The sequence below is a fragment of the Rutidosis leptorrhynchoides genome, chromosome 8, assembly GCF_046630445.1.
Source record: "Rutidosis leptorrhynchoides isolate AG116_Rl617_1_P2 chromosome 8, CSIRO_AGI_Rlap_v1, whole genome shotgun sequence".
Lineage (NCBI taxonomy): Eukaryota > Viridiplantae > Streptophyta > Magnoliopsida > Asterales > Asteraceae > Rutidosis > Rutidosis leptorrhynchoides.
Window position 1 is genome coordinate 194,615,225 of NC_092340.1, and position 72,089 is coordinate 194,687,313.

At 33.6% G+C, this 72,089-nt stretch overlaps 1 protein-coding gene across 1 annotated transcript; it reads left to right on the plus strand.

The window, feature by feature from the left end:
- Positions 1-15,854: 15,854 nt before the first annotated feature.
- Positions 15,855-16,265, plus strand: LOC139863992 (uncharacterized). The gene has a single exon (XM_071852586.1). The coding sequence runs from the start codon at positions 15,855-15,857 to the stop codon at positions 16,263-16,265; it is 411 nt and encodes a 136-aa protein (XP_071708687.1).
- The last annotated feature ends 55,824 nt before the right edge of the window (positions 16,266-72,089 follow it).

The window sequence follows — 72,089 nt, forward strand, 5'->3', positions numbered from 1 at the left end:
GGACTCGATCCAAGGAAGTGGAAAGTTGAATCAACGAAAACGGAGTTGTAACGAAGAAATTATGACCAAAACAAAATCGGATATCCAAGACTAGTTTAGCCACGAAAATAATTGGAGAAAATTAAATAAATCACATCTTCCTAAAGTAACATGATATTTTATACATATGTACTCATAATTTAATTTTATATGGTTCAGGATCACCCGTAAACAATACGAGAAGATTAATCATAAGATCCCATGATTGTACGCAACACGTCATTTGACAACACCGGTACTTTATGTACGCAACACGTCATTTGACAACACCGGTACCATGGGTCAAGATTAATCTCGACCAATACATATACGATGGGGGTTTTATTTATTTCATTGGGGGTTTATTAAACAACTAAATATGAACCATTAAAATTGAATTACTAACATCGGACTGCTAACTACGGACTAAGGAATTATTAAAAGTATTAAAAGTATTATAAGTATATATATGTGACGATTGTTTAAAAAGAAAAGGTATTGATATATTATATATGGATAGGTTCGTGATATCAATCGGAGACCAAGTCGAAATTACATATCTTCAAGACAAAAGTGAGTATATAGTCCCACTTTTAAACTCTAAATATTTCGGGATGAGAATACATGTATTTTATGTTTTACGCTATGGACACAAGTAACTGAAAAATATATTCTACGTTGAGTTGTACCACTGGAATACTTCCCTGTAGCTTGGTAACTAATATTTACAGCGGTATTGTAAACGCGAATCCTGTTGATAGATCTATCGGGCCTGACAACCCCAACCGGACTGGACGACCAGTATTCAACGGTTGCACAGTACTTCGTTTCGTGACTACACCTTGGTACGGTGTAGTAAGATTTCATAATAAAGGGAATATGCGACGTGATTAAATGTTAAGTATGGTTACCAAGTGCTCAACCACTTAGAATATTTTTATTAAAATGTTTATATATGAAATCTTGTGTTCCATTGTTATAACGCTGCTAGCATCAAACCTATATATCTCACCAACTTTATGTTGACGTTTTAAAGCATGTTATTCTCAGGTATGAATTAAGTCTTCCGCTGTGCATTAGCTCATGTTAAGGATACTACTTGGGACCTTTTAAGCCATGATACAAAGACGTTGCATTCGAGTCATTGGAGTTCAATAGAGAATATAAATAAGTAAATGACAGATTAGGTCATTTGGATATTATGAAATGTTAGACGAAAATGTCAAATATTGATGTAATGATAGTTTGCCTTTTAAGAATAAATGCAACATTTGTAAAATGTATCATATAGAGGTCAAGTACCTCACAATGTTATCATATGTTATTGTATTCGTCCCTATGGATTGGGTCGGGTCGTCTCAGATGTGTATTGAAATATGAAATCTTGTGGTCTATTATTATGATTTGATATATATAGGTTAAACCTATAACTCACCAACATTTTTGTTGACGTTTTAAGCATGTTTATTCTCAGGTGATTATTAAGAGCTTCCGCTATCGCATACTTAAATAAGGACGAGATTTGGAGTCCATGTTTGTATAATATTGTGTAAAACTGCATTCAAGAAACTTATTTTGTTGTAACATATTTGTATTGTAAACCATTATGTAATGGTCGTGTGTAAACAGGATATTTTAGATTATCATTATTTGATAATCTACGTAAAGCTTTTTAAACCTTTATTGATGAAATAAAGGTTATGGTTTGTTTTAAAATGAATGCAGTCTTTGAAAAACGTCTCATATAGAGGTCAAAACCTCGCAACGAAATCAATTAATATGGAACGTTTTTAATCAATAAGAACGGGACATTTCAGTTGGTATCCGAGCGTTGGTCTTAGAAAATCAGAATTTTGCATTAGTGTGTCTTATTGAGTTTGTAGGATGCATTAGTGAGTCTGGACTTCGACCGTGTTTACTTGAAAAATGATTTCTTAACAAATTTTGTTGGAAACTATATATTTTTAACATGTGAATATTATGTGATATATTAATCTCTTAACGCGTTTGATATTATGTGATAGATGTCTACCTCTAGAACAAGTCCCATTGACTCACCTAATAATAATGAAGAGTCAAATGTAAATTGGAATGATTCGTGGACTGATTCACAAGTTCCCGAAGAGGAACCGGAAGAAGAGTCGGAACCGGAAGAAGAATCGGAACCGGAAGAAGAAATAGAACCGGTGGGGGAAATAATAAAACGGTTAAGTAAAAGAGAATCCCCAACCAACCGACCAAGGTTAATTATGGTCAATGGTGTTTCCGCCAAGGAAGCAAAATATTGGGAGGATTACCAATTCTCCGATGAATCGGATTCCGACGAGAATTCCGATGATGTTATAGAAATTACCCCAACTGAATTTAAAAAGGCAAAAGAAAATAATAAGGGAAAGAGCATAAAAATAGAGAAATCTAATTCCAACCCCGATGAACTTTATATGTATCGTCAACCCCCGAAGTCCTTAAGTTGTAACAATGACCCGGGATCCTCTAAACCACCAGGTTTTTCTAAACCAATGTGGATAACGACGGCTCGTATTAGGGGAACATCATATATCCCTAGAAACTTGGTAAAACGAACCAAAACCGAACAAGAAGAAACGAGCGAGTCGGAATAAGATAGTTATATTCGTGTGGTGTAATATATGTTATATAGTGTGCTTATGCTTTATGATATATGTAAAAATTGCTTGTATTAATAAGTATTTTTTTTTATGAATCTAACTCTTGTCTATTTTACAGTATAAAAACAAAAAATGGATAGACAACCCAATATTTTAAGAGACCTACCCGGAGACATGATTGATGAAATCTTGTCTAGAGTCGGTCAGAATTCCTCGGCACAACTATTTAAGGCGAGATCAGTTTGTAAGACATTTGAAGAACGTTCTAAGAATGCCTTGGTTTATAAAAGGCTTTCGTTCGGAAGATGGGGAATATCACATTGGGAAATCCATAAGTTACGATGTGTTTACTTTGACGCATATATTGCGGGGAACCCAAATGCTATTTTACGCAACGGGTTAAGAAATTATTTTGACTCAGTATATCCGAATATAGGACTTCGTGATTTAGAAAAAGCGGCTAACATGCAACATAAAGAAGCATGTTATGCTTACGGGTTAGTAATGTTCGCTTCTCACCAAAGTGAGAACAAGAACATCGGGCTACAACTATTAAACAAAACGTTCCCACAAGTGACGGAGTCGGTAATTGGGGTAAGAAATTAGGTTTTTAGGTTATTACGAGACTGTTGGTCATTACGTAACCCTCGTCCCTTTGATGACGTTACAACACGCTGTCTTATCAACGGCCATAACGGTTATGTTCCACAAGACCAAGGATGGGAAGTAGTCCTAGTAAAACCAGAATGCATGACTTGTTTCTGGACGTATGAATTACGTGTCTTTATTGCCTTTGCTGAACGACTTGTGTACTAGCTAGAATTATCTTCACAACTATCTTGTATCAAAGTTATTGTGTGCTATATTTCATGCTTTATGTAAAATAAGCAGTATTGTAAGTTTGTAAAATATTGTATAAAAGTTTGAACGCGAAATATTATTACAATCAGTTTTTCATATAGAATTGTAGTAGTTGAATTGTATATTAGCTACTAAGTATGAACTTAACGGGTAGGTACTACCCGAATTTAAACTTATAAAACGCTAATATGAAGAAAAAGCTTTTATAAATGAGTTCATATTATGCTACGAAATACTATTAACTACTCTTAATATTCTGTTTGATTAACTTGTTCCATTTGACTATTTTGAAGGAAATGGCACCGACTACTCGACACACCGTGAATATGAATGAAGAGGAATTCCGTACTTTTCTAGCTTCAAACATAGCCGCAGTACAGGCTACGCTACATACCAACAATAACCTTGGATCTGGCAGTACAGGAAATCGTGTAGGATGCACCTACAAAGAATTCACTGCCTGCAAACCTTTGGAATTTGATGGAACCGAAGGACCGATCGGATTGAAACGGTGGACCGAGAAGGTCGAATCGGTGTTTGCCATAAGTAAGTGTACTGAAGAGGACAAAGTGAAGTACGCTACGCATACCTTCACAGGTTCTGCGTTAACATGGTGGAATACCTATCTAGAGCAAGTGGGACAAGATGATGCGTACGCACTACCGTGGTCAGCATTCAAGCACTTGATGAACGAGAAGTACCGTCCCAGAACCGAGGTCAATAAGCTCAAGACAGAACTTAGAGGGTTACGAACCCAAGGATTTGATATTACCACGTACGAAAGACGATTCACAGAATTGTGCCTATTGTGTCCGGGAGCATTCGAAGATGAGGAAGAGAAGATCGACGCGTTTGTGAAAGGATTACCGGAAAGAATCCAAGAAGATATAAGTTCACACGAGCCCGCCTCCATACAACAGGCATGTAGAATGGCTCACAAACTAGTGAACCAGATTGAAGAAAGAATTAAAGAACATACTGCTGAAGAGGCCAATGTGAAGCAAGTCAAAAGAAAGTGGGAGGAAAATGGTGATAAGAATCACCAATACAACAACAACAGCAATTACAACAATAATCCCAACAATTATCCCAACAATCGCAACATCAATCGCAACTACAACAAACGGCCCAACAACAACAACAACAACAACAGCAGCAACAGCAACTACAACAATCATCCCAATAACAATAATAACCGCAACAACAACAACAATCAGAAGCAGCTATGCCAAAGGTGTGAAAAGTATCACTCGGGGTTCTGCACCAAATTTTGCAACAAGTGTAAAAGAAATGGTCATAGCGCGGCGAAGTGTGAGGTCTACGGACCAGGGGTTAATAGAACAAAAGGAACAAATGATGTCGGAAAGAGTAATGGCGGAGCAAGTAGTGTCGGAGCAAGTTATGCCAATGTAGTTTGTTATAAATGTGGAAAACCGGGCCACATTATTAGAAATTGCCCGAATCAGGAGAACACGAATGGACAAGGCCGCGTAAGAGTTTTCAATATTAATGCGGCAGAGGCACAAGAAGACCCGGAGCTTGTTACGGGTACGTTTCTTATTGACAATAAATCTGCTTACGTTTTATTTGATTCGGGTGCGGATAGAAGCTATATGAGTAGAGATTTTTGTGCTAAATTAAGTTGTCCATTGACGCCTTTGGATAGTAAATTTTTACTCGAATTAGCAAATGGTAAATTAATTTAAGCAGATAATATATGTCGGAATCGAGAAATTAAACTGGTTAGCGAAACATTTAAGATTGACTTGATACCAGTAGAGTTAGGGAGTTTTGATGTGATAATCGGTATGGACTGGTTGAAAGAAGTGAAAGCAGAGATCATTTGTTACAAAAATGCAATTCGCATTATACGAGAAAAAGGAAAACCCTTAATGGTGTACGGAGAAAAGGGCAACACGAAGCTACATCTTATTAGTAATTTGAAGGCACAAAAACTAATAAGAAAAGGTTGCTATGTTGTTCTAGCACACGTCGAGAAAGTACAAACTGAAGAAAAGAGCATCAATGATGTTCCCATTGCAAAAGAATTTCCCGATGTATTTCCGAAGGAATTACCGGGATTACCCCCACATCGATCCGTTGAATTTCAAATAGATCTTGTACCAGGAGCTGAACCAATAGCTCGTGCTCCTTACAAACTCGCACTCAGCGAGATGAAAGAACTGCAAAGCCAATTACAAGAACTTTTAGAGCGTGGTTTCATTCGACCAAGCACATCACCGTGAGGAGCTCCTGTTTTGTTTGTCAAGAAGAAAGATGGTACATTCAGGTTGTGTATCGACTACCGAGAGTTGAACAAACTTACCATCAAGAACCGTTACCCACTACCGAGAATCGACGACTTATTTGATCAACTACAAGGCTCGTCTGTTTATTCAAAGATTGACTTATGTTCCGGGTATCATCAAAAGCGGGTGAAAGAAGATGATATTCCAAAGACTGCTTTCAGAACACGTTACGGTCATTACGAGTTTATGGTCATGCCGTTTGGTTTAACTAATGCACCAGCTGTGTTCATGGACCTTATAAACCGAGTGTGTGGACCATACCTTGACAAGTTTGTCATTGTTTTCATTGATGACATACTTATTTACTCAAAGAATGACCAAGAACACGGTGAACATTTGAGAAAGGTGTTAGAAGTATTGAGGAAGGAAGAATTGTACGCTAAGTTTTCAAAGTGTGCATTTTGGTTGGAAGAAGTTCAATTCCTCGGTCACATAGTGAACAAAGAAGGTATTAAGGTGGATCCGGCAAAGATAGAAACTGTTGAAAAGTGGGAAACCCCGAAAACTCCGAAACACATACGCCAGTTTTTAGGACTAGCTGGTTACTACAGAAGGTTCATCCAAGACTTTTCCAGAATAGCAAAACCCTTGACTGCATTAACGCATAAAGGGAAGAAATTTGAATGGAATGATGAACAAGAGAAAGCGTTTCAGTTATTGAAGAAAAAGCTAACTACGGCACCTATATTGTCATTGCCTGAAGGGAATGATGATTTTGTGATTTATTGTGACGCATCAAAGCAAGGTCTCGGTTGTGTATTAATGCAACGAACGAAGGTGATTGCTTATGCGTCTAGACAATTGAAGATTCACGAACAAAATTATACGACGCATGATTTGGAATTAGGCGCGGTTGTTTTTGCATTAAAGACTTGGAGGCACTACTTATATGGGGTCAAAAGTATTATATATACCGACCACAAAAGTCTTCAACACATATTTAATCAGAAACAACTGAATATGAGGCAGCGTAGGTGGATTGAATTATTGAATGATTACGACTTTGAGATTCGTTACCACCCGGGGAAGGCAAATGTGGTAGCCGATGCCTTGAGCAGGAAGGACAGAGAACCCATTCGAGTAAAATCTATGAATATAATGATTCATAATAACCTTACTACTCAAATAAAGGAGGCGCAACAAGGAGTTTTAAAAGAGGGAAATTTAAAGGATGAAATACCCAAAGGATCGGAGAAGCATCTTAATATTCGGGAAGACGGAACCCGGTATAGGGCTGAAAGGATTTCTGTACCAAAATTTGGAGATATGAGAGAAATGGTACTTAGAGAAGCTCATAAAACCAGATACTCAATACATCCTGGAACGGGGAAGATGTACAAGGATCTCAAGAAACATTTTTGGTGGCCGGGTATGAAAGTCGATGTTGCTAAATACGTGGGAGAATGTTTGACGTGTTCTAAAGTCAAAGCTGAGCATCAGAAACCATCAGGTCTACTTCAACAACCCAAAATCCCGGAATGGAAATGGGAAAACATTACCATGGATTTCATCACTAAATTGTCAAGGACTGCAAGTGGTTTTGATACTATTTGGGTAATAGTTGATCGTCTCACCAAATCAGCACACTTCCTGCCAATAAGAGAAGATGACAAGATGGAGAAGTTAGCACGACTGTATTTGAAGGAAGTTGTCTCCAGACATGGAATACCAATCTCTATTATCTCTGATAGGGATGGCAGATTTATTTCAAGATTCTAGCAGACATTACAGTAAGCATTAGGAACTCGTCTAGACATGAGTACTACCTATCATCCACAAACTGATGGGCAGAGCGAAAGGACGATACAAACTCTTGAAGACATGCTACGAGCATGTGTTATTGATTTCGGAAACAGTTGGGATCGACATCGACCGTTAGCAGAATTTTCCTACAACAACAGCTACCATTCAAGCATTGAGATGGCGCCGTTTGAAGCACTTTATGGTAGAAAGTGCAGGTCTCCAATTTGTTGGAGTGAAGTGGGGGATAGACAGATTACGGGTCCGGAGATTATACAAGAAACTACCGAGAAGATCATCCAAATTCAACAACGGTTGAAAACCGCCCAAAGTCGACAAAAGAGCTACGCTGACATTAAAAGAAAAGATATAGAATTTGAAATTGGAGAGATGGTCATGCTTAAAGTTGCACCTTGGAAAGGCGTTGTTTGATTTGGTAAACGCGGGAAATTAAATCCAAGGTATATTGGACCATTCAAGATTATTGATCGTGTCGGACCAGTAGCTTACCGACTTGAGTTACCTCAACAACTCGCGGCTGTACATAACACTTTCCACGTCTCGAATTTGAAGAAATGTTTTGCTAAAGAAGATCTCACTATTCCGTTAGATGAAATCCAAATCAACGAAAAACTTCAATTCATCGAAGAACCCGTCGAAATAATGGATCGTGAGGTTAAAAGACTTAAGTAAAACAAGATACCAATTGTTAAGGTTCGATGGAATGCTCGTAGAGGACCCGAGTTCACCTGGGAGTGTGAAGATCAGATGAAGAAGAAATACCCGCATCTATTTCCAGAAGATTCGTCAACACCTTCAACAGCTTAAAATTTCGGGACGAAATTTATTTAACGGGTAGGTACTGTAGTGACCCGAACTTTTCCATGTTTATATATATTAATTGAGATTGATATTTACATGATTAAATGTTTCCAACATGTTAAGCAATCAAACTTGTTAAGACTTGATTAATTGAAATATGTTTCATATAGACAATTGACCACCCAAGTTGACCGGTGATTCACGAACGTTAAAACTTGTAAAAACTATATGATGACATATATATGGATATATATATAGTTAACATGATAATATGATAAGTAAACATATCATTAAGTATATTAACAATGAACTACATATGTAAAAACAAGACTACTAACTTAATGATTTTTAAACGAGACATATATGTAACGATTATCGTTGTAAAGACATTTAATGTATATATATCATATTAAGAGATATTCATACATGATAATATCATGATAATATAATAATTTAAAATCTCATTTGATATTATAAACATTGGGTTAACAACATTTAACAAGATCGTTAACCTAAAGGTTTCAAAACAACACTTACATGTAACGACTAACGATGATTTAACGACTCAGTTAAAATGTATATACATGTAGTGTTTTAATATGTATTTATACACTTTTGAAAGACTTCAATACACTTATCAAAATACTTCTACTTAACAAAAATGCTTACAATTACATCCTCGTTCAGTTTCATCAACAATTCTACTCGTATGCACCCGTATTCGTACTCGTACAATACACAGCTTTTAGATGTATGTACTATTGGTATATACACTCCAATGATCAGCTCTTAGCAGCCCATGTGAGTCACCTAACACATGTGGGAACCATCATTTGGCAAATAGCATGAAATATCTCATAAAATTACAAAAATATGAGTAATCATTCATGACTTATTTACATGAAAACAAAATTACATATCCTTTATATCTAATCCATACACCAACGACCAAAAACACCTACAAACACTTTCATTCTTCAATTTTCTTCATCTAATTAATCTCTCTCATGTTCTATCTTCAAGTTCTAAGTGTTCTTCATATATTCTACAAGTTCTAGTTACATAAAATCAAGAATACTTTCAAGTTTGCTAGCTCACTTCCAATCTTGTAAGGTGATCATCCAACCTCAAGAAATCTTTGTTTCTTACAGTAGGTTATCATTATAATACAAGGTAATAATCATATTCAAACTTTGGTTCAATTTCTATAACTATAACAATCTTATTTCAAGTGATGATCTTACTTGAACTTGTTTTCGTGTCATGATTCTGCTTCAAGAACTTCGAGCCATCCAAGGATCCATTGAAGCTAGATCCACTTTTCTCTTTTCCAGTAGGTTTATCCAAGGAACTTAAGGTAGTAATGATGTTCATAACATCATTCGATTCATACATATAAAGCTATCTTATTCGAAGGTTTAAACTTGTAATCACTAGAACATAGTTTAGTTAATTCTAAACTTGTTCGCAAATAAAAGTTAATCCTTCTAACTTGACTTTTAAAATCAACTAAACACATGTTCTATATCTATATGATATGCTAACTTAATGATTTAAAACCTGGAAACACGAAAAACACCGTAAAACCGGATTTACGCCGTCGTAGTAACACCGCGGGCTGTTTTGGGTTAGTTAATTAAAAACTATGATAAACTTTGATTTAAAAGTTGTTATTCTGAGAAAATGATTCTTATTATGAACATGAAACTATATCCAAAAATTATGGTTAAACTCAAAGTGGAAGTATGTTTTCTAAAATGGTCATCTAGACGTCGTTCTTTCGACTGAAATGACTACCTTTACAAAAACGACTTGTAACTTATTTTTACGACTATAAACCTATACTTTTTCTGTTTAGATTCATAAAATAGAGTTCAATATGAAACCATAGCAATTTGATTCACTCAAAACGGATTTAAAATGAAGAAGTTATGGGTAAAACAAGATTGGATAATTTTTCTCATTTTAGCTACGTGAAAATTGGTAACAAATCTATTCCAACCATAACTTAAACAACTTGTATTGTATATTATGTAATCTTGAGATACCATAGACACGTATACAATGTTTCGACCTATCATGTCGACACATCTATGTATATTTCGGAACAACCATAGACACTCTATATGTGAATGTTGGAGTTAGCTATACAGGGTTAAGGTTGATTCCAAAATATGTATAGTTTGAGTTGTGATCAATACTGAGATACGTATACACTGGGTCGTGGATTGATTCAAGATAATATTTATTGATTTATTTCTGTATATCTAACTGTGGACAACTAGTTGTAGGTTACTAACGAGGACAGCTGACTTAATAAACTTAAAACATCAAAATATATTAAAAGAGTTGTAAATATATTTTGAACATACTTTGATATATATGTATATATTGTTATAGGTTCGTGAATCAACCAGTGGCCAAGTCTTACTTCCCGACGAAGTAAAAATCTGTGAAAGTGAGTTATAGTCCCACTTTTAAAATCTAATATTTTTGGGATGAGAATACATGCAGGTTTTATAAATGATTTACAAAATAGACACAAGTACGTGAAACTACATTCTATGGTTGAATTATCGAAATCGAATATGCCCCTTTTTATTAAGTCTGGTAATCTAAGAATTAGGGAACAGACACCCTAATTGACGCGAATCCTAAAGATAGATCTATCGGGCCCAACAAGCCCCATCCAAAGTACCGGATGCTTTAGTACTTTGAAATTTATATCATATCCGAAGGGTGTCCCGGAATGATGGGGATATTCTTATATATGCATCTTGTTAATGTCGGTTACCAGGTGTTCACCATATGAATGATTTTTATCTCTATGTATGGGATGTGTATTGAAATATGAAATCTTGTGGTCTATTATTATGATTTGATATATATAGGTTAAACCTATAACTAACCAACATTTTTGTTGACGTTTTAAGCATGTTTATTCTCAGGTGATTATTAAGAGCTTCCGCTGTTGCATACTTAAATAAGGACGAGATTTGGAGTCCATGTTTGTATAATATTGTGTAAAACTGCATTCAAGAAACTTATTTTGTTGTAACATATTTGTATTGTAAACCATTATGTAATGGTCGTGTGTAAACAGGATATTTTAGATTATCATTATTTGATAATCTACGTAAAGCTTTTTAAACCTTTATTGATGAAATAAAGGTTATGGTTTGTTTTAAAATGAATGCAGTCTTTGAAAAACGTCTCATATAGAGGTCAAAACCTCGCAACGAAATCAATTAATATGGAACGTTTTTAATCAATAAGAACGGGACATTTCATGATGGTTGTCTTACAAAAATAAAATCATGTAGCAACACAGAAGGTGGCGATGGTTGATCATAAAAATATAAGGAAGGAGAAAAGTGGTGAATGAAGCGTGTGATATCTATAGCTATATGTATGTAGTAGATATATATATATATATATATATATATATATATATATATATATATATATATATATATATATATATATATATATATATATATATATATATATTTATATTTATATGTATATATCAAATCCCTTTCCGTTGGTGGAATGAAGTGAAGAAAGAGTAACATCAAATAGTAATTCTAATAATAATTAAATTTCATCTTTATCGACATATTGGAATTTTATATATATATTATAGTGATTCTTACAAACAAAACGGTACACATATTCAAATTAAGCACAATTGTAAATAGTATTCTCAATAGTTAAGCAGCCTGAAATCTAAATTCTTATGCCGACAGTTTTATCGTGAAGATTATATCGTACTCCGTTGTTAATCAGTGGCGGATAACAGTATTCAGAAAAATTCCAAATTTTTACATTAAATATCTTTAATTATTTTGGTCTTTATGGTATAGAATTTGATCATTAACTATTAAATAAAAATTACATTAATTATTCACTCCCAACCCCAAGTAAAATATAAAAAGTTTTAAAATTTTATAAATAGCTCCTAAATACATTTTTACTAAGCCTATAATTTATAAAACCCATTTTTGTATCACCGTTTATTTTAAAATCACATGAGTTTCTTTTTAACTCATTTACTATCTATCGAATGAAAATTGAGCGTTACCATCGTTTATTAAATAACTTCGAAATCACAAAATATATATTCTATATACTTTATATATATATATATATATATATATATATATATTCTAAAAATAATAATTGTTATATATTATTATTATTATTCAACATTAATTATAACAATTACAATATATAATATTTCATTTTATAATACACATATATATTTATATATATTTAATTATATGCATATCTATATATTATATATTAAATTAATAATATTAAATATACAGATATTATTTAATATATTTATTTCCAACAACTAAATCATATATTATTTCAAATAATATTTCAAATAAAATTATATATATCTATTTACAAATTAGTTGTTCGTGAATCGTCGGGAATGGTCGAAGGTCAATTGAATTTATGAAATAGTTTAAAATTTTTTAGACTCAACATTACAGATTTTGCTTATCGTGTTGAAACCACATATAGATTAAGTTTAAATTTAGTCAAAAATTTCTGGGTCGTCACAACTGTTGGGTGAAGGATAGGAGTCGAAGTCCAAGATCTAGTTACTCATTGTGTAGGCGTAGTCTGAATCATCTCATCAGGTACATATCGTGTCCTCTTCTTCGTTTGCTCGGGAGATGATTCAGTTGCTGATGAATCAGTGTCACTCCCCTCAGGTGTAGTTGATATGGTAGATGCATTCCGAGTTGGACTAGGCTCACTGATCCTCACGGTTTGAGTAGGTTGGATAACCCTAGGGCGTTTTAGGTTTACCCTAATTGAGGTGGTAGCTGGCCCGGGTTGGACTATAGGTTCATCTACAATCTCTGGGGCTGGAACCATAGCGGGTTCAACTTGAAGGTATTTCGTATGCCCGAGAGACATATTGAATTAATGTGGCTAATGTGTTTTGATCCAAGTTGGGTCATACCCAATAACAAGCTTACCGACACCTTATTCGTATTTGATCTTAGCGATTGGATCGTTGATTAAATTACGCGACACTTGGATTTTGAGAAAAATGGTTTTCTAAAATAATATCACTTGATGTGTATATAAATTATGGAATAATTTATAGAATATGGATTTAATTATTTATAGGTTAAATAATTAATTTAGTTATGTTACATTTTATAAAATTGGTTTTATAAATAATGTATACATAAAAAATAATATGCAAGTTTATAAAATGTATTTTATAAAAACTAGTTTTATAAAATCTAGTTTTATAAAACTATTTTTTAAAAGAAATGGAAGTGGCATTGGAGTCCATGTAAGCATGCCATTTGACTAGCCATTTGTATGGTTACTTCCATTTTCAACGAGCATATTAACCAAGACTTATTGGAGACCATAGACACATGCAAACATATCAAGTAAAGTGCAAAAAAAATTCTGCTCCTCCTTGTTTTGCTGCTGGCCGAAATATTTGGTCACAAAAGGAGGGTGTTCTAGTTATTTTGCAAGTATATTCAAGTATCTAAAATCCTAACTAAACAAAGGTGGTGTTGGTGCACAAAAGGCTTGTGGGTGTTACTCTCTTGAGGCTTCAAGTTAGAAGTTATTATTCCATCATCTTCATCATCTTCTTGCTCATCCAAAACAGCCCTCAATTAACTTGAGGAGGTATATACTTTCTTCCTTTCTTGTTAAATGTAAGCATATGTTCAAGACTTGATATTAACATGGGATTAAACAAAATGGCTAGACATATACATATAACTCTCATAAAATTGGTTTTGTGATTATGTAAACTTTATGAACATGTTGTTATGAAACTTGTTAAATCCCATCAATGGTATCTAGAGCCGAAGTCTATGGAATATGCTTCTTAAATGGTTATTAAACCCACTATATTTGCAATCTATGAACATGCATGAAAGTAGAATGCAAAAATCAAAGGGTTTGGGTGGGTTTGTTGAGTAGGCCGATTTCTAGGAGGGTCCCGAAAGGGTTTGGGACTTTCCATTTGGTTCATATTTGTTGATATATTGATGTTCACAATTATAGCCATGACCTTGTGTTTGAATGGATGTTTGTTTGGTTGATTTGTTGATCATTCAATATGGTTGTATTATTTATTCAATTGTTTTGTAATATTATTTATTTGGTTATGTAATTTATTTTATATTTGGCATGTAAAATAGATTAGGTTATATTTTCATTTTCTAGAGAAAAATGTATTAGGATATATTTTGTAAAGAGATGAAGATGCACAGGATGGAGACAAGGAAGATGCAAGATTTAGTGGGAGATGTAAAATCTCCTACTTTGTGTTATGACCCATTAACCGGTGGCATTTTGTTTACGGCTAAACAAAATGCCTACCAAAAGGCTTGATTGTGAACATATTGTTTTGCATGCATGGTTGTTTTGTATGATTGTGGATTGTGCATTTTATTACTACAAGTTAATCACACAAGTTAACAACAAGCAAAACGACATTTAAATGGTTAAATTGAAATGACAAAAGGACGTTAATAAATGGTTATTAAGAACAAGAAAAGGATTACACATATAAAATGGTTTATATCAAAGTAATGAAATTGGCTTTATTACATGACATGAAAAATGGATTTTCACATGAACCACACACTAAATGCATGTTAGTGTATGGTATAAAAGTTTTCTTGAACTAGAATAAAGAAACCTTAAAATCCCTTTAACACACTAGGTTAACAAGTTTAACGCCATCCATTTATGTAAACACTTAAACATGTTAGGGAACTAATAATGGGATAAAGGTCACCTAACCGTTATAAGCAAACTAATATGATTAAGGTGAATTTGACATGCTCATAGGATAAAGGTCACCTAACCACTTGTATGTTAAATTTACACGTTTACACAAGTTGGATGACTTAATTTAGGAATCATGAACGTAGGATCACCGAAGCATGAGGAATAAATAGGCGTTGATGGGATAAATATGCCATACAAAAGGATTGTATGATCCCATACTCTAGAAGTTGCAAATGGATTGCAATTGTCAATTTAAGACTACCTAGCTATATCAAATAACGGGATAAAGGTCACCTAACCGAAATTTGATTTACCGTTGGATTCAAGAATTTAATATATCAATTGGATTTAAAAAGGGTATTGATTGTTAAATTAAAATTAATACTTAAACAAACTTTGTTAAATTTTGTAGATGGCCGCCAATAACAACAACATTCCAAACGCACCAATCAACTTTAATAACCTATCATTGAGGTCCTTACTCGAAAAGGAAAAAACTCAACCATACGAATTTCATAGATTGGTGTCGCAATCTAAGAATTGTCCTCAAGCTTGAAGATAGAGCGTATGTGTTGGAAGACCCATTCCTGATCAACCCGAGGAGGATAATGTCGAGGGTATGGCATATTGGGAGAAATATTGCGCCGATTTGGTGCAAGTTTCTTGCCTTATGTTTGGGACCATGATCTCCGAACTCCAAAAGGACTTTGAGTATCATGGAGCGTACGAGATGATCACTCAGTTGAAGGAGATGTTCCTTCAAAAAGTTCGTATTGAGTGCTTCGAAACGGTTCGAGCACTTCATGCTTGTCGAATGGATGACTCCCAATTCGTCTCATCCTATGTTCTTAAGATGAAAAGCCTAATTGATCGATTACACCATCTAAACTGTAACGTGTCTAATGAATTAGCCACGGACCTCATCCTCAAATCTTTGTCAATAAGGTTTGACACATTCATTTTGAATTACAACATGAATGGTTGGGATAAGAGCATTGATGAATTGCATGCCATACTTAGGACGGCTAAATTTAAGCATGGGAAAATGGGCTTCACCCGTGCTTATGATCAAAGAAGGTGGGTCCAAGAATGATTCCACTTCTAAGCTAAAAGGGGCTAAGAAGAAAGGTCCCGCCTACCATGGCAAGGGTAAGGGAAAGGGGAAGATAGTTACCCCAACCAACAAAAATAAAAAGCAAAAGGTTGCCGGACAAGCAAACCCCAAGGAAGATCCGTGCTTTGGTTGCGGTGAAATGAGTCACTGGAAATGCAACTGCCCGATCTACCTAAAGGAGTTGAAAGAAAAGAGGGATGCAGGGCAAACCTCAGGTAATGTATATATGGTATACGTTGAGCTTAGTATTACTTCTTCTAATACATGGGTATTAGATACAAGATGTGGAACTCATATTTGCAATTCTTTGCAGGGGTTCAAAAGAAGTAAACAAGATGCAGGAACATCGAGTCTCTTCATGGGAAATGGTGTAAAGGTGCACGTAGAAGCTCAAGGAGACTTTATTTTGAAGCTACAAACTGGTTTGGAGCTTAATTTGAAAAATGTTTTGTATGCACCTGATTTGACTCGAAACATTATTTCTGTATCTCGTTTAAGACAATTTGGTTTTAATCTTAATTTTATTAATGATGATATCCATGTTTCTTTAGATAATGTGTTCTATTTTAAGGCTTCACCTTTGAATGGCATTTATGAATTGGTTGATGATGACTCATCACACAATAGCTCAATATTTCATGCAAACACCAAGAAACTCAAAAGAGATTTGAGTGATTCGTACTTATGGCATTGTCACCTTAGTCACATAAACAAAAATCGAATACATACACTTTAAAAGAATGGTCTTTTGAAATCAAATGAGCTAGAGACGTTTGATGTATGTGAATCTTGTTTACAAGGCAAAATGACTAAAGCACCTTTCAAAGGGACCTATGAAAGGGCTAAAGACTTATTGGGATTAATACATTCGGATGTATGTGGATCCTTTAAGCCCATGACTAGGAATGGTGAAAAATACTTTATTACTTTCATTGATGACTTCAGTCATTTCGGATATGTCTACTTGTTGAGACACAAGGATGAAACTTTTGAAGCATTCAAAGAATATCAAAATGAAGTACAAAATCAACTTAACAAGATAATCAAGGTACTTCGTACCGATAGGGTAGGTGAATACCTAAGCGATGCCTTCCAGGATCATCTTAAAAGTTGTGGGATTATCTCGCAACTTACTCCACCCGGGACACCCAGCTTAATGGAGTATCCGAAAGGAGGAACCGAACCCTAATGGATGTGGTTTGATCTATGATGACTAGAAGCTCGTTACCTCTATCATTTTGGGGTTATTGTCTTGCTCCGCGGCTCGTATTCTAAATATGGCTCTAACCAAGAAAGTGGAACGAATACCTCATGAGATATGGTTTGGAAAACCTCCATCTCTATCATACTTAAAGGTATGGGGATGTGAAGCTTATCCTAAGCGCTTCGTTGCTAATAAGCTAAATGCTCGATCCACGAAGTGTATTTTCATAGGATATCCCAAGGATGATATGGGATATTATTTCTATGATCCATCCGAGCAAAATGTATTTATTGATCGGAAGGCGGAATTCCTTGAAACTAAGTTCCTAATGGAAGGTAATAGTGAAAGGAAGATAGATCTTGAAGAGGTTCAAGATCAAGTAGATGATACACAATTGGTTGACACTAGCACTCAACATGAAAATGTTGAGAATGATCAAATGAATCATCAAAGTATACAAAACGTTCGTAGATATGGTAGGATTAGTAATTCTCCTGAGAGATATGGGTATCTCATGGATGATTGCTATGTGGTTGATTTGGATGAACCAACCAACTATCAAGATGCTTTATCAAGGATTGATAAAGATAAATGGCAGAAATCCATGAACGCTGAGACGCAATCCATGTATGACAACCATGTTTGGGAACTGGTTGTACAACCTACTGGCTCCAGGTTAATTGATTGTAAATGGCTTTTCAAAAGGAAAACTGACATACATGGAAACTTGGATACATATAAAGCTAGACTTGTAGCAAAAGGTTTCACTCAAACTCAATGGGTTGACTATGATGAAACTTTTTCACCCGTAACAATGCTAAAGTCTATAAGGATAGTATTTGCCATTGCTGCTCATTATGATTATGAGATATGGCAAATGGATGTCAAGACCGCTTTTCTAAATGGACATCTTGAGGAAGATGTCTATATGGTTCAGCCTGAAGGTTTTTTTGATCCGAAATATCCTAACAAAGTATGCAAGTTAAAGAAGTCAATCTACAGATTGAAACAGGCGTCTAGAATATGGAATCATTGTTTTGATGAGGAGGCCAAGAAATTTGGCTTCATTAAAAATGGTGATCAAGCTTGTGTATACAAGAAAACTAGTGGGAGTACTATCATGTTCCTTGTACTATATGTGGATGATATATTATTATTTGGAAATGATATTCCCACGATACAAGTTGTTAAAACTTGGCTAAGTAGATGCTTCTCCATTAAGGATCTTGGAGAAGCATAATATGTTTTGGGGATTGGGATCTACAGGGATATATCCAATAAATTGATAGGTTTGAATCAAAGTGCATACATTGAAAAGGTCTTGAAAAGGTTCAAGATGGAGAACTCTAAGAAAGGTTTGGTACCTATTCAAAGAGGGACGTTTCTCAGTTCATCTCAGTGCCCTACAACGAAAGATGAACAAGAGAGAATGAAGAAAATCCCGTACGCATCTGCTATTGGGTCAATCATGTATGAAATGATACGCACTAGACCGGATGTGTCATGCGCTCTTAGCTTGACAAGTAGATACCATAATAACCCAGGAAATAGTCATTGGATTGCGGTTAAAAGTATATTGAAATACCTTAGGAGGACTAAGGATATGTTTCTTATATACGGGTCTGGTGAGGAAGAACTCGCAGTAAAAGGTTATGTGGACGCGAGTTTCCAAATTGATCGAGATGATTCTCGATCACAATCCGGTTACGTCTTCATGTTAAATGGAGGTGCGGTCTCTTGGAAGAGTTCAAAACAAGATGTTGTTGCATTATCCACTACAGAGTCAGAGTACATTGCCGCCTCTTTGGCAGCTCAGGAAGCTGTATGGATGAAGAAATTCATCGATGACTTAGGAGTAGTCCCTTCCATTCAGGACCCTCTTGAGATCTTTTGTGACAATGAGGGTGTGATTGCTCAAATCAAGGAACCTCGTGCTCACCAAAAGACCCGTCACATTGAGCGGAGATTCAACTACATAAGGGATGAAGTTGAAAAAGGAAAGATATGTATTCGCAAAGTTCACATAGATCTTAATATAGTGGATCCACTCACGAAGCTCTTACATGGAGCAACACATGAGGGGCATGTTTGTGTATTAGGGCTTCGATATTCTAGTGATTGGTCATGATCTGTTTTAATTATTGTAACAGAACGAAGTTGTTCAAACTCATTAATATAATTATGGTGTTAATTTATTAATTTTGAGTCAAGTTCCTATTTTTCATATTTTATCCATGAATAAGCTATTATTCTAAATTCCGTAGTTGATCACATTTGTGGGAATAAGTGTGAGGTTTAGACTATTATGAACTTGGATTGGTATACATTCACAGGCTGAATGTGGGGAAAGGTTGCAACCAAAGTTCATAGATATTTGTGGGATACAAATATTGGAAGACCCGCTCTCAAGGTTTACTGAATGGAGCCTTTGTGGTTGATCACATATAATCTTGAGTAAAGGCGAACATCATTGTATCCTCTGACTTGAGATACATATTGGGTTCGGATATTCACTAAGTATTGTTCTTTGATTCTTTCCTTCGCTATTCTGAAATATGGTAGTTCATACGGAAGAGGTCAGGTATGATACAAAGTATATATCTGGGACGTATGTAGTTAAGATGAAATTTGTCCCTCTTATTCGTTGAGAGTCAGATGTCTAAGGCCTGATAAAGTTAAATCTAGAAAAGAGTGATCACTCTGTATCTCTTGGATTTAACATGACATCTAGGACGAAAGGATATAATGAAAGATTAATCTAGTCATATTCGAGATGGGAACTCGAAAGGGATGATGTTATTGAATGGCACAAAATCATAACATATTAGGGGTGATGGACGGTCGTTAGGTGGTATCCATCACTTGCATTAATTTCTTATGTTTCTCGTGCAAGTGGGAGATTGAAGGTATTTTGCATGCCCGAGAGACATATTGAATTAATGTGGCTAATGTGTTTTGATCCAAGTCGGGTCATACCCAATAACAAGCTTACCGACACCTTATTCGTATTTGATCTTAGGGATTGGATTGTTGATTAAATTACGCGACACTTGGATTTTGAGAAAAATGGTTTTCTAAAATAATATCACTTGATGTGTATATAAATTATTGAATATTGAATAATTTATATAATATGGATTTAATTATTTATAGGTTAAATAATTAATTTAGTTATGTTACATTTTATAAAATTGGTTTTATAAATAATGTATACATAACAAATAATATGCAAGTTTATAAAATGTATTTTATAAAAACTAGTTTTATAAAACTATTTTATAAAAGAAATGGAAGTGGCATTGGAGTCCATGTAAGCATGCCATTTGACTAGCCATTTGTATGGTTACTTCCATTTTCAAGGAGCATATTAACCAAGACTTGTTGGAGACCATAGACACATGCAAACATATCAAGTAAAGTGCAAAAAAAAATTCTGCTCCTCCTTGTTTTGCTGCTGGCCGAAATATTTTGTCACAAAAGGAGGGTGTTCTAGTTATTTTGCAAGTATATTCAAGTGTCTAAAATCCTAACTAAACAAAGGTGGTGTTAATGCACAAAAGGCTTGTGGGTATTACTCTCTTGAGGCTTCAAGTTAGAAGTTATTATTCCATCATCTTCATCATCTTCTTGCTCATCTAAAACAGCCCTCAATTAACTTGAGGAGGTATATACTTTCTTCCTTTCTTGTTAAATGTAAGCATATGTTCAAGATTTGATATTAACATGGGATTAAACAAAATGGCTAAACATATAAACATGATTTTAATATTATGCTTCCGCTTACTATAACTCTCATAAAATTGGTTTTGTGATTATGTAAATTTTATGAACATGTTGTTATGAAACTTGTTAAATCCCATCACAACTAGTTCTTATTGTGCTGGGTTCGGAAGAGGTATCCCTACTGCCTCAAGATATGTATGCATTCTAGCATCTAAGGGATTAGCTAACCTCACCAACTAATCTGGTATTAGTGCCGTGAATTCATTGTCAGATAGCACCAGAGTGTTCATCTTTACCTTCGCAAATCTCACTATCTGCATACCCTGAGTATCTGGAACAGGAATATTGGCATTTCTGCAAGTGGTTATTGAATCATGAATAAAGATACAGAAAAACCTTTCACAAGGAATGTATGAATTCCTTGTTTTATCCACTTGTGCCTGAACCAGGTCCCATAGAATTTCAGCATAATCTGGATTCTCTACTCTGGTAAATGAGTAGAACAGCCTCAGCATCAGGATAGTTAAGCTGTCAGATTCACTGCGTGTCATCAGAAGACACCTATTTATGATCGAGAAGATCACATACCACCTGAAGTGTAAATACTTCTTTTGAAACTTAGCAGGTGTAATAGAAGTATCCCCACTATATCCCAGCTGGAAGATTGAGTTCATCATTTGCTGAGTAAGAAGGGAATGCTGGAGCATTGTTCATAAGAGGAAGCTGAAATATCCTTCGGAAGTCTGCCTTGGTGATTCTCCTTAAACCATTTACCCCTCTTAATTCAAACTCAAATCTAGCAGGTTCTCCTTGTGGATTTGCAGCAGTAGGTTGTGTAGCCTCAACAAACTTGATTGTTCTGTTCAGAAGTCTCAAATCTGCCTTAGGTACACTGACAGTGTTGCTCAAAGCACCCTATAATTAATGCCTCTCCAGAATAGGAAGCCAGTAATTGTTGGGTATGTTGGTCTCAGTGTTAATAAAGTAATTGTTCGCCATTTGGCTGTTTAATAAGAATAGAAGACCACAATATGTTATCATAAAGCACGAATCTCTATTCCTCTTTTCTTTGAATTCCTTTATATTTTTCATTTTATAATTTTTATGGATTTTATAAGTTATAAAAATAATTTATTCCAAATATTTACAAGTATATGACAATCATGAAGTTCAAACTAAGCATTATAAGTTTCAAACATTTCAAACATCAACATGATTAATCAAATGAAATAACCAAGAATCCAAAAACACTTAGTCATTTTTCAAAAAATTATGCGCAAATTCAGTAACCATGAAATTTCTCATATTTGGTTATCAAATGTACTTTTCTTTACACACAGATGAACTAGATCAAGCATGAAAGATTTTCAAATTCAAAACATGAAGTTTTTAATTTACCAAAAATCAGACTCAGTATCAAGACCTAATATCAGATTCGGTAACTTAAAATTTCACATATTATATCCTTAACATGCATTTCTAGTCATATAACTCTCATGTTCTTAACCAGAATCAAATTTAGGTAAAAAATAATCAGATAAACAAGTTATCATGTTGAACAGACTCGGTAACTGTAGCATAAACACATTTGGTATTTACTGAATCCATTAAACACGAATTAATCATGCAATCTGAGTCATTTCTATGATATATCAACATATCAAACATCGAATAGACTTTATCTCACAACAATCAACCAAAGAATCTGATTTAATCTAGGAATTAAAGTTTCAAACCAGATTCAGTTTTTCAGTGATTTTACAAATTAAAGGTCTAATTCATGTAATTTGTGACCTTTTCTGGTTTATCTACATTCATTCAACTCACATCTACATTCATTCAACTCACATCTGTAAATTGTATTACATAAACTTGATTAAAAGAATGATTTACCAAAGATTTGAAGTTTAGAGGGAACGGATTCGGTAGATTAGGCTCAGACTCGGTAAATTAGGCAGACTCGGTATATGATTTATGAAAATGTAAGAGTTTTGAATTTGACTCTTATATTTATATATACCAAATTTGAGTCAAATATGGGCTTTACCGAATGGCCCTTACATACCGAATGTCAGTTCAATTAAAATTTTTATTCAATTTGACTTCAAACTTTGAAAAATCAATATCAGTAACTTCACAAGCTTATTATCCTTCCATTAATCTTCAAGATTGAGTGAATTTTGAACATTTTGAGACTTACCGAATCTGCACTAGTTGGTTGTCAGATTCGGTATGATGCTAAAAATAGTATTTATTCAAGAAAAATTCAAATCTTGTTGGATTTTAAGCATTTTAAATTTTTATGAATTTTATAAAATGAAGATTTGTACTTATAAAACTTTGAAATATGTATAAAGTACAAATCTTCAGTGATACTAATTGACAAAACGGGTTGCATACTGAGATGTATACAAGCCAAAGTGAATATTATCAATTTAAAACACAAGTTTTTATGAATTCGTTTTTGAAAATCAATTTTCTTTTTCATTTTCTCCCTTTTTCCCCTCAAAATGTGATATACAATCAAGTAAATCACCATTTTTATCATTCCCTAAGAAAATTTAATAACTCCCTCTTGAAATAAGATATTAATCAGTTACCACCCCCTATCATAACAATTGAAATATAAGCACAAGGAGTTAACATGAGAGCAAAAGCTCCCTATAGAAAGATAGTATCTAAAGCATTCAGTTGCTCCCCCTAAATAGAATATACTCCCTTTAAACACAAGATCTCAGAAATAAGTTCACATAGAACTAAGGAAATTAAGCACTATACTCTACCATGCCTATTTGTTGAATCAAGAACTTTAGCCTAACTTCATCTAAAGGTTTAGTGAACATGTCGGCTAATTGCACTTTTGTAGGCACGAAGTATAATTCTACATCTCCATTTTCTACATGGTCCTTAATAAAGTGATAACGAATATCTATGTGTTTAGTCTTAGAATGCTGGACCGGGTTGCTAGTAATTGCAATTGCACTTTGTGAATCACAGTATATCAGGGTCTTAGTGATCTTAAAGCCATAATCTAATAGTTGACTTTGTATCCACAAAACTTGAGAACAACAGTGAGCTGCAATAATGTACTCAAATTCAGCTGTTGATAATGACACACAGTTTTGTTTCTTGGATGACCAACCAACTAACCTATTCCCCAACATCTGAATTGATCCAGAGGTGCTTTTCCTATCAACATGGCAATCGCCATAATCCGCATCCGTATAAGCAGTTAGACTAAAATCAGATCTATGAGGATACCAGATTCTAAGGTTATGTGTACCTTTAATGTACTGAAAAATTCTAACCACCGCTTTGGAGTGCAATGTACGGTCTACTCGCAGTCAAATACATGAGTGAGCTAACCATGCTACGATAAAGCGTTATATCAAAGGGTTCTCCATTTTTATCAGTGTTTAACAAAGTCCTCATTGGGGTTGACATTGTTCTCAAACCAGTCATTTTAAAATGTTTTAGCGTGTCATTAATGTATTTTGTGTGAGTGATAAAAATTCCATTTGGTAATTGCTTGACTTGTAACCTCAAGAAGAAATTGAGCTGGTCAAGCATGCTCATTTCAAATTCATTGGCCATAAGGTCACCAAATTCTTTTCATAAGGCCGGGGAAGTGGAATCAAAGATTATATCATCAACGTAAAGTTGAACCAAGAGAATGTGACCGTGGTTTTTACGGATGAAGAGCGTTGTATCAGTTATTCCACGAGAGAAGCCATTTTCCAGCAAATACTTTGTCAAGGTCTCGTACCATGCACGCGGTGCTTGCTTTAGACCATAGAAAGCTTTCTCTAAGTCGTAGACGTGGTTCGGATGAATAGGATCGACAAAGCCTTCTGGTTGATCAACGTAAACTTCCTCTTGAATATTACCATTCAAAAAAGCAGTTTTGACATCCATTTGAAACACCGAGAACTTCATATGAGAAGCATAAGCAAGAAAAAGACGAATAGCCTCAATCCTTGCAACCAGAGCAAATGTCTCATCGTAGTCAATACCCTCTTGTCATCAGTATCCTTTGGACATAAGACGTGCATTATTTCTAACCACAACCCTATCAGAATCTTTCTTGTTCTTGAAAATCCACTTAACCCCGATTAGTTGTTGACCCGCTGGTTTTGGAACTAATCGCCATATTTTCAAACGTTCAAATTGACCTATCTCTTCTTGCATTGCTCTAACCCAGTTTGGATCTAGTAAAGCTTGAGCAACCGAAGTTGGTTCAATCTTACTAAGAAAGGCAGTATATAAACACATATTCCGAGTAGCCCTTCGAGTTGAAACTGGAGCAGTAGCATCACCAATAATAAGATCAATTGGGTGACTTTTAGTCCACTAGTTGATATGTGAAAGAGGTCCTACATCAGTGGTATCTAGTAAAACATCAACCGTTGTTGACGTTGAGCCATGATCCTCTTGTTCTGATGTAACAATGTCTAATGGGTATGTTTGAGTTTCTGGAGAAACAACTGGAATAGAATCGAGTGATGTATCTTGAATTGGTTCAAGAGTATCATCAGGGGGTGGGAGGGAGGATGAAGAAGCAACATGTGAATCAGTTAGTGTTTAATCTTCATCATAGAGACTTGGTTGTGCCTCCACAATAATTGATTGTGTTGGTGTTTTTGGTACAGCATGATCATTTGACATCCGTTGAGAAGAATAAAGACTATCTAACAAGATATTCAGTTCCTCTGCAGTGACCGTATGAACACCCTTCTTCGAGAAAATTGAGTTTTGTGGAGAAGAAGTAGTAGCCAGGTTAGGATTGGGTTTTGAACTGAGTTTTTCAAAAGCCATTCCCGATAACTCATCAAAACGAACATTAATGCTTTCCCTGATTGTTTTTGTCCGTTTGTGATAGACACGATAAGCAACTTTGTTTGACAAGTAACTGAGAAATATGGCCTGATTGCCATGAGCATCAAACTTTCTGAGGCTGTCAAAGTCGTTAAGAACATAGCTATATAACCAAAGACACGGAAATATTTAACGTTCGGGCGTCTACCATATAGCAACTCATAAGGAGTTTTATCAAAACGTTTGTTTATGATACAATGATTTTGGGTATAACATGCAGTTGAAATGGCCTCCCCCACATTTTTGGAGGTAGTTTGAAGTAGGCAAGCATTGTTCGAGCTGCCTCGCATAACATACGATTACATCATTCGACCACTCCATTCTGTTGGGGGTTCTTGCAGTAGAGAACTGATGTTCAACGCCTTGGTCTTTCAAATAACTATCAAGCAGGTCATTCTTAAATTCCATACCATTATTAGTTTTGATGCTCTTAACATGTTTGTTAAATGACCGTTGAGTTTTCTTGATAACTCAATGATAATGGCGGGGGTTTCTAATTTGGTCCATAAAAGAAAAATCCATGTAAATCGGGTATAGTCATCAGTAATGACAAACACATGTTTCAGGCCACCGAGGCTGGAAACCCTCATGGGTCCACATAAGTCGATATGCAATAATTGCAAAGACGTTGAAGTACTTGGGACTTGCTTAAGCGGATGATTAGTCCATTTCAGTTTACCCATTGCCCATGATGGACACACATGATGCTTATGATATTGAAAGCTAGGAATACCATTAATCAGGTCTTTAGAGACCAATCGATTGATTCCCTTGAAATTCAAGTGTGACATCTGGTGATGCCATAACCACTAATTTTCTTTTGTGGAACGAGTAACCAAACACAAGTTTCCATGTGTTGGTGCATCATTGAGGTCAATAGTGTATAGTGAAGCACAACGTTTACCAACAAGGACATCATTTCCATCGGTGGATTTCACCGAGCATTGACGACATTTGAATAGAACTTTGAGATCTCTGTCATAAAATTGGCTGACACTAAACAAACTACAACCCAGACCTTCAACATACGAGACCCGTTTGATTGTTATGCCATTTTTAACATAATCTCCATAACCCATTATCGCCGCAATCTCATCATTTCTAAATGTAACCGTTCCTAGGAATTTGTCAATGAAATTGACAAGCAAGGATTTATCGCCCATCATGTGTTAAGAACAACCGGAGTCGATATACCACATACAGACGTTGATACCCTGTAAACGTTAATTTTCCTAGAGTTTAGGTACCCAAAGTTTCTTGGGTCCTCTACCGTTAATACCAGCAAAAAACTTTGGATCACAAATAAATGTATCACGTAATGCATCATGCAATTTAGACGTTAAAGCATCATTTAGAAGCACATTTCATGAAGCGTCATAAGCAATCTCAAGTTTTACATGATCATTAGAAGTCTTAACACAAAACTTATTCCAAGTAGATGTTTTGTTCACAGAATAAAACTGAAATACATGTGATGACTTCCTAGGTCGACTAGCAGATTTCTTGTTTTGGTTTTCTACTTTCTTAGAATTTGACTTAGGAAGCCATACAGACTTGTAAATCAAGTTTGGATTATAACCTGTGACACGAAAAACACCTTTGTTAGTGAGATGTCCAAACTTATTAGTTGACATTTGAGTAGATTGACTTTGCAAAATTTCCATTTTGATTTACATTCCTTTGCATCATACTCACTCAAATCAAATTTTGGACTCGTGTGTTGTTTTGAAGACTTCACTGGTTTCTTTAAAAGACTTTCCTCTGTATGTTTTGACATGAACATCATAGGAAGTTTTTTAGTAGAACAAGAACCATCTGGATGATGAACCTTCTTAACAATAAATTGCTCTGAGGGTGTGACATTTGAAACACTTATCTCAATTTGAGAACGTAAAGGATTTTTAAGAATGGTAATGCGTTTAGAAGCATTAGATTGTATTTTCCCCTTAACCTTCTATTCAATCCTTCAAGCACACTTAGAAACGTTATTCAAACAAGTAGAAGTCATTTGTGGTGTGTGTGCTTGTAAAGAATCATGCTTTTGTGTGTTCGTGTGTCGTAGTAGAACTATCTTACGATTGAAGCTTTGAATCTCAAGACACAAGTCCTCAACAGAAACTACAACTTCACCTTCCCTAAAGGTATAAGTACATTATTTTCTAGGAAGTAGTGGAAATTTATCACACATCTTAAGCATTTGAGTCAAAGATTGACATCTAAGTTGACATCTAAGTTGCAAGTCAACATTTTCTTTTTCAAGTTTATCAACTAGATGATTCAAATCTATCTTTTCAAGCTTCATTTCATCTGGTTCTACCTTAGGTTTAACTTTTGGTTATACCTTAGGTTCTACCTTTCGATCTAAATCCTTGTGACCTAGTGATTTTGACTTTGCAAGTTTCAACTTGTTTTCTATCTTGTCTAATTTAGTTGCAAACTTGTTGGTTAAGTCATTTAATTCGTGTGTTAGGTCTTCACCGATTTTAATGTTAGAAATAGGACATGCATTTAAGGCCGGTAGAGTTGGTTTTACTTCAATAGCAAGAGGCACACTAGAACTAGGATTGCCAAAAAAACTTCATTTTCTAGCATTAAGATGTATTTCTCTAGCATGAGTGTAGGAATGTAAACCAATCTACGTGAAGGCACATAATCAGCATTTTGCATATTCAGTTCATGTTCAACTAGTACATGTAAGAAACTAGGATGTGATTTACCCAATTTAGCATTAACCTTTTGATGTTATGCGAGGTGTATATGAAATAGTTTTATTTTTATAACGAAATACTATTAAATATGATATAATTTTACACAAGATATTTATTTATTTATAGAATGGATATACCTAAACCTTGCTACAACACTTATAGGCAGTGTACCTAATCGTACAGTAGTGTAGTTTTTAGTAAGTCCGGTTCGTTCCACAGGGAAAATCTTTTAAACAAAGCTTAACGCTATATTAGTTTTAATTTATAAAAATACAAATATATATAAGTAATATTATTATTATAAAGGGGGGTTTTTACCGTTTAATGACCGGTTTGTCGATTTTTAAAACTTTAGTCGCAGTTAAAACCTAATGTAAAATATTAAAATTAAATACAACTTAATTTAAAGCGTAAAGTAAATAACGATAATGAAATTGCGAAAATAAAAGTGCGATAAAATAAACTTACGATAATTAAAAAGTACGATAATTAAAAGTGCAATTAAATACAATAACAATAAATAAAAATTCGATAATTAGAAGTGCAATTAAATATGAAAATAAAGGAATTATGCTTATTTAAACTTCCGTAATCATGATGTTTGACGTGTTGATTTAAGTTTATTCCCATGGGTTAATTGTCCTTTGTCCTGGATTATTCAATATGTCCATCTGGTTTTTGTACATAACAGTCCATCAGTCATAAATATAAAGTGCGAGTATCCTCGTCAAATTATCCTTATACCTGAAGTCAAATATTCCAATTAATTGGGGACTTAAACTGTAACAAGGTCTTAATACTTTGTTTAATAATTACACCAGGATATCGACTGCGTGTAATCCAAGGTTTTAATATTTTTTTATCAATTATGCCAAGTGTCCTTGTACATAATTTCACCCCTGTTTTAATAAGTCCATAGACTATTAATCCATTCCCGTGTCCGGTTAAATGAACGATTATTCGTACACATAAATACCCCGCCCATCGTGTCCGATCGAGTATATATGGTTATTTATAGGGACGTCCAATTGTAAATCTTTATATTAAAATTAACAAACTATCATTTAGTTAAACAAATATAAAGCCCATTAATAGCCCATAGTCTAATTTCCACAAGTGTCGTTCTTTTGTCCAAACCCCAATTATGGTACAAAGCCCAATTACCCAATTTTAGTAATTAGCCCAACATCATGATTACTTCGTTTTAAATAAGCATAATAATAACTTAGCTACGAGACATTAATGTAAAAAGGTTGAACATAACTTACAATGATTAAAAATAGCGTAGCGTTACACGGACAGAATTTCGACTTACACCCTTACAATATGCGCTAACATAGCCTTATTATTAGAAATTAAAATTAAAATTATAATATATATATATATATATATATATATATATATATATATATATATATATATATATATATATATCGTATGTGAGATAGAGAGATGGATATATCATATATGGTGCACCAAAGCTCGATTTTTATAGGCATGTGAACTGGAAAAGAGCCTCATGCGATCGCATGGAATTTGCCCTTCAAGGCCATGCGATCGCATGGCCAGCTGGAGAGGCTCACATGCCTTTGTTTTTTCTGCCGACAGTTTTTAATAATATAATATATAATATATAAATAATTATAAGAATTATTTAAATATTATATTATATTTATGTGCATAGTTGACTTGTAATTTTTAGTCCGTTGCGTCGAGCGTTGAGAGTTGACTCTGGTCCCGGTTCTGGATTTTCGAACGTCCTTGCATACAATTTAATATCTTGTATTTTGCGTTTTGAATCTTGTACTCTTGTAATTTTGAGACATTTCTTATCAATAATTGGAACCTCTTTGATTGTACTTTGTACTCTTGAGCTTTTTGGTCGTTTGCGTCTTCAATTCGTCGAATCTGTCTTTTGTCTTCACCTTTTATTATTTAAACGAATATCACATGTAAATAGAATAATTGCAACTAAAAGCTTGTCTTTCTTGAGGGATAATGCTATGAAATATATGTTCGTTTTTAGCATTATCAAATATTCCCACACTTGAGCGTTGCTTGTCCTCAAGCAATATAGTCTTGAAATACTAGAATCACTTCTTTATTCTTCACACTTTGTACATCAGTGATTTCTTTACGGCGGTATAAACAATGGTAGTAATGATGTGGTTTACAGTCCCACATGACTATAAAATTTAGATCCTTTAAGGAAATTGGATCTTTATGAAAACATTTGATTTTTTGAAAATTAAATCTAGCTTTTACCCTAGATAAGTTTTCCGGAATAACCCTTCACCGGTGTTTGCAAATTCTTTTTGTGGGTTTGGTGGGTTTCAGATTTGAAAACTTTAGCTCAAAACTTGTGATTTTGTGTCACCCACTTGCTAACCTTGTATTGGGAAAGCAACACGTCCAGTATACTTGCTCCGTATATTACCTTTCGATAAACTACCATCCGGTTGTAAAGGAAAGCGTTGAACAAGCAACTGTTAAGGCAATGTCCCCTGACATGCTTTTAATTATGGTCTATAACGTGTTGGACGCAATTACTATCCTTTGTAGGAGCAATAATAAAGCTCACCCTTATAATTTTTCAGTCTGGCACAAGGTCCTGTCTTCGACCATGCTATGCAACCACCGTTCTTACGGTTGACACCCGATTTGGTTCAGGTGACCTAATGAATTTCAGGTGAATTCCTAGGATTTTACGTTCAATGGTAATGAACGCATTGAAAATGGGTTTTCAGAAAACAAATCGGTTTGTAATTTTGATCAAAATATTTTCTCGTTCAAGCTCGAGTTTAGATATCATTGAATTCCATGAGTTTGTAATTCTCAATCTTTAAGGTCAATCTCTAGGATTGAGTAATATCAGTCTTAAAAGCTGATTTTTGATCTTTAATGAGATTATCCTTTCTGGGGATCTGATTCATTAGTCTTATCAAGCTAATTTGCACGGTGTCCTCCCCATTTTACAAGACAGATCCTCTCATGGTTAGGATAAGTCTGACCACTTGGCGACCCTGTTTGATGCTGAGGTCCGTGGATTTTCTGCTGATTTTAGTGATGACTTTTCTAGATTTTTCGTCAACCTACCGCTGGTCTGAACGACAACTTCATGACCTAAATCAAGAAGCGCGTTTCTTTTTCGGAAGACTTTACTTCCTTTTAATGATGGAATTGATTCATCGTGTAGATCCATCTTTCTTACAGTAAATCGGGTAAAACTGTTTAGTTTAGTCCAAAGCAAAAATATCTTCAATTATTTGTTACAAAAATATGTGACATATGTTTAAGATAACTTGGTAAATTTTCCCACACTTGGCTTTTATTTTCCTTTTTATTGTCCTCTATTCTATTTTAAATGAATTTTAACATTTTGGTTTGTTTCTCAATTTATGTCCTTTCCGAGGTAACAATAATTTCGGTGTTAACACCTAGTTTTATCGTTCATAAATATGTATAAATATGATTTTGAATTCATTAAATTGAAAATTTTGAAAATTTTTACTAGAATTGGGTAGTCAGTATATAAGACTAGGGCTATTCTTTATTATCAGAGAGCACTAGATTCTAATATAACTACTACGTTACTAGTATTTTTAATGGTAACCAAGTGTTTAAGTTAAAAATTTTAAAAATCCGAAAGAATTTAACCCCTTCCCACACTTAAGATCTTGCAATGCCCTCATTTGCAAGAAATCAGTAACAATTTAAATTATTGAGGGTGATTAGCGTAGAAATGATTAAATTTTACCAAAGTTTCCAAACATATTGGCGTTTGTTTGCTGAATGATAAATGGTGCATATCATTTGTTCATTCCATCTTGTTGTTACATCACATTTATTTTTCATCTTGTCATCAAAAGTACTAGCTTTTGCTGAACTTAATGCCAGTCTTTGAAAATGCGCTGTTTTACCCTGTTTTGTACAATCGACAAAATACATACATACAAATATAAACATGCATGGTAATTTGAAATGGGACTTAATATCCCACTTTCAAATCCTAAATGTGAAATATTAGTACACAATAATAATAAAAATGATAAAAATTACATAAATATATCCAATAACATAAGTTTAAACATGAATAAGTAAAAAGATAAAAACATAAAAATCATAAAAATAACCAAATGGAACCAAATCAGTCTGGATAGGGGTTCCAGTTCATCTCGTCAGGCGGGTTCCATTGTTGGTTATAGGTGTTCTGATAGGCTTGGTTATAGTCATACCGGTTAAAGGGTGGTCGGATCTCGGGGCTGTATGGCAGAAAATAAGCAGGTCGAGTAGGCACGTAATTATTTGGTACTTGATATGATAGCTGGCTCATGATTTGGTGCTGATGAACTAACCAGCTATCGTGTTGGCGTCGCCTATAATCCTCGTATACTCGCTCGGAGTTCCACTGATCGTACATACTATGTCTGGCTGCGCTCGTCATTGCTTCCTCATCTATACGAACGTGTACGTCAAGAATAGCATCTCGAAAGACATCCCTAATGTCTTCAGCTTCCTCCATTTCCTCGTCTGAGCCTCTCTCTACCTGAGGATGAGGGCCCTCATAGGGTACTGCCTGGTTGCGTCTACTTTTCAATACCTTAGCACCCACATAAACTTTCAATCCTAAAGGCTCAACCTGTTCTCTACAAAGCTGTAATGGACCCCTTTGGTTCCTATCAACACCTAAATACTCTCCAATGAGAGTAACAAAAATACCTCCTCCTTTTATACTCCCGTCCTGCATTCCTTCTACCATTTTAGATAAATAAAAACCAACACAGTAAGGGATATTGACAAAGCTTCTAGGATCCCAAATACACTTTAGGTAGAATAAATCATGTAAGGTCATTTTTTCCTTATTGTGACCTCTCTGTGTAATCGAGTTAGCCAAAAATCTATGAATGATACGAAGCTTGGCTCTGTCAATATGTGTATAGGAGTGTCCTCCCGCTCGTGTAAAAACATCAAAATGTGACATACGCCTCCAAATGGAGTAAGCGTCAAAGTTGCTATCTACCCTTTCACCATAATGAATCAAATTTGTACAATCGGGTAGTAGCAACTCTCCAGGAGTATATATCTGTAAAGCCCTGGCCATGTCCAGCATGGACATTCTGTACATCCTACCGCCAAGGATAAATCTAAGAAATCTTCTATCATCTATTCTAACTATATTTGTATCAAGTGATACAGTACTCATCAACTCAACACACCATTCCTTATATACAGGCCTACGAATGGTGAAAAGACGTTCCCAATCTGTAAAAGAAGAGTTCCCGTACCTCTGAATCAGTAGCAGTCTGACTCTATTAGCTAGCTGAACTCTCTCCAAAGGATCCCAATCGATTACCCTTGGCACCTCTACATTTTTTGTTACCAATTTGAATTTGTTCCTTTGATATGTCTCGTAATCTCTCCATCTTCTATCAAATCTCAGATTAGGATGCAAAGTGTGCTCAGGAATTGTTGGGAATTCTACTGGCGGCCTCATCGGGAATACTATGAATTCATTAACAAACTGTACCGGATCATAATAAGGTACGTGTTGATCAGGCTGTTGTTGTGGTTCCTGTTGTGGTTCTTGTTCGGGTTCTAGCTCGTGTTGCATTTCTGGTTCTGGTTCTGGTGCTGGAGCAGGTCGTCTAGATGATGATGCTCCTGAACCTCCAGTATCGGCTTTCTGCAAAACACATTAAACACAAAATTTGTGCATCTAAATATGCATTAGTGTTAGCAAAATAACAACTTAAAACAATCATAATAACATGTTAAATCAAAATTTAACTTATACACATTTTCACAATTTTTACAATTCTATACTTTTTCAAATAAGCACATATGGAAATGTAGACAAAGTTCATAAGCATTTAACTCAAATAACATGTCAAAATAGTCATTACTAACAATTAAACAAGTCTCAAATGGCAATTATATCAAATTAATCAAGTTCATGAATTTTCGCCTAAAAAGTCCACTTTAATCTTTAAAAATCATGTTTAGGATCAATGTTTGGATCATTTAACTACCTAAACATGTTACACTACTCAATTAAGCAATAATTCATGACAAAAATCGGCCATAACCTGTTTATATCAAAAAGTCTCAAATTGCTCAAGAACACAAACCCTAGATTTCTAAAAATTTTGAAGTTTTTGGCTTCAAATCATGTTAAATAGCATCAATCTAGGTTATACATGCATAAAATACTATCAATTTGTCACTAATTACTCTAGAAATTAACAAAATTGTATTAGGTAAAATATTGGTAATTATCACAAAAACTAGTAATTTAAAGAGTTTAGGGGTGTAATTTTTACATTTTTGCTGAAGAATGAGAATCTAGGCATAATTAGAGCAAAAAATTTGACGAATTACTGTGAATTTTGGTGATTTTTGGTGATTATTTGGGAGTGTATTCGTGTATGTGTGTGTGAAGTGGGAAAGAGCAGAGCTCGCTGAGAGTTTTGTATTAGCCCTGTTTTCCAGCTCCATGCGATCGCATGGAGTTGGAGTGCAATACCCATGCGATCGCATGGGTATCCGGGAACAGTGTTTTCAGCTTTTTTTTTTTTTTATATAAAACCTTATACTTTATAAAACATAAAATTAATAAAATTTTAAAAATTTGTTTCTTTTTAGGATGAGGGCGTTTCGGATCGTTGTCCTAGTCCGTCTCTCGACAAAATTTTAAAATTTGTCAATTTAAAGCGCGGTTTTAAAAGCAAAGATTTTTGGGTTTTTTTTAATGTTTTTGGCATACTTTAATTCAATAAGATTAAAAATAATGATAATAAAAGTTCTCGTCCCTCCCTCGGGTAAAGCAATTTCGGTTCAAAGACCTAGTCTTCAACTCACGACGAATTTTAAAAATCATATTTTTAACTTAGCGAAATAAAGTAAATTTTTGTTTTTAAATTCACACCAAACTTAAATTTAAAATGCATAAAATTAAAAATTCACACCAAACTTAAATTATATTTTTGTTTTTATACATACAAACTTATATTAAAAATATTAATTTTCTAAATATTTACAATTTTAAATATATTGATTTTAAAAAGTTTACAATATTTATTTAATATTAATTTATTAATTTTTTAAAAATATGGTAAAAATAAAATTAAAAATCTTTTTGGCTTTTATCCCACTTTAATCAATCAAATATTATCAAAAATATACGCCCCTCTTTTCGGTAAAGTAATTTCGATTCCATGACCTAATTTAACTCATGACGAATTTTTGAAATATTTTTGGTTGATTGATTAAAGATATTTATACCTTAAGAATAAACGTTAAATTTTGCAGTGATGTAATAAATTTTTGTATGATATCAATAATTGCGGTCGCTAGACCTAATTTTATTGAATACCAATTTAATACTTTATAGCTAACAAATTAGCGTTTATTATCAAAAGGTTAAAAATAAAAATAAAAACTGTACAAACTTACCTGTGAGATAGTATTCTTAGTGATATGCTCTAGCCCGCTCATAAGATAGTCGGACTAATTGGTTTTCCATGGCTACATAGACGTAACCTCGAGCATTCAACGTTTTTTATTCTAAACATATGAACGGTCCGTCTCTGCATAAAGTAACAAACTCGGTGTTTGAATAGGTTTGATTATTTGAACATTTACCTTCGTGTGACCATTTTTCGCATTTGTGACATTTTTCAAGGTGCCGTACTCTTCTTTTCGCTGCGGATTTTGATTTTCCTTTACCAAATTGTAACTTATTATCTTCGCATCTGGATTCTTTTCTTACTCCGTCCAATTTACCTCTGATTAATGATACGATTTCACTTGGAAGTGTGTCATTATTACGTTTAGTGATCAAAGTGTGTAGCATTAGACCATGGTTTAATTCACAGGAAGTCTTCATTTCGAAAAAACCTAAAAAAAATAAAAATTCAGAATGAGGGGAGAAGACTAGTTCTTTAGGGTCTGCTAGGGAAAGACCATTCGGGTTCCATTTTTGAGAACTACACGAAAACAGAAAATCTAACTCTAACAGAAATACATATTATCCTTTAAAGACTTGATTCTCCCCACACTTAGTTAGCTGTGGTGTCGAAATTGTGATTAACTTCGTTGTCAACTTCCATTGGACTATCTATGTAATGTTTAACTCTGTGACCATTAACCTTAAATTCAATCCCATTTGAATTTATTAATTGTGCTGTTCCGTATGGAAAAACTCTTTTGACTATGAATGGTCCAGACCATCTTGATTTCAATTTTCCAGGAAATAGCTTGAATCGTGAATTGAAAAGAAGAACTCTGTCTCCTTCTTTAAATTCTTTTGAATTTCTTATTCTTTTATCATGCCATTTCTTCGTTCTTTCCTTATAGATTAACGAATTTTTATATGCTTCATGTCTTAATTCTTCTAATTCGTTTAGTTGACTTAACTGTAGACGTCCAGCTTCATGTAAATCAAGATTACATGTCTTCAAAGCCCAAAATGCTTTGTGTTCAATTTCTACTGGAAGATGACATGCTTTTCCTTAAACGAGTTTAAAAGGTGTGGTTCCAATTGGAGTTTTGTAGGCTGTTCTAAAAGCCCAGAGTGCATCCTCCAATTTAATGGACCATTCCTTCGGATTTGATCCTACGGTTTTCTCTAGAATACATTTTAAAGCTCGGTTGGTATTTTCAACTTGTCCACTTGTCTGTGGATGATATGCGGTGGAGATTTTATGAGTTTCTCCATATCTTTTGAGAACTTTCTCAAGTTGATTATTACAGAAATGAGTACCCCGATCACTTATTAAAGCTTTCGGTGTTCCAAACCTTGCAAAAAGACGTTTTAAAAAATTGACTACAACTTGTGCATCGTTAGTTGGAAGAGCTTGTGCTTCCGCCTATTTAGATACATAATCTATGGCTACGAGAATATAGAGATTATTATGAGATTTTGGAAATGGACCCATAAAGTCAATACCCCAAATGTCAAATACTTCACATACTTGAATGACATTTTGTGGCATTTCATCACGTTGACTTATTTTTCCGGCCCTTTGACAAGCATCACAGGATTTGCAAAGAAGGTGTGCGTCTTTGTAAATTGTAGGCCAATAGAATCCAGCATCGTAAACTTTTCTTGCTGTTAGTTGAGGCCCATAATGCCCTCTTGTTGGTCATGTGTGACAATGGTTTAAGATTTGATTGGCTTCATCTTCGAATACACATCGGCGTATTATTCCATCGGAACAACTTTTAAACAGATGTGGATCTTCCCAGAAATAGTGTTTTATATCACTGAAGAATTTCTTTCGTTTTTGGTATGATAATTCTTTTTCAAGGAATCTACATACTAAGTAGTTTGCATAGTCTGCAAACCATGGAATTTCATTATAATCTATCTTCAATAGATATTCATTAGGAAAGTTGTCTTGTATGGCCGATTCATTTAGAACTTCTAATTCAGGATTTTCAAGACGAGAAAGATGATCAGCGGCGAGCTTTTCTGCTCCTCTTTTATCTCGGATTTCAATATCAAACTCTTGTAAGAGGTAGATCCAACGGATTAATCGTGGTTTGGCATCTTGTTTCGAAAATAGGTATCTAAGAGCAGAATGGTCGGTATAGACCACCGTTTTAGCTAGAACGAGATATGATCGAAATTTGTCAAAAGCAAAGACAATAGCAAGGAGTTCTTTTTCAGTAGTTGTGTAATTTGTTTGTGCTCCTTGTAACGTCTTACTAGCATAATATATAGGTTGAAATCTTTTTTCAATCCTTTGTCCTAAAACGACTCCCATTGCAAAATCACTTGCATCGCACATTAGTTCAAACGGTAGATTCCAATTTGGAGTTATCATGATCGGCGCATTAGTGAGTTTCTCTTTAAGAATATTAAAAGATTTGATACATTCATCTGAGAAGATGAATGGAGCATCCTTTTCTAGGAGTTTATTCATAGGAGTGGCAATTTTAGAAAAATCTTTAATGAAACGTCGGTAAAAACCGGCATGCCCTAGAAAACTCCTAACTCCTTTAACATTGGTGGGATGTGGAAGTTTAGCAATTACATATACTTTAGCTCTATCCATTTCAATTCCTTCCTTTGAAATTTTATGTCCAAGAACGATGCCTTCTTTAACCATGAAATGGCATTTTTCCCAATTAAGAACTAGATTTGATTGTTCACATCTAATAAGCATTCGTTCAAGATTAACTAGACATGATTCAAATGTATCACCGAAGACTGAAAAGTCATCCATGAAAACTTCCATGCATTCTTCTATCATGTCGTGAAAAATCGCCATCATGCACCTTTGAAAGGTTGCAGGGGCGTTGCAAAGTCCAAATGGCATGCGTTTGTAAGCAAAAGTACCATAAAGGCACGTGAATGTGGTTTTCTCTTGGTCCTCGGGTGCTATTGGTGTTGGGATTTAACAAGTTTCATAATACTTATAATCATTCAAGAAATAAGATTTGCGGAAGCGTATAAATTACCATTTTAATACTTGTAAATCTTAAACCATTTAAAGTTAAATCCCAAATAGGATCAAGTCGTGAAACATACTTACAAACTAAGAGTGGGTTTAGAGATTATACCTCCTCAAGCAAGTTGAGGGTTGTTTTCAAAGTTGCAAGATGATGATGAATAAAAGCCTCAAAGTGATGAAACCTCGAGAGATTATACCCCAAACTATGCACCAACACCCTTGCTATTAGTTAGGATTTTGTTTGACACTTGAATGAGCTTGCAAAAAAATAAAATAAAGAACCCTTTCCCCCACACAAAGGTCACGGTAGCTAGCTGCTCTTAGGGAGAGTTTTTTTGCAGAATTTTGAAGTGTAAATTGCATGTGTTGGTTCCTACAAGAGTCAAGATGCTTACATATGGAATTGAGAAAGTATGGGTGAAAGATTCCAAGCCTAAAGCATGTGTATCTCATTCCCTATGCCACTTCCCTTTCAAGTATTATTAAATAAGTTTTATAAAAGTAATTAGATTTTATAAAACTCTCCATAATACTTCCATATTTATATATTTGTTATGTACATTTATTTTTTATAAATCAAACTTTATAAAATGTAGCATAACAAAATCAATTATTTAACCCATAAATAATTTAAACTCTTGTTATATAAATTATTCCATAATTTATATATACACTTCAAGTTATCTTTCAGAAAAACATTTTTCTTAAAATTCAAGTGTCGCGTATTTGATCAATGATCCAATCGTTAAGATTAAATACGTATAAGGTGTTGGTAAGTTTGTTATTGGGTATGACCCGACTTGGATCATAACACATTAGCCACATTAATTTAATATGTCTCTTGTGCATACAGAATACCTTCAATCTCCCACTTGCATGGGAAACATAAGAAATTAATGCAAGTGATGGATACCACCTAATGACCGTCCATCACCCCCAATATGTTATGACTTTGTGCCATTCAATAACATCATCCTTTTCGAGTTCCCATCTCGAATATGAATAGGTGAATCTTTCATTTATCCTTTCATCCAAGATATCATGTTAATTCCAAGAGATACAGAGTGATCACTCTCTTTTAGATTTAACTTTATCAGGCCTTAGACATCTGACTCTCAACGAATAAGAGGGACAAATTCCATCTTGACTACATACGTCCTAAACATGTACTTTGTATTATACCTGAGCTCTTCCTTATGAACTACCATATTTCAGAATAGCGAAGGAAAGAATCAAGGTACAATATTTGGTAAATATCCGAACTCAATATGTATCTCAGGTCAGAGGATACAATGATATTCGCCTTTACTCAAGATTACATGTGATCAACCACAAAGGCTCTATTTAGTAAGTCTTGAGGGCGGGTCTTCCAATATTTGTATCCCACAAATTTCTATGAACCTTGGTAGCAACCTTGCCCCACATTCATCCCGTGAATGTATACCAATCCAAGTTCATAATAGTCTAAACCTCACACTTGTTCCCATAAATGTAATCGACTACGGAATTTAGAATAATTACTTATTCATGGATAAAATATGCAAAGTAGGAACATAACTCAAAATAAATTAACACCATAATTATATTAATGGGTTTGAACAATTTCGTTCTGTTACAATACTTAAAACAGATCATGACCAATCACTAGAATATCGAAGCCCTAATGCACAAACATGTCCTGCATATTTTGCTCCATGTAAGAGCTTCGTGAGAGGATCCGCTATATTAAGATCTGTGTGAACTTTGCGAATGCATATCTTTCCCTTTTCAACTTCATCCCTTATGTAGTTGAATCTCCGCTCAATGTGACGGGTCTTTTGGTGAGCACGAGGTTCCTTGATTTGAGCAATCGCACCCTCGTTGTCACAAAAGATCTCAAGAGGGTCCTGAATGGAAGGGACTACTCCTAAGTTGTCGATGAATTTCTTCATCCATGCAGCTTCCTGAGCTGCCAATGATGCGGCGATGTACTCCAACTCTGTAGTGGATAAAGCAACAACATCCTGTTTTGAACTCTTCCAAGAGACTGCACCTCCATTTAACGTGAAGACATAACCGAATTGTGATCGAGAATCATCTCGATCAGTTTGGAAACTCGCGTCCACGTAACCTTTTGCAGCGAGTTCCTCCTCACCAGACCTGTATATAAGAAACATATCCTTAGTCCTCATAAGGTATTTCAATATACTTTTAACAGCAATCCAATGACTGTTTCCTGGGTTATTCTGGTATCTACTTGTCAGGCTAAGAGCGCATGACACATCTGGTCTAGTGCATATCATTGCATACATGATTGACCCAATAGTAGATGCGTACGGGACTTTCTTCATTCTCTCTTGTTCATCTTTCGTGGTAGGACACTGAGATGAACTGAGAGGCGTTCCTCTTTGAATAGGTACCAAACCTTTCTTAGAGTTGTCCATCTTGACCCTTTTCAAGATCTTTTCAATGTATGCACTTTGATTCCAACCTATCAATTTCTTGGATCTATTCCTGTAGATCTCAATCCCCAAAACGTATTGTGTTTCTCCAAGATCCTTAATGGAGAAGCATTTACTTAGCCAATTTTTAACTCCTTGCATTGCCGGAATATCATTTCCAAATAACAATATATCATCCACATATAGTACAAGGAACATGATAGTGCTCCCACTAGCTTTCTTGTATACACAAGCTTCATCACCATTTTTAATGAAGCCAAATTTCTTGGCCTCCTCATTAAAATGATGATTCCACATTCTAGATGCTTGTTTCAATCCGTAGATTGACTACTTTAACTTGCATACCTTTTTAGGATATTTCGGATCAACAAAACCCTCAGGCTGAACCATATAGACATCTTCCTCAAGATGTCCGTTTAGGAAAGCGGTCTTGACGTCCATCTGCCATATTTCATAATCATAATGAGCAGCAATGGCAAGTAATATCCTAATAGACTTTAGCATTGCCACAGGCGAAAAAGTTTCATCATAGTCAACCCCTTGAGTTTGAGTGAAACCTTTTGCTACAAGTCTAGCTTTATATGTATCCAAGTTTCCATGTATGCCGGTTTTCATTTTGAAAAGCCATTTATAATCAACCAGCCTTGAGCCAGTAGGTTGTACAACCAGTTCCCAAACTTGGTTGTCATACATGGATTGCATCTCAGCGTTCATGGCTTCCTGCCATTTATCCTTATCAATCCTTGATAAAGCATCTTGGTAGTTTATTGGTTCATCCAAATCAACCACATAGCAACCATCCATGAGAAACCCATATCTCTCAGGAGGATTACTAATCCTACCAGATCTGCGAACGTCTTGTGTATTTTGATCATCCATTTGATCACTCTCAACATTTTCATGTTGAGTGCTAGTGTCAACCAATTGTGTATCATCTACTTGATCTTGAACCTCTTCAAGATCTATCTTCCTTTCACTATTTCTTTCCATTAGGAACTTAGTTTCAAGGAATTCAGCCTTTCGATCAACAAATACATTCTGCTCGGATGGATCATAGAAATAATATCCCATATCATCCTTGGGATATCCTATGAAGATACACTTCGTGGATCGAGCATTCAACTTATTAGGGACGTAACGCTTAGGGTAAGCTTCACATCCCATACCTTTAAGTATGATAGAGATGGGGGTTTTCCAAACCACATCTCATGAGGAGTTCGTTTCACTTTCTTGGTTGGGGCCATATTTAGAATACGAGCCGCGGAGCATAGACAATAACCCCAGAATGATAGAGGTAACGAGCTTCTAGCCATCATAGATCGAACCATATCCATTAAGGTTCAGTTCCTCCTTTCGGATACACCATTAAGTTGTGGTGTCCCGGGTGGAGTAAGTTGTGAGATAATCCCACAACTTCTAAGATGATCTTGGGAAGCATCGCTTAGGTATTCACCTAATCTATCGGTATGAAGTACCTTGATTGTCTTATTGAGTTGATTTTGTACTTCATTTTGATATTCTTTGAATGCTTCAAAAGTTTCGTCCTTGTGTCTTAATAAGTAGACATATCCGAAACGACTGAAGTCATCAATGAAAGTAACGAAGTATCTTTCACCATTCCTAGTTATGGGCTTAAAGGGTCCACATACATCCGAATGTATTAATCCCAATAAGTCCTTAGCCCTTTCATAGGTCCCTTTGAAAGGTGCTTTAGTCATTTTACCTTGTAAACAAGATTCACATACATCAAACGAGTCTAGTTCATTTGATTTCAAAAGGCCATTCTTTTGAAGTGTATGCATTCGATTCTTGATTATGTGACCAAGGCGACAATGCCATAAGTAGGAATCACTCAAATCCCTTTTGAGTTTCTTGGTGTTTGCATGGTATATTGAGCTATTGTATGATGTGTCATCATGAACCAATTCATAAATACCATTCGAAGGCGAAGCCTTAAAATAGAACACATTATCTAAAGAAACATGGATATCATCATTAATGAAATTAAGATTAAAACAATTTTGTTTCAAACGGGATACAGAAATAATGTTTCGAGATATATCGGGTGCATACAAAACATTTTTCAAAACAAGCTCCAAACCACTTAGTAGCTTTAAAACAAAGTCTCCTTGAGCTTTCACTTGCACCCTTGCTCCATTTCCCATGAAGAGACTTGTTGTTCCCGCATCTTGATCAATTAGGCTTTTCATCTTAAGGACATAAGATGAAACGGATTGGGAGTCGTCCATCCGACATGCATGAAGCGCTCGAACCGTTTCGAAGCACTCGACATGAGCTTGTTGAAGGAACTTCTCCTTCAACTGTGTGATCATGTCATATGCACTATGATGCTCAAAATCCTTTTGGAGTTCGGGTATCATAGTACCAAGCATGAGGCAAGAAACTTGCAACAAATCGGTGCAATATTTCTCCCAGTAAGCCATGCCTTCCGTATCATCCTCGTCCGGTTGATCGGGAATCGGGTCTTCCAACACATACGCCCTGTCCTCTAGTTTGAGGACAATTCTTAGATTGCGGAACCAATCCATGAAGTTCGTATGGTTGAGTTTTTCCTTTTCGAGGATTGACCTCAACGATAGGTTGTTAAAGTTTATTGGTGCGTTCGAAATTTTGTTGTTATTGGCGACCATCTACAAAATTTAACAAAGTTGTTTAAGTATCAATTTTAATTTAACGATCAATACCCTTTAAATCCAATTGATATTTATTAAATTTTAGAATCCAACGGTAAACCAAATTTCGGTTAGGTGACCTTTATCCCGTCATTTGATTTAGCTAGGTAGTCATTATATGACAATTGCAATCCTTTTGCAACTTCTAAGTTATGGGATCATGCAATCCTTTTGCATGGCATATTTATCCCATCAACGCCTATTTGTTCCTCATGCTTCGGTGACCCTAAGTTCATGATTTCCAAATCAAGTCATCCTACTTGTGTAAACGTGTAAACTTAACATACAAGTGGTTAGGTGACCTTTATCCCACAAGCATGCGAAATTCACCTTAATCATATTAGTTTGCTCATAACGGTTAGGTGACCTTTATCCCATTGTGAGTTCCCTAATATTTTTAAGTGTTGCACAAAAGGATGGCGTTTAACTTGTTTGCCTTGTTAATAAGGGATTTTAAGTTTTCATTAATTCTAGTTTGAGAAAACTTTTATGCCATACACCAACATGCATTTAGTGTATGGTTCATTTGAAATCCATTTTCATGTCTATAAACCATTTTATATATATGATCCTAATCATGTTCTTAATAACCGTTTATTAATGTCCTTTTAGCCATTTTTAATTTAACCAATTAAATTGTCGTTTTGCATGTCGTTAATTAATGTATAATTTAACCAATTAAATTGCCATTTTGCTTGTTGTTAACTTGTGTGATTAACTTGTAGCATACAAACATACAATCCACAATCATACAATAAACAACCATGCATGCAAAACAAATATGTTCACAATCAAGCCATTTTGGTAGACATTTGTTTAGCCGAAAACAAATGCCACCGGATAAGGGGTTATAACAAAAAGTAGGAGATTTTAAATCTCCCACTTAATCTTGCATCCAAATGCTTCTTCTTGTGTTCTTCAAGTCTTCATCATCTTCATCTTTTTACAAAATATATCCTAATACATTTTGTCTAAAAAAGTGAAATTACAACCTAATCTATTTTACATACCAAATTTAAAATAAATTACATAAACAAAATAATATTATTACATACCAAATGAATAAATATTAAATCAACCAAACATGCAACCAAACACAAGGTCAAGGCTTAGATTGTGAACATCATCAACATAAGTGATAGGCAATACAGAATCACAAGTGATCGGCAACACAGAATCACAAGTGATTTGCAACACAGAATCACAAGTGATTGGCAATATAGAATCACAAGTGATCGGCAACACAGAATGCAGAATCCCAAGTGATTTTGGCCAAAGTGACAAACCACTCAAAACCGAAAATTTTACATTCTACTTCATGCATGTTCATAGAATGCAAAATTATAGTGGGTTTAATAACCATCTCGAAGCATATTTCAACAACTTCGGCTCTAGATACCATTGTTGGGATTTAACAAGTTTCATAATACTTATAATCATTCAAGAAATAAGATTTGCGGAAGCGTATAAATTACCATTTTAAAACTTGTAAATCTTTAACCATTTAAAGTTAAATCCCAAATAGGATCAAGTTGTGAAACATACTTACAAACTAAGAGTGGGTTTAGAGATTATACCTCCTCAAGCTAGTTGAGGGTTGTTTTCAAAGTTGCAAGATGATGATGAAGATGATGATGAATGCAAGCCTCAAAGTGATGAAACCTCAAGAGATTATACCCCAAACTATGCACCAACACCCTTGCTATTAGTTAGGATTTTGTTTGACACTTGAATGAGCTTGAAAAAAAAAAAACAAAATAAAGAACCCTTTACCCCACACAAAGGTCATGGCAGCCAGCTGCTCTTAGGGAGAGTTTTTTGCAGAATTTTGAAGTGTAAATTGCATGTGTTGGTTCCTACAAGAGTCAAGATGCTTACAAATGAAATTGAGAAAGTATGGGTGAAAGATTCCAAGCCTAAAGCATGTGTATCTCATTCCCTATGCACTTCCCTTTCAAGTATTATTAAATAAGTTTTATAAAAGTAATTAGATTTTATAAAACTCTCCATAATGCTTCCATATTTATATATTTGTTATGTACATTTATTTTTTATAAATCAAACTTTATAAAATGTAGCATAACAAAATCAATTATTTAACCCATAAATAATTTAAACTCTTGTTATATAAATTATTCCATAATTTATATATACACTTCAAGTAATCTTTCAGAAAATCATTTTTCTTAAAATTCAAGTGTCGCGTATTTGATCAATGATCCAATCGTTAAGATTAAATACGTATAAGGTGTCGGTAAGTTTGTTATTGGGTATGACCCGACTTGGATCATAACACATTAGCCACATTAATTTAATATGTCTCTCGGGCATACGGAATACCTTCAATTGGAATTTGAAAATATCCGTAAAAACCATCAAGAAAACAATAGTAACTATTTCCGGCTAATCTTTCCAACATTTGATCAATAAAAGGTAAGGGAAAGTGATCTTTTCTGGTGGCGTCATTTAATTTTCTATCAATACATACACGCCATCCTGTTACAGTCCTAGTAGGAATAAGCTCATTTTTCTCATTTGTAATGACAGTCATGCCACCCTTCTTAGGCACGCATTGAACTGGGCTTACCCATGGACTATCAGAAATTAGATAAATTAAACCTGCATCAAGCAGTTTAATAATTTATTTCTTCACAACATCTTGCATATTCGGATTTAGTCTTAGTTGGCGTTGCACATACGTTTTATGACCTTCTTCCATAAGGATTTTATGTGTGCAATACGAAGGACTTATTCCTTTAATATCATGAATCTTCCATGCAATGGCTGGTTTATGAGCTTTTAATACAGAAATGAGTTGCGATTTCTCATTTTCAGTAAGAGAAGACGATATTATTACAGGTAATTCAGATTCACCATGTAAATAAGCGTATTCCAAATGGTTTGGAAGTGGCTTTAACTCTAATGTCGGTGGTTCTTCTATCGATGATTTATATCGATACCTGTCTTCTTCTTTTAGCATTTGAATTTCTTCTGTTGTTGGTTCATATCCATTAGCTATTAGTGTAGCTAACATTTCAGTTTCATCAATTGGTTCAGTCCCTTCTCCTAAAGAACATTCTCCTGTTCCTTGTAATTCTGGAAATTCTTCTAACAATTCTACATGTGAATCTATAGTTTGAATATAATAACATGTTTCATCTGCAGATTGCGGTTGTTGCATAGCTCTATCAACTGAAAAGGTAACACTCTCGTCCTCTATACTTAGGTTCAGTTTCTTACCAAACACGTCTATCATTGCTTTAGCCGTGTTTAAGAATGGTCTTCCTAATATGAGAGGAACTTGAGAATCTTCTTTCATGTCCAGAACAACAAAATCTACTGGAAATACTAAAGTACCAACTTTAACTAGCATGTTCTCCATTATCCCTCTAGGATATTTTATTGATCGAACGGCTAGTTGTATGCTTATTCTTGTTGGTTTCAATTCTCCAAGGTCTAGTTTAGCGTATAGTGAATACGGCATTAAATTTATACTAGCACCTAAATCTGCCAATGCTTCTATTGAACTAAGACTACCCAGAAAACATGGAATTGTGAAACTTCCTGGATCTGATAATTTTTCTGGTATCTTATTCAACAGCACTGCTGAACAATTAGCATTCATAGTAACAGCCGAGAGTTCTTCCATTTTCTTTCTATTTGAGATTAGATCTTTCAGAAATTTAGCATATCTAGGCATTCCTGAAATTACATCAATGAAAGGAAGATTTACATTTATCTGTTTAAACATATCCAAGAATTTGGATTGCTCGGCTTCAAGTTTCTCTTTTTTCATTTTACTCGGGTAAGGAAGTGGTGGTTGGTATGGTTTAACATAAGGTTTAGCCTTAACTGTGTTATCTTCATTAACCTTTTCAACTACCGGTTCTGTTTCCTTATCTTGCTCAGGTTGTGGTTCTTGTGGAGTAGGAATAGCTTCATCAGAAATTACAGGTGTTTCAGGTGGTTTAAGTGTAATACCACTTCTTGTGGTAATGGATTTAGCTGTTTCATTCCGGGGGTTAGCATTTGTATCACTAGGTAAACTTCTCGGTTTTCTTTCACCTATTAATCTTGCTAGGTTACTTACTTCTTGTTCCAAATTTTGAATAGAAGCTTGTTGATTTCTAAATGCTTGAGCATTTTGTTCATTGGTTTGTTTCTGAGATGTGAAAAACTGTGTTTGTGTTTCAACTAGCTTCGTCATCATATCTTCTAAATTTGGCTTTTTATCATCGGTTTGTGGTGGTTTGTTTTGAAAATTAGGTCTTTGCTGGTTGTAAGTATTGTTGGATACTTGTTGATTACTAGGACCTTGTTGGTTGTTGTATGGAATATTTCGGTTATAATTCTGGTTTTGATTGTAAATTGGTCTTGGCGGTTGATAATTATTCTGATAATTATTTACAGGCCTTTGGTTTAGATATGAAACATTCTCTCTTTGTTCCATTGCTAGTTCAATACTGAGACAATATTTTGTCAAATGTGGTCCTCCATACTGCTCACAACTAATTTGTATTGAGTGTATATCCTTAGTCATCTTTTCCATTCGTCTATCGACAGCATCTATCTTTGCGGAAATGGAATCTAAGTCATGGCTAGAGTCGGCTCTAGCTGCTTTAGATGATCTAACGATATCTTTTTCTTGGTGCCACTCATGTGAGTGGGAAGCAGTGTTATCAATAATTTTGTAACCATCAGTTTCTGTTTTCTTCATAATGGAACCACCAGCTGCTATGTCGATGTCTTTCCTTGTAGTGATGTCGCATCCTTGGTAGAATATTTGTACTATTTGACAAGTGTCTAAACCATGTTGCGAACATCCTCTCAATAACTTTCCAAATCTTGTCCATGCCTCATATAGAGTTTCATTTAGTTTCTGTGTGAACGTAACAATTTCTCCTTGAAGTCTTACGGCTTTAGATGCCGGAAAGAATTGTTTAAGAAAATTTTCAACTAAAATGTCCCATGTATCGATCGCCCCTTCAGGTAACGATTCCAACCAATCTTTGGCTTCTCCCTTTAAAGTCCAGGGAAATAACATGAGATATATTTGTTCATCCTCTACTCCTCGGATTTTAAATAGAGTGCAGATCCTATTAAATGTACGAAGATGTTCATTTGGATATTCCTTCGGCGCACCACTAAATTGGCATTGATTAGTCACCATGTGTAGAATTTGTCCTTTGATTTCATAATCTGGCGCATTAATGTCAGGATGAGTAATTGCGTGACCTTGGCCAGTGCGTTTAGCTCGCATTCGGTCTTCCATACTTAGAGGTTCCAGATTCTCCATAATTAAATTTGTTGAATCTGAATCACTAGAGGATTCTGATTTAATGGTTCGTTCCTCAACAATCTTTGTTTGAATGATTGGTGGTTCCGGAGGAAAAATTAATGGTTTAGGATCTATGAATCGTCCCTGAATATTCTCCGGATTCTCAATTGTGAGGTCGGGTTAAAAAAATGGATTATCGGAAATTTGAATTGGAGTACTTGGTCGACTGGATGACGATTCTAAAGAAAAATCAATGGCGGTTATATTAGCTAGATGTCTTGATCGAGTTACAGGTGGTGAACGTATAAAAGGTGGTGAACGTCTTGCTCGGTGCATTCACTGAATATCCTATTAGTTTTTAAAAGGAAAGAAAAATTATATAAGTTATCCAATTAATAGACTTTTCTGATTTTGCCCACGTTTCGAATAGCCAAAAGATGCAGCAGATGGGCAGGATTCGTTTGGTCTCAATATAATTGAGTACTGTTTGGCTCTAATAAACCGGTCCACGTACAAATCCAACTATTACTACGAACCAGAAAATTTTGATGTCTATCAATTTAACCACTTAAAATAAATTTTTGTAATTTTAAGAAATTTAGAGAAGAAGTAGAATAAAAATCTATGTCCTAAAACTAGAATTGAGAGAAATAAGAAAGAAAAAGAGCGCGTCGAAAAAGGTCGAAAAAAGAAAAGGGTTGAAAAATAAAAGGCGTCGAAAAATAAGAAAGAAAAAGAGTGACTTATAAAACTTTAAAACACTCGACTAACCCAACCTTATTACTATCACTAACTTAAAATTAAAATTGCAGATTGAGATTACTAATTGGAGTGATAATTGATACATAGGTAAAAGGCGTCGAAAAAATAAAAATAAGAAAGTAGTGCGTCGAAACTTAAAAAGGAACTAAAAACTAAGAATTAAAAGTTGCGTCTAAAAATATTAAAGCTTACAAGTAAAACTCTATCCCAAATGGCAATAACTTAAAAAGGTACTAAAACTTAAAAGGGCGTCGCAAAATTCTAAAGCACCTAAGTCTTAGTCTAAAGAAAAAGCACTTAAGGGATTTTACGGCAAAGCCTAAAAATCTGGAAGTAAAAATAATTATGGCAAAAACTAAGTTTAAAACTAAGTACGAGTGATAAAATACAAATATTACGCTAAAATAATTAAAAAGGGACAAAATATAAAAATATACTAAAAGTTGTAAAAAGTACAATTTTTATAAAAATATTATTTTTATATTATTTATTTTATAAAAGTATTAATTTTATAAATTATTTAAACTAATTAACCTAAATACATAAATTAATTAAAATCTAAACTAACTAATTAAATATTAAAAACCTAATTAGGGTTTTAAATTAATAATAATAAATAATACCCGTAATAAATGCTGAATTAGGGTAAACTGTGGCGTGTCAGACGATCTCATGCGATCGCATGAAAATATGCCTTTGGGCTCATGCGATCGCATGAGCTTGGATTTTGGGCCAGGTTACGGGCTGCTACAGTAGCAGACCGAGAGTTTTTAATTTTTTTTTTTGTTTTGCTGTTTTGATTTTTCTGTTTTAAATAAATACAAAATATTTAAATAAAATTTATATTTTTACAAACTTAAAAATAAAAATAAAGAAACTTTATAAAACTTATATATTTAACAAACTCTTAAAAATATTTATATTTTTGTTTTTCTTTTTATATTTTTGAATTTTTAAAACGTATTTTTACAAAAGCGTATTTTTTTTAAAAGTAAACTAAAAATAAAAATCCTTTTTATATATATATATAACGTTGCACTTCCGGCGTTTAAGCAGAAATTGGTCCCCGGCAGCGGCGCCAAAAAATACTTGATGTTATGCGAGGTGTATATGAAATAGCTTTATTTTTACAACGAAATACTATTAAATATGATACAATTTTACACAAGATATTTATTTATTTATAGAATGGATATACCTAAACCTTGCTACAATACTTATAGGCAGTGTACCTAATCGTACAGTAGTGTAGTTTTTAGTAAGTCCGGTTCGTTCCACAGGGAAAATCTTTTAAACAAAGCTTAACGCTATATTAGTTTTAATTTATAAAAATACAAATATATATAAGTAATATTATTATTATAAAGGGGGGTTTTTACCGTTTAATGACCGGTTTGTCAATTTTTAAAACTTTAGTCGCAGTTAAAACCTAATGTAAAATATTAAAATTAAATACAACTTAATTTAAAGCGTAAAGTAAATAACGATAATGAAATTGCGATAAATAAAAGTGCGATAAAATAAACTTGCGATAATTAAAAAGTACGATAATTAAAAGTGCAATTAAATACAATAACAATAAATTAAAATGCGATAATTAGAAGTGCAATTAAATATGAAAATAATGGAATTATGCTTATTTAAACTTCCGTAATCATGATGTTTGACGTGTTGATTTAAGTTTATTCCCATGGGTTAATTATCCTTTGTCCTGGATTATTCAATATGTCCGTCTGGTTTTTGTCCATAACAGTCCATCAGTCATAAATATAAAGTGCGAGTATCCTCGTCAAATTATCCTTATACCCGAAGTCAAATATTCCAACTAATTGGGGACTTAAACTGTAAAAAGGTCTTAATACTTTGTTTAATAATTACACCAAGATATCGACTGCGTGTAATCCAAGGTTTTAATATTTTGTTATCAATTATGCCAAGTGTCCTTGTACATAATTTCACCCCTGTTTTAATAAGTCCATAGACTATTAATCCATTCCCGTGTCCGTTCTTTTGTCCAAACCCCAATTATGGTACAAAGCCCAATTACCCAATTTTAGTAATTAGCCCAACATCATGATTACTTCGTTTTAAATAGGCATAATAATAACTTAGCTACGAGACATTAATGTAAAAAGGTTGAACATAACTTACAATGATTAAAAATAGCGTAGCGTTACACGGACAGAATTTCGACTTACACCCTTACAATATGCGCTAACATACCCTTATTATTGGAAATTAAAATTAAAATTATAATATAAATATATATATATATAAATCGTATGTGAGATAGAGAGATGGATATATCATATACGGTGCACCAAAGCTCGATTTTTATAGGCATGTGAACTGAAAAAGAGCCTCATGCGGTCGCATGGACTTTGCCCTTCAAGGCCATGCGATCGCATGGCCAGCTGGAGAGGCTCACATGCCTTCGTTTTTTCTGCCGACGGTTTTTAATAATATAATATATAATATATAAATAATTATAAGAATTATTTAAATATTATATTATATTTATGTGCATAGTTGACTTGTAATTTTTAGTCCGTTGCGTCGAGCGTTGAGAGTTGACTCTGGTCCCGGTTCCAGATTTTCGAACGTCCTTGCGTACAATTTAATATCTTGTATTTTGCGTTTTGAATCTTGTAATCTTGTAATTTTGAGACATTTCTTATCAATAATTGGAACCTCTTTGATTGTACTTTGTACTTTTGAGCTTTTTGGTCGTTTGCGTCTTCAATTCGTCGAATCTGTCTTTTGTCTTCACCTTTTATTATTTAAACGAATATCACTTGTAAATAGAACAATTGCAACTAAAAGTTTGTCTTTTTTGAGGGATAATGCTATGAAATATATGTTCGTTTTTAGCATTATCACCTTTTCATACATCAAGTTGATTTGATAATATTTCTTAGATGAACGATTATTAATCACATTATCAAAATCAACATCAGATGAATGCACAAAATGATATGGTAAACCAGCTTGAAAATAATCAGAATGATATAAGCCAGGAATCTTTTTGGAAATATCATACCCAACCTCCCACTTGTCACCATGAATCGTTTTCGGTCTATTCATAAAGATTGTTTGCTTTGAAAGTTCCATATTAATGATAGCTTTCGATTGCTCTGTTCAATAAAGCCTCGTATCGAGCAAGTTGAGCTTTCATTAAAGAGAATCTTTAGTGAATAGTGAAATTTCATATGTCTTTTCAATTATGGTTTCTTCCTATCAAATGATTTTCTTATTTAACTTGGAAATTGTGGGTTCATGTTGTTTTTTATGGTCGAAAAGATATTTTTCTAAGAATTGAACTTTCTCCGCAAGACGTTCGGATTTCAAACGATAATCCGTTCTTTCAATATTAATTGAAAGTATTGACTTTTTAAGTTCTTCCAACTCAGTATCCATGGAGCTGAGTTGGGTTCGCAATCGATTCACTTCTGATTGTGAATTGGATGATGAAGAAGATTTAGTCTCATTAAGTTTGATTTTCTCTTTCAAAACTTTGTTTTCAGATTTTAAGCCTTTTACCTCTTTTGACATTGAGACTAAATTCTTCATCATGTCATTTTGTATTTTTACAAAATTAGTTCGGATTTCAGTAAATTGTACCTCATCATCATCAGATGTCGAGTCAGAGTTCTCAATTGCTTCTTTTGATTCGATAAGCTTGGTCACCTTGCAGACATTAGCATGTTCTACCTCAGATTCTGAATCATCCGTCTAGTTTAACCAAGTATCATTAACCGGTTTCAGCTCTCCCTAGTCTCCATAACCTTTGCCATCAACTTTTTCTTCTTGTAGTAAGCTACATCCTTCTTCTTAGGCATTTTTCACTCAAGGGAGAAATGGCCAGCTTTGCCACAATTATAACAGATTGAATCATCCTTCTTGGAATCATCAACATGTTGATGTTTTAAAGAATCAGGTTTCTTGTAGTAGGAGGAGGAAAAATGAATTCGTGCGTTGGTTATTTGATTTTCCTTTAAACTTGTACTTGTTCAAGGCTTTGGTGAACATAGTAGCCATCTTGACTAGTTCAAGGTGAAATGTTCCGTTCATATAGATTATAAACGTTCCATATTATTTGATTTCGTTGCGAGGTTTTAACCTCTATATGAGACGTTTTTCAAAGACTGCATTCGATTTTAAAACAAACCATAACCTTTAAAATATTACGACGATTATCAAATAATGATAATCTAAAATATAGCATTTTCACACGACCATTACATAATGGTTTACAATAATATTACACAACAATATATGTCTTCGAGTGCAGTTTTTAAACAATATTATACAAGCATGCTGACTCCAACTCTAGTCCATAAATTAGCATGCAACAGCGGAAGCTCTTAATAATCACCTGAGAATAAACATACTTTAAACGTCAAAAAAAAATTGGTGAGTTATAGGTTTAACCTATATATTTTTCAATTCGTAATAATAGGCCACAAGATTTCATATTTCCATTTCTCATAAACCACATGCAATCTGCATAAAAATTATTCATATGATGAACAGCTAGTAACCGACATTAACAAATGCATCTAGAATATCCCCAATATACAGGTACACTCATCTGTATATAAAATCAAAGTACTAAAGCATCCATAACATGGATGGGGTTCGTTAAGCCCATAGATCTATCTTCAGGATTCGCGTCAATTTGGGGGTCTGTTCCCAAATTCTTAGGCTACCAAGCTGAAAGGGTAATATCCGGTATAATTATTCAATCATAGAATATAGTTTCAAGTACTTGTGTCTATTTTGTAAAATATTTATAAAACTGCATGTATTCTCATCCCAAAAATATTAGATTTTAAAAGTGGGACTATAACTCACTTTCACAGATTTTTCCTTCGTCGGAAATAAGACTGGCCACGGGTCGATTCACGAACCTATAAAAATTATATACATATATATTAAAGTATGGTTGAAATATATTTACAATATGTTTTATTATGTTTTAACGATTTAAGTTTGTTAAGTTAGCAGTCCAACGTTAGTAATCTACAACTAGTAGTCTATAGTTAGATGTACAGAAATAAATCAATATATATTATCTCGAATCAATCCACGACCCAGTATATACAAGTCTCAGGCTAGATCACAACTCAAAGTATATATATTATTTTGGAATCAACCTCAACCCTGTATAGCTAACTCAAGCATTACTGCATCTAGAGTGTCTATGGTTGTTCCCAAATAATATATATATATAGATGGGTCGATATGATATGTCAAAATATTGTATACGTGTATATGGTATCCCAAGATTACATAATATATGTTAGAATACATGTATAATACAATATAAGTTAGTTAAGTTATGATTAGAATAGATTTGTTACAAATTTCACGTAGCTACAACAAGCAAAAATATCCAATTTTGTTTTACCCATAACTACTTCGTTTTAAATCCGTTTTGAGTGATTCAAGTTGCTATGGTTTCATAATGAACTAAAATTCATGAAACTAAACAGAAAAAGTATAAGTTTATAGTCTGAAATACAGGTTACAAGTCATTTTTGTAATAGGTAGTCATTTCAGTCGAAAGAACGACGTCTTGATGACCATTTTGAAAAGCAAACTTCCACTTTGAGTTTAAGCATGATTTTTGGATATAGTTTCATGTTCATAATAAAAATCATTTTCCCAATAGGACAACTTTTAAGTCAAAGTTTATCATAGTTTTTAATTATCTAACCCGAAACAGCCCGCAGTGTTACTACGACGGCGTATGTCCGGTTTTACGGTGTTCTTCGTGTTTCCAGGTTTTAAATCATTAAGTTAGAATATCATATAGATATAGAACATGTGTTTAGTTGATTTTAAATGTTAAGTTAGAAGGATTAACTTTGTTTACGAACAAGTTTAGAGTTAACTAAACTATGTTCTAGTGATTACATGTTATAATCTTCGAATAAAATAGTTTTATATATATGAATCGAATGATGTTATGTACATCCTTACTACCTCAAGTTTAGTAGGTAAACCTAGTGGAAGTGACAAAAATTGATCTAGCTTCAAAGGATTCTTGGATGTTTTGAAAGTTCTTGAAGTAGAATCATGACACGAAAACAAGTTCAAGTAAGATTATCATTCGAATTAAGATAGTTTATAGTTATAGAAATCGAATCAAAGTTTGGATATGAATATTACCTTGAATAATAAAGATAACCTACTGTAATTAACAAAGGTTTCTTGATCTTAGATGATTACTAAAATGCCCCGTTCATATCGATTATAAATGTTACATAATAATTGATTTCATCGAGAGGTAATTGACCTCTATATGATACATTTTACAAATGTCATAACCCGAACTTAACCATAAGGACGAATACAATAACATATGAATTCATCGCGAGGTATTGACCTCTATATGCGACATTTTTCAAAAACTGCATTCGTTTTTACAATACAAACCATAGCTTTTATCACAAATACAAGGTTTAAACAACTTAATAATGATTATCGTTTAGCGATAATCTTAGACTTACAAACTTTACATGTGATAATAATAATACGACTTCCAACATACTTTACATTACAAATCCTCTGATATGCAGTTTTATTTTTGACACAAATATGCATACTCAAGATCTTGCTTAAATTCAACATGTTGCAGCGGAAGCTTTTAGTTATCACCTGAGAATAAACATGCTTAAAACGTCAACATAAAGTTGGTGAGATATAGGTTTAATGCTGGCAGCGTTATAAATATAGACCACAAGATTTCATATATAAACGTTTTAATAAAAATATTCTAAGTTGTTGAGCACTTGATAACCATAGTTAACATTTAATCAACGTCGCATATTCCCTTTATTATGAAATCTTTCTACACCGTACCAAGTGTAGTCACCGAAACGAAGTACTGTGCAACCGTTGAATACTAGTCATCCAGTCCAGTTGGGGTTGTCAGGCCCGATAGATCTATCAACAGGATTCGCGTTTACAATACCTCATGTAAATAATAGTTACCAAGTTACAGGGAAGTATGCCAGTGGTACAACTCAACGTAGAATATATATTTTTAATCACTTGTGTCCATAATGTAAATCATAAAATGCATGTATTCTCATCCCGAAATACTTAGAGTTTAAAAGTGGGACTATATACTCACTTTTGCCTTGAAGGTATTTATCACGACTTGGTCTCCGATAGATATCACGAACCTAACCATATATATAATATATCAACATATTTTCTTTTTAAGTAATTGTTACATATATATATATATATATATATATATATATATATATATATATATATATATATATATATATATATATATATATATATATATATATATATATATATATATATACTTTTAATACTTTTAATATTTTCTTAGTCCGTAGTTAGCAGTCCGATGTTAGTGGTCCACAATTAGTTGCTTAAATAAAATAAATAAAGACCCCATTGTATTCGTATTGATCAGAATTAATCTCGACCCATGGTACCATGTTGTCAAGTGACGTGTTGCGTACATAAAGTACCGTGTTGTCAAATGACGTGTTGCGTACAATCATGAGGTCTTATGATTAATCTTCTCGTGTTGTTTACGGGTGGTCCTGAAATATATAAAATCAAATCATAAGTAAATATATATGAAATATCATATTAATTAGAAATATATGATTAATTTAATTTTTCTCCAAATATTTTCGTAGCTAAACTAGCTTCGGATACCCGATCTTGTTTTAGTCGTAGTTTCTTCATTACAACTCCGTTTTTGTTGGTTCAACTTGCCACTTCCTTGGATCGAGTCAAATTTTAAGAATATGAGCTGAAAATACCTTAGGTTGTATTCGAAATCACAGGTTATAGGTCAAACTTTGGTGAAACTTATGAAAGTGATCATTTTCCATCATAAAAACAACATTTAATGATCATTTTTCTAAAAATACTTACACTTTGAGTTAAACCATGAAATTTTTATGTGTTAACATATTCATAAGAAATATCATTTTTCCAGAACATGAACTTCCAATTCAAAGCTTAAGATGGTTTTTAATTATCCAACCCAAAACAGCCCCCTGTTGCACTCCGACGACGTAGATTCAGTTTTTAAGATGTTCTTTGTAAAACCAAGTTATATCTTGTTAAGTTAGCATATCATTATGATATATTACAGGTCTTGAAGTGTTTTAAAAGTTAAGTTAGAAGGATCTATTTAGTTTGCAAACAAGTTTGAAATCATTCAAACTATGTTCTTGTTGTTAAAATTTTACAACATAAAATAAGATAGCTATATAAATATGAATCGAATAAGGTTATGAACAAGGTTACTACCTCAAGTTACTTGGACAAAGTTATTGTAAAAGATGAGAAAAATCCTAGAACCAAAAGAGTGGTGGAGTTGGATCAAAAGGTTGGAAGTAAACTTGTATTTTTGGAAGGATTATTGAAGTTTTCTTGTAAGGAATTTATTATGATGATTAACGCTTGTTTTTGAAGCTAGATCTTCATGGTTATTTGCTGAGATTATGAAGAACACTTAAGGTTCCTAAGAATGTGTTTTTGGTTAGAGAAAATGTGTAGTAAAAATGAAATTGGAATGGAGTATAAATGGTGGTGAAAAGATGTATAAATTTGTAATATTGTGCACAAGTCTTGTAATATGCCAAATTGATTAATCATGCATGCTAAGATCCAAAATTGGCTGACTCATGGCTGCTAATAAAGTGATTGTGATGTGTATATACTAATAGTAAATACGTATAGGAACTGGGTATGATACGAGTACATACACTCTAGGTATACGTGTAGAAATTTTGAGGAAACGGAACTAGAATTCAAATATAGCTATCTTTTGTAAATATACTTATATTGTTTTATGTATATAAGCCCTTTAAAAGTGATTAAATACATATTTATACGATACTTGTATAAGTATTTTAGGTTAAAGGTATATATGTCAAATAACGTTACGTATAGTTATCATTTTGAAAACTTAAGTTAGTAGTCTCAAAGATACTTATAACTTATTGTTATTAGTACACAATGAGATTTTAAACCATTCTTGGATCATGTTAAATATATATAAATACATATATATACACAAATGTATAATTATCGTTTGTTATATAGTTCGTGATATCATCGGTCAAATTGGACGGTTAAACGTTGTGTAAAACTCTTTTTAAAAACATAAATCTCAACAATTTAGATTACTTATCCTGTTGGTAAGGTTTAATTTATGTAAATATTAATCTCATAGGTATAAAATGATCGGAAAAATCCGGGTCATTACAGTACCTACCCGTTAAATAAATTTCGTCCCGAAATTTTAAAATTGTACCTATTTTGCGTTCTCGGGAAACTAATGTGGGTACTTTCGTTTCATCTGATCCTCTCGTTCCCAAGTAAACTCGGGACCCCTTCGAGCATTCCAACGAACCTTAACGATCGGTATGTTGCTCTGCTTAAGTTGTTTAACTTCACGGTCCATGATTTCGACTGGTTCTTCTATGAATTGTAGTTTCTCGTCGACTTGGATTTCTTCAAGAGGAATGGTGAGATCTTCCTTTGCAAGACATTTCTTAAGGTTTGATACGTGAAATGTATTATGTACTCCGGCGAGTTATTGTGGTAACTCGAGTCGATAAGCTACCGGTCCAATGCGTTCGATGATCTTGAACGGGCCTACATACCTTGGGTTCAGTTTACCCCTTTTACCGAAACGTATTACACCTTTCCAAGGTGACACCTTTAACATAACCATGTCACCGATCTGAAACTCTAATGGTTTCCTTCAGACATCGGCGTAGCTCTTTTGGCGACTACGGGCTGTTTTCAATCTCTCCTTGATTTGTACTATCTTCTCAGTCGTTTCGTGTATGATCTCTGGACCAGTTAATTGTCGATCTCCTACTTCATTCCAACAGATAGGGGATCTACACTTCCTTCCATACAATGCTTCGAATGGTGCAGCTTTAATGCTCGCATGATAACTGTTATTATACGAGAATTCTGCTAATGGTAGATATTTATCCCATCCGTTTCCAAAATCGATCACACATGCCCTGAGCATGTCTTCAAGAGTCTGAATTGTTCTTTCACTCTGCCCATCAGTTTGTGGATGATATGCGGTGCTCATATCCAAACGAGTTCCCAGGGCCTCCTGTAGTGATTGCCAAAACTTTGATGTAAATCTACTATCACGATCGGATATAATGAAAATAGGTATTCCATGTCTTGAAACAATTTCCTTTATGTATAATCGTAATAGTTTCTCCATTCTATCCGTTTCCTTTATAGGCAAGAAATGTGCAGATTTGGTGAGACGATCAACTATTACCCAAATGGTGTCATAACCCCAGGCAGTCTTAGGTAACTTTGTGATGAAATCCATGGTAATACCCTCCCATTTACATTCTGGGATTTCTGGTTGTTGAAGTAACCCTGACGGCTTCTGGTGTTCTGCTTTGACTTTGGAACAAGTTAAACATTCCCCAACATATGTTGCAACATCTGTCTTTAAATTAGGCCGCCAATAATGCGTCTTAAGATCTTGATACATCTTTCCAACCCCAGGATGTATCTAGTATCTTGTCTTATGTGCCTCATTCAATATCAACTTCCTTAATCCACCCAACTTCGGTACCCAAATACGGTTTGCAAAATATCGAATTCCGTCTTCCCGTATAATGAGTTGCTTCTCATACTTCTTCATTATTTCATTTCCTATGTTTTCTTTAGTAAGAGCTTCTCGTTGAGCCTCTTTGATTTGTGAGTTGAGATTCATGCGAATTTTTATGTTCATCGCTCGTACTCGAATTGGTTCTCGTTCCTTTCTGCTTAGAGCATCGGCCACTACATTCGCTTTCCCGGGATGATAGCGAATCTCACAATCATAGTCGTTTATCAGCTCGACCCACCTGCGTTGCCTCATGTTCAGCTGTTTCTGATCGAAGATATGTTGAAGGCTTTTATGATCGGTAAACACAGTGCATTTAACCCCATATAAGTAGTGTCTCCATATCTTCAATGCAAACACTACTGCTCCCAGTTCTAGATCATGTGTTGGGTAATTCCGCTCGTGAATCTTCAATTGACGAGATGCGTATGCAATAACTTTCTTTCGTTGCATAAGGACGCAACCAAAACCTTATCGCGAAGTGTCACAATATATCTCAAAATCATCGTTCCCTTCAGGTAACGATAAAATAGGTGTCGTAGTCAACTTCTTCTTCAGTAATTGAAATGCACTCTCCTGCTCAGAGGACCATTCGTACTTCTTCCCTTTTTGCGTTAACGCTGTTAATGGTTTAACTATTCGGGAAAAATCTTGAATAAACCTTCTATAATAACCAGCTAAACCCAAAAATTGGCGTATCTGCGTTGGTGTCTTAGGAGTCTCCCATTTTTCAATGGCCTCAATTTTAGCTGGATCAACCTGAATTCCTTTGCTACTAACAACGTGGCCAAGAAATTGTACTTCTTTCAACCAAAATGCACACTTAGAAAATTTGTCGTATAACTGTTCTTTTCTTAACAATTCTAATACCATCCTTAAATGCTGCTCATGCTCTTGCTCACTCTTGGAATAGATAAGAATATCGTCAATGAAAACGATAACAAACTTATCTAAATACGGACTACAAACTCGATTCATGAGGTCCATGAATACAGCTGGCGCATTCGTTAATCCAAACAGCATGACCAAAAATTCATAATGACCGTAGCGTGTCCGAAAAGCAGTTTTTGGAATATCTTCTTCTTTGACGCGTAGTTGATGATAGCCCGACCTTAGGTCGATTTTTGAGTAAACACATGATCCTTGCAATTGATCAAATAAGTCATCAATTCTCGGTAGTGGATACCAATTCTTGATAGTTAACTTATTTAATTCACGATAATCTATACACATTCGGAAAGATCCGTCTTTCTTCTTGACGAATAAAATCGGAGCTCCCCACGGTGAAGTGCTCGGTCGAATGAAACCACGGTCTAGTAATTCTTGTAACTGGCTTTGTAACTCTTTCATCTCAGATGGTGCAAGTCTATATGGAGCACGAGCCACTGGTGCAGCTCCCGTTACTAGATCTATTTGAAATTCTACAGATCTAAATGGAGGTAATCCCGGTAACTCTTCCGGAAATACTTCAGGAAAATCTCTTGCCGCAGGCACGTCGTTGATGCTCTTCACTTTTTCCTTCGTTTCGACTTTATTAACATATGCTAAGATGGCATAGCACCATTTCTTCAAGCACTTTTGAGCTTTCAAACAACTAATGAGTTTTAGCTTTGAGTTACCCTTCTCTCCATATATCATTACTGGCGTTTTATCCTTACGAGGAATGCGAATTGCCTTCTTGGCGCACACAACTTCAGCTCCTATTTTGGACATCCAGTCCATGCCGACTATTACATCAAAACTTCCTAATTCTACGGGTATCAAATCAATCTTAAATGTTTCTCCGGCTAAATTTATTTTACAATCACGGCAAATTTTATCGGCTTTAATTAGTTTACCATTAGCTAACTCAATCATGTACTTAGCATCTAGAGGTAATGATGAACAATTCAATTTAGCGTGAAAGTCTCTACACACGTAACTTCTATCGACACCAGTATCAAATATAATAGATGCGGATAAGTTATTAATGGTAAACGTACCCGTAACAAGCTCTGGGTCTTCGCACGCCTCTCTAGCATTAATAACAAATGCTCTTCCACGTGCAGATCCGTTATTCTTCTCTGGATTCGGGCACTGACTCTTATAATGACCCTGTTTCCCACACCCATAACAAGTAACAGTGGCCAAGGCAGTTCTATTTGCATTGGTGGCAGGAGTCTTGGTACCGTTTGTATTTGTAGCGGGAACCCTACAATCTTCAGCAAGATGACCTTTTCGATTACAATTGTTGCGCACCACATTACAATAACCAGAGTGATGTTTGTGGCATCTGATACATAAAGGATTTCGTCCCTTGTAACCTGAGTTCGAACCGCTACCCACACCTTGCGTGGTTTCTTGTTTCTTGTTGGATTGTTGAAGATTACCTTCCCACTTTCTTTTGTTTCCCGATGTCTTGACATCGGTGTTCTTATCCAGAATAATCTGGTCCATCAACTCGTTCGCCATGGTGATAGCTTCATGAATAGTCTTGGGTTTGGATGTTGTAACATTTTCCTTGACCTTTTTAGGCAAACCGTCTTTGTACAGTTCAATCTTCCGTTCTTCGGTTGGTACCAATTCGGGACATAGCAAAGCTAATTCTATGAATCGCTGATTGTAGTTGGTGAGTTCAGTACTAACAACTTTCAGGCTTCGTAATTCAGCTTCCAACTTCCTAACCTCGTTCCTTGGACAATATTCGTTGATTAGCATTGTTTTGAATTCTTCCCAGGGAGTATCATAAGCTACATCTCCTCCTACGGCCTTCACATAGTTTTTCCACCACGTGAGTGCACTATCTTATAAGGTGCACGATGCATACTTGGTCATGTCCTTCTCAATACAACCACTGATTTTAAACACAGACTCAATCTTTTCGATCCACCGGGTTAAACCGACCGGTCCTTCTGTTCCACTGAATGATGAGGGCTTGCAACCTTGAAAAGTTTTGTAAGTGCATCCCACACGAGGATTTGGGTTAACTGCAGCACCTCTTGCAGCCTCGACCCATAACATTCTGTTGTTCACTCGCTGATTGATGAGTTCCTAGATTTCTTGTTCCGTCATTCGGTTCAATCGCGCCATAATCTTCAATAAAAATGGAAAAAAATAATTATTCACATGGAATATTATAGATGTAGTATGTATTTACAGTACATCGTAGCTTATTAATAATATGAACCAGTTATTATTATAAAAGCCTTTTCTTCTTATTAGCATTTTATAATTATACCTAGGGTAGTACCTACCCGTTAAAGTTCATACTTAATAGCTTAGTGCGAAAATCAATTACTATCACCCAAATAATACTCAACCATGGAAAATTATTGCATTTCACACTTCACTATTTTACATATGCTTATCTTACATCAAATATTAAGCAAACCACACTAGTAATATTACACAAAACGTTATATGATTCCATGGTTTAAAACAACAGCGTATCATTTAACCAAAAGCGTTTGTGTTCAAAGGAATCGCTTAAAGGTTATCATGGTTGTCTCCCTGCGTTTTGACTGAGGGGCTGAAGAACTGGATGTCGGGATAGAACTAATAGGAATAGCGGGAATAGGTGTGGAAGTATCTGGTGGAGTTGGTGCCACAACATCCTCTCTAAACTCGGGATTTGGATTTTCCAATTCAGTAGCCTTTCGTTTCTTTCCTCGTTCGAACTTGTCTTTCGTAATTTCCTGTATTTCTTCCTCCTCAGGATCACCTTCCGGTTCCTCTTCAATTGATTCATCCGGAACTTGTGAGTCTTCCCCAAAGGTGTCGTTTTCATCATCGAATAGGTTAATGACTGGAACACCATCTGAAGATTATGGTTCGGAGTCACTGAATGTGATAACAAGTTCTAAGCTAGACATCTATCACATAACAACTAGCATGTTAGTATCACATAATATTTACATATTAATTTTTAACCAACAAGGATAAGCAATAGTTTTCTAAATCAAACACGGTCAAAGTCCAGACTCACTAATGCATCCTAACAAACTCGATAAGACACACTAATGCAAATTTTCTGGTTCTCTAAGACCAACGCTCTGATACCACATGTCATAACCCGACCTTAACCATAAGGACGAATACAATAACATATGAATTCATCGCGAGGTATTGACCTCTATATGCGACATTTTTCAAAAACTGCATTCGTTTTTACAATACAAGCCATAGCTTTTATTACAAATACAAGGTTTAAACAACTTAATAATGATTATCGTTTAGCGATAATCTTAGACTTACAAACTTTACATGTGATAATAACAATACGACTTCCAACATATTTTACATTACAAATCCTCCGATATGCAGTTTTATTTTTGACACAAATATGCATACTCAAGATCTTACTTAAATTCAACATGTTGCAGCGGAAGCTTTTAGTTATCACCTGAGAATAAACATGCTTAAAACGTCAACATAAAGTTGGTGAGATATAGATTTAATGCCGGCAGCGTTATAAATATAGACCACAAGATTTCATATATAAACGTTTTAATAAAAATATTCTAAGTTGTTGAGCACTTGATAACCATACTTAACATTTAATCAACGTCGCATATTCCCTTTATTATGAAATCTTACTACACCGTACCAAGTGTAGTCACCAAAATGAAGTACTGTGCAACCGTTGAATACTGGTCGTCCAGTCCAGTTGGGGTTGTCAGGCCCGATAGATCTATCAACAGGATTCGCGTTTACAATACCTCATGTAAATAATAGTTACCAAGTTACAGGGAAGTATGCCAGTGGTACAACTCAACGTAGAATATATATTTTTAATCACTTGTGTCCATAATGTAAATCATAAAATGCATGTATTCTCATCCCGAAATATTTAGAGTTTAAAAGTGGGACTATATACTCACTTTTGCCTTGAAGGTATTTATCACGACTTGTTCTCCGATAGATATCACGAACCTAACCATATATATAATATATCAACATATTTTTTTTTTTAAATAATCGTTACATATATATATATATATATATATATATATATATATATATATATATATATATATATATATATATATGTATGTATATATATATAAATATATATATCTATATATATACTTTTAATACTTTTAATATTTTCTTAGTCCGTAGTTAGCAGTCCGATGTTAGTGGTCCATAATTAGTTGCTTAAATAAAATAAATAAAGACCCCATCGTATTCGTATTGATCAGAATTAATCTCGACCCATGGTACCATGTTGTCAAGTGACGTGTTGCGTACATAAAGTACCGTGTTGTCAAATGACGTGTTGCGTACAATCATGAGGTCTTATGATTAATCTTCTCGTGTTGTTTACGGGTGGTCCTGAAATATATAAAATCAAATCATAAGTAAATATATATGAAATATCATATTAATTAGAAATATATGATTAATTTAATTTTTCTCCAAATATTTTCGTAGCTAAACTAGCTTCGGATACCCGATCTTGTTTTAGTCGTAGTTTCTTCATTACAACTCCGTTTTTGTTGGTTCAACTTGCCACTTCCTTGGATCGAGTCAAATTTTAAGAATATGAACTTAAAATACCTTAGGTTGTATTCGAAATCACAGGTTATAGGTCAAACTTTGGTGAAACTTATGAAAGTGATCATTTTCCATCATAAAAACAACATTTAATGATCATTTTTCTAAAAATACTTACACTTTGAGTTAAACCATGAAATTCTTATGTGTTAACATATTCATAAGAAATATCATTTTTCCAGAACATGAACTTCCAATTCAAAGCTTAAGATAGTTTTTAATTATCCAACCCAAAACAGCCCCCGGTTGCACTCCGACGACGTAGATTCAGTTTTTAAGATGTTCTTTGTAAAACCAAGTTATATCTTGTTAAGTTAGCATATCATTATGATATATTACAGGTCTTGAAGTGTTTTAAAAGTTAAGTTAGAAGGATCTATTTAGTTTGCAAACAAGTTTGAAATCATTCAAACTATGTTCTTGTTGTTAAAATTTTACAACATAAAATAAGATAGCTATATAAATATGAATCGAATAAGGTTATGAACAAGGTTACTACCTCAAGTTACTTGGACAAAGTTACTGTAAAAGATGAGAAAAATCCTAGAACCAAAAGAGTGGTGGAGTTGGATCAAAAGGTTGGAAGTAAACTTGTATTTTTGGAAGGATTATTGAAGTTTTCTTGTAAGGAATTTATTATGATGATTAACGCTTGTTTTTGAAGCTAGATCTTCATGGTTATTTGCTGAGATTATGAAGAACACTTAAGGTTCCTAAGAATGTGTTTTTGGTTAGAGAAAATGTGTAGTAAAAATGAAATTGGAATGGAGTATAAATGGTGGTGAAAAGATGTATAAATTTGTAATATTGTGCACAAGTCTTGTAATATGCCAAATTGATTAATCATGCATGCTAAGATCCAAAATTGGCTGACTCATGGCGGCTAATAAAGTGATTGTGATGTGTATATACTAATAGTAAATACGTATAGGAACTGGGTATGATACGAGTACATACACTCTAGGTATACGTGTAGAAATTTTGAGGAAACGGAACTAGAATTCAAATATAGCTATCTTTTGTAAATATACTTATATTGTTTTATGTATATAAGCCCTTTAAAAGTGATTAAATACATATTTATACGATACTTGTATAAGTATTATAGGTTAAAGGTATATATGTCAAATAACGTTACGTATAGTTATCATTTTGAAAACTTAAGTTAGTAGTCTCAAAGTATACTTATAACTTATTGTTATTAGTACGCAATGAGATGTTAAACCATTCTAAGATCATGTTAAATATATATAAATACATATATATACACAAACGTATAATTATCGTTTGTTTTATAGTTCGTGATATCATTGGTCAAATTGGACGGTCAAACGTTGTGTAAAACTCTTTTAAAACACATAAATCTCATCAATTTAGATTACTTATCCTGTTGGTAAGGTTTAATTTATGTAAATATTAATCTCATAGGTATAAAATGATCGGAAAAATCCGGGTCGTTACAACAAACATTGCATTCGTTTTTAAAAGACAAACTTCCATTACATCGAAAGTTGACGGAATGCATACCATTTCATAATATATCCAACTATAAATGACTTAATAATATCCTTGATGAACTCAACGACTCGAATGCAACGTCTTTTGAAATATGTCATGAATGACTCCAAGTAATATCTTTAAAAAGAGAAAATGCACAGCGGAAGATTTCTTTCATACCTGAGAATAAACATGCTTTAAAGTGTCAACCAAAAGGTTGGTGAGTTCATTAGTTTATCGTAATCAATCATTTCCATAATTTTAATGGACCACAAGATTTCATATTTCCATTTCTCATAAACATCATGCATAAAAATCATTCATATGGATTGAACACCTGGTAACAGACATTAACAAGATGCATATAGAATATCCCCATCATTCCGGGACACCCATCGGACATGATAATTTCGAAGTACTAAAGCATTCCAAATTTCAGAATGGGGCTTGTTGGGCCCGATAGATCTATCTTTAGAATTCGCGTCAATTTGGGAGTCTGTTCCCAAATTCTTAGGCTACCAAGCTAAAAAGGGGCATATTCGGCTTCGATCCATTCAACCATATAATGTAGTTTCAATTACTTGTGTCTATTTCGTAAAACATTTATAAAAATTGCGCATGTATTCTCAACCTAAAAATATAAAGGGTAAAAAGGCAAATGAAACTCACCATAATGTATTTTGTAGTAAAAATACATATAACGATATTTAACAACTGAACAATGCAGTGTTGGCCTCAGATTCACGAACCTATATTTTTCATATATATATATTAGAACACATACACATAGTCGAACAATTTCATATATTATAACATTATATATTATATATTTGATTTGCATATATATATATATGTATGTATGTATGTATGTATATATATATATATATATATATATATATATATATATATATTTGAAAATGATTATTATTTGTATAGTTTTATATCTTTATATTTTTAAAATACATAATTGATTATATATATGAATATTTATTTAAAGATTGTTAATATAATTAATTCATATGTAATATTACTTATAAATATATTTTTACATCAATAGTAATAAAAGTTTTGTTTGATTATAATAATAATATCAATAATAATAATACTGATGATAATAATAATTATAATAGTAATAATAATAGTGATAAAAATAGAAATAATGTCTCTAAAAATAATACTAATAATAATAATAATAATCCTAATATTAATTGAAATGATAATTTTTATAAAAATGTTATTTGTAATAATAATATTAATGATCTTAATAAATATAGTACTTTTACTTAAAATGATACTTTTCATAATAATTTTAGTAATAATAATGTTTATAATAATAATAATAATAATAATAATAATAATAATAATAATAATAATAATAATAATAATAATAATAATAATAATAATAATAATAATAATAATAATGATAATAATAATAATAATAATAATAATAATAATAATAATAATAATAATAATAATAATAATAATAGTAATAAAAACAATATTGGTTTTCATCATAATAATACTACTAATAATATCCTATATGATGATATTAATGATAATAATAATAATAATTATAATGATAATAATAATACTTTATATAAAAATTTACTATTAATGATAATCATATTAACAATATTAATAATAATATTAATAATATTGATGATACTTATTTATACTAATGATAACAATAATAATAATAACAACAATAATAATAATAATAATAATAATAATAATAATAATAAATCATAAATAATAAATAATAAATAAAAAGAAAACTACCTCATAAACCCTTCCTAAAAAGAAATACCCCAAGCCGGGCTCGAACTCGCGACCTCCCGTTTGCACACTAACACCCTCAACCATCACTCCATACTTGCTTTTCTAATCTAATACGAAATTAATACTTATTTGATCAATATTACTGTGTCCTCTTCTTCATCCCAAAACTGTATCGACCAGTGTTATCATCCATTCATAATCGTACCCAAAAAATCATAACCGTGACTTATAAATCGAATTAAGACTTGGATTTTTAACTATAACACTTTGTGATTGTAACCTTTAATTAACAGAAACTAACTGCTGCTACTTCTGTTTTTCGTAAAAAAAATTATTGAACTCAAACATCAACTCGATTATCAAGAGTGTTTCAGACTACAATTTCCAAATGAAAAAGGTTCAAAATCATTACTAGAAACTCTCTGAACCTTCAATTTAACTGAAATCATAAAAATGAATTCAAATTTTATGAAGAACGATTTGTTGACTTTTTATTTTCAAAAGTTTGACTCTAAAATTAATAATCAATTTGATGAATTGAAGCTTGGAATTTTACACAGAGTTTAAATGAAATACGTCTAACATCATCACATTAACAAAATTTGAAAACTCACACGAATTTGATTCCTTGTTCAATATCAGACGCTACAGAAAAACAGCTATGTTCTTGACTTTTTTATTTAATTAAAAACAGATAATAGCAGGTGATTAAAAATTAATATAGATAATGGAAAAAAAATTGAAGAAGTCTTTTCTTATCAATACCAGGAGCTGATCGATCGATAAAGATGGAGGGTAGTCGACACAGAGTCACGAGCATCACAGATAAAAGAAAGAAAGAAAAAAAATAAAGATAACACTGATTGGATAACAGCTATTACGCGATATATATCAGTTTCATACATCTGTATTAATATATGCGTATACAGTATTTTTATAGTTATACATCTGTACCGTAGTATATATTTATCTATATATCCATAGCTGTAATTTATTTATCTGTTATATATTTGTCTATTATATATTTACTATAACTGTAATTATTTATGTATCTGTTATTCATATCTGAATATATTTATATCTGCATTTCTAAAGTATATATCAATATCAATAATATATACATATAAATAATAATACTAATTCTAATTAATAAGAATTATATTTATAATACTTATTATTAATTTTAGAAATACTAATTATAATAATAATAATAGAAATACTTATAATAATAATAAAAGTGAATATAATTATAATATAATGATATTAGTATTAACATAATAATACTAAAAGTAATAAAATTATAACAACTATTTTTTTAACTTGTACTTAATATTATACATTATTATTTATGTTATATTTATTAATTATATAATATATTCATTTGAGTGTTACTATTGTTTAATTAATATCTTTTGAAATCATAAAATTAATACATATAAACACGTTTTAAATACATCTTGTAGGTTATTTATATATCTAACAATCAATATTCCATTTCACGTTCTTTAAAATAATTAAGTCCTTTTATATCGAAAAACGTTTTCATACGTTTGAAATTAAATCCATTGATTATTATGAATTTTAGTCTTCCACTAACTTTTGTCTAATTCTCGTTATTTGACACTTTGTCCTCATATGTATATCACTTTACTAATTAGTCCAAATATCATTTAAAAGGATCAATTTCTCAAATCAATGTGGACCTAGTAACAGAGACCCGTATTCTTATCATAATGTATCAGATAATTCAATCATTTGATATTATCTTTTAAATTCCGTCAAAAATATATTGAAACAAATACATTCATGTAAAGTATTATAAATTTAATAATTTGTTAACGTCTTTAATTAATACTTATATATCATATGATTATATATGCATATCAAGTTAAATATAATGGTTCGTGAATCGTTGGAAATAGTCGAAGGGTAATTGAATACATGAACATCGTTTCAAAATTTTCTAGACTCAACATTACATACTTTGCTTATCGTATCGAAATCATATAAAGATTAAGTTTAAATTTAGCCGGAAATTCCCGGGTCGTCACAGTACCTACCCGTTAAAGAAATTTCGTCCCGAAATTTGAGTGAGGTGGTCATGGCTAACAATAAAAATGTTTTCATGACAAATATGAGTTGATAATTAGAGTTTTATCATTATTGAGTAATACAGATAAAACAATTCGAT

What these genes read in the sequence shown, in the direction of transcription:
- LOC139863992 (XM_071852586.1), top strand. Translation starts at nt 15,855, where the DNA reads ATGATCTCCGAACTCCAAAAGGACTTTGAGTATCATGGAGCGTACGAG.